This window comes from Triticum urartu, chromosome 5 (assembly GCF_003073215.2).
Source record: "Triticum urartu cultivar G1812 chromosome 5, Tu2.1, whole genome shotgun sequence".
Lineage (NCBI taxonomy): Eukaryota > Viridiplantae > Streptophyta > Magnoliopsida > Poales > Poaceae > Triticum > Triticum urartu.
The window spans coordinates 212,707,035-212,779,123 of NC_053026.1; the positions used below are offsets into that span (position 1 = coordinate 212,707,035).

A 72,089-nucleotide genomic window follows, 5' to 3' on the forward strand; every position below is an offset into this window, starting at 1 on the left:
GTACGTAAGTGCATTTAATATTTTTGTACCTTCTGCATTCACATTTCTTCAAATAACTAATGCGTTGGCCTTGTCATGCTGCAGGGGTTGGGACCACCATCATAGTGTCCGCCGGCCCAACTCCGTCCTTGGAGTTCTTTGCCGGCAAAACTTCCCGGGGTTTGTCACGTTGCCTGGTGAGGGTCGGCTTCCAAAGCTTGGATTGAGCTGGGAGCACTACGTGGCTGCCCCGGCCCCGCCGGATGAGATTATCGACGGTGTCGTGTGCAACACGAGGGCAGACATGGTGATCAGAAAGTTCTGGGTAATTTCTCCTTTACACATTTAAAAATCTTCAACTAGCTACTTATTAATTGTACTAATCAATATTGTCTCATTTGATTGCAGACATTCTACAGGTGTGAGGAGGGATACGAGGAGGACGTGGCACATGTTATCGAGAACGTCTGCAAGCGCCTACTCCAGAACTTACGGCACGAGGCTCGGGTGCAGGCTGTTCGAGACTACTACGCCTTGCGTGATATCAAGAAGGCCAAGCCGGCATGCTGCGATAAGTTCCTGAGTAAGGAGCAGTACATGAAGGTAATTTTTAAGGCCTTCTCTACTTAAGTTCCTTCATTTAGTAATTCTTAGCCGTAGCACTCAAGTTTCTATTTGCTAACTTAGGCGCCTCCGAGATGGTGTGCGGATCGGATGGATTGTTGGGAGGTGTTGGTCGATGAGTGGTGCTCAAAACAATGGCTAGCCCTCCACAACGAGGCCAAGGACAAACGTGCCCAAATGGAAGGTGTGCCACACCATCAAGGCAGCTCCAACTTATATCAGTTCGGGCGCAACTGGGTATGTGGTTTGCTTCATGATTCATGCAATTCATTCATCATGCTAGCTTGAGCCCTTTAATTACTAATTTTCATTGTTTCTCTCTTTCAGGCACGCTACAATAAGGTGGATAAGGTGCCAGAGGTGTACGACCTGTATGCCATGGCCCACACTGCCTCTTTCAAGAAAGTCAAGGCTTTCTCTCAGTTTGACCTCGATGATGCAAACAACTTCACCAACATCTCCTCCCACAACAAGCTTGTGAGATATAGAGATGAGGGGAAGGCGAGGAAAGGGGAGGACTTTAACCCGAGCCAGGGTCCCATTGATCCAGAGCTGGTGATGATATCTGGTGGCGGGAGGTCCCATGGCTCCATAGCCATTGGAGATGGACTTATCCGTTGTCCTAGCACTCTCCCGGAGATCAAGGCGCGCCAGTCGAGCTCCGCTCCTGAGATAAGGCCTCGTGAACGGCCAGTGCAACTCGCCATCAAGGTTAGTGATACGTACTCAGTTATCTTTCTCCATTACATTGTGTGCGCTTCCATCAATGATTAAAAATGGTCATGTGAGTGGTGTTGCAGGCTGCTATACAGAGTGAGAGAGATAGAACGGAGAAACTTCTGGCGGAGGCGGCGGAGAGGCAGCGGGAGTTGGAGGAGAGGACGACAAAGATGATGGAGGAGGAGAGGGCACGAAATGACATGCAGGCAAGGGCCATGTACGAGCTCCTTGTGGTAAGTTTCTTCTGTAGATTAGCCAAAACATTCATGTAGTGTTTGTCTCATTACTAACTAGTATGACCGAGTCGTCAAAACCAAATGTGCAGTCTGTGTGCGAGAAGACAGGTCAGACCGCTCCGCCGATGCCAGTGATTGCTCCTGGGACCACGGTGAGTTTTATTTGAATGGACATTACTTGCTAGTCTTAACATTTGAGTGTCATCATGCTAACAAGACATTGGAAATGATCTTTGGTGCAGCGTAACTCCAGACAAGCATCGCACGATCCTTCTCCAGCTACCGACACGAGCAGCCCCGCTCCTACACCTCCTGGATCTTGGTAAGTTTATCTAGTGTTTTGCTTAACACATGCATAAAGACCTAGATTTAGCTTTATTTCCTCCAATGCTTACCATAATGACCTAGACTTAGCTTCTTCTCCTCCAAAATGACTTAATAAGCTTACTGACCTCCAAAACCATCCATTTTACCTAAGTTAGCTCTAAAACGATTTGTACTTAGCTTACTTATGTCAAAAATTGCATAATTAGCTTAGTTAGCTCATAGACGATCCATTTTACCTAAGTTAGCTCTAAAATGACCCATTTTACCTAGGTTAGCTTATAAATGATCCAGTTCATCCAAGTTAGCTCAAAAATGACCCATTTTACCTAGATTAGCTCCTAAATGATCCATTTTACCTACGTTAGCTTTAAAATGACCCATTTCACCTAGGTTAACTCCAAAATGACCCATCTTACCTAGGTTATCTCATAAACGATCCATTTCAACTAATTTAGCTCATAAACGATCCATTTCACCAAGTTAGCTAAAAAACGATCCATTTCACCTAAGTTAGCTCTTAAATGATCCATTTCACCTAAGTTAGCTCAAAAAGATCCATTTCAACTAAATTAGCTCATAAATGATCCATTTCACCTAAGTTAGCTCAAAAACGATCCATTTCAACTAAGTTAGCTCATAAATGATCCATTTCACCTAAGTTAGCTAAAAATGATCCATTTCACCTTAGTTACCTCAAAAACGATCCATTTGACCTTAGTTAGCTCATAAACGACCCATTTCAACTAAGTTAGCTCATAAATGATCCATTTCACCTTAGCTAGCTCATAAACGACCCATTTCAACTTAGTTAGCTCATATATGATCCATTTCACGTAAGTTAGCTCATAAATGACATACTCTTCTTGTTCTAGTCTTCTTCTTGTTCTACTCTTCTTGTTCTAGTCTTCTTCTTGTTCTACTCTTCTTCTTGTTCTAACTTTTTTATTTTTCATTTTGCAGATGTCATTCACTTGACGAAAGCTTGCATAGATGGAGTGCTCCTTATCCCTTTCTCTGTTTCTTTTGTATCGTTGAACTATGCATGTATCGTTGGATGAAACTATTGTAATATATATGGTTGGATGCCTCTATGTTGAACTTGTTATGTATGATGGAACTATGCATGTAATATATATGGTTGGATGCCTCTATGTTGAACTTGTTATGTATGATGGAACTATGCATGTAATATATATGGTTGGATGATGAAGTTATGTGTTGGATATCTTATATGTTTGCTCTGTAATGGCCTTTTGAAATATATCTATATATGTCATATATATTTGTGATGAAAATTGTTGGATTTAATAAAAAACAGATAAAAGAGCCAATATGCAGGCTCTTTGCTGTCTGCCACCGACGGCAACGGGCTCTTTGCCGTCTGCCACGGACGGCAAAGAAGACACGTGGCATCCAGCTGTGCTTCCTGGGAGCTGACCCATTTGGTCAGTTTGCCTACAGTGGCAGACGGCAAAGACTTTGCCATCAGTGGCAGACGGCAAAGAACCTGCACTTTGCCATCAGTGGCAGACGGCAAAGAACCTGCCATGTAGTGACGTGTAGATGACATCATACGGCGGACGGCAAAGACACTAGAAATTTTGCCGTCAGCGGTGGACGGCAAAGGCCTGCCGTTAGCCACTTAACGGACTGACAGCGCAATTATTGCCGTCCGCTCTCTTTGCCGTCCGCCGCAGACGGCAAAGGGCCTTTGCTGTCAGCCGCCAGGAAGCAGGCGGCAAAGTAGCTGTTTACCGTAGCCTACTTTGCCGGAGCCATTTGCCGTCCGCGGCTGACGACAAAGGCCTTTGCCGTCCGCCGTTCATGCCTTTGCCGTCCGCCATGGCAGACGGCAAAATAGCTGATTCCTATAGTGATACTTGATCCTTCTCCCTTCTGGGGTGGTAAGCAAAATTGACTTACTAGCACATTCAATATTCCCTTCATACTTTGATAACCAATCCATGCCTAATATCACATCCAATCCTTGATATTCCAATACTATTAGGTCTGAGGGACAAACATAGTTACCAATCCTTAATGGTAACCGATCACACCATAGACTAGCCACATACTCTGCTCCGGGCGAGGTTACTAACATGGGTGACCTAAGGGCTTGGGTTGGTAGGTTATACTTATCCACAAATCCCCTTGAGATGTATGAATGCGATGCACCAGTATCAAAAAGAACGAGTGCAGTAAATGACTTAACCAAAAACTTACCTATTACTGCATCGGGCTGAGCTTCAACCTCCTCCACGCTAACGTGGTTCACCTGTCCCCTGTTGAAAGGGTTCGGCTTCTTCCCAGAACTTCCATTTCCATTTTGGCCTTCAGGACATTCATTGGCATAATGTCCGGTCTTCGAACACTTATAGCAAGTGACTTGGCTCAAGTCCTTCTTGGCTGGGGTTGAGGGGTTGGTGCGGTTCTGGCCGTTGCTTCCTCCATTGCCATTACCATTCTTGGTGCCATTGTGATTGTGCGAGCTACCTCCTCCATGGGTATGCTGAAAATGTCCTCCCGGTCTAGGGGTAAAACGTGGCTTCTGCTGAGCTCCTGAAGTGTACTTTCCTTGTCCATACTTCCTCTTGTGATTCTCAATTTGCTGTTGCTTCCCTTCAATCATAAGAGCACAATCTACCAACTCCTGGTAGTTGTTGAAAGTGGCTAGCATCAACTGCATGCTCAACTCATCATTCAGTCCTTCCAGAAACTTCTCTTGCTTAGTTGCATCCGTAGCGACATCATCTGGGGCATAACGTGCTAACTTACTAAATTCCTCCACATACTGGCCAACTGTCCGTCCTCCTTGGCGCAAGTTGCGAAACTCACGCTTCTTCATGGCCATAGCTCCTGCTGAAACATGGGCAGTACGGAAAGCCTGCTGAAACTGGTCCCATGTGACAGTGTCGACTGGGAAGGTGGCTGTGAAATTCTCCCACCATGATGCTGCGGGTCCTTCTAACTGATGTGCGGCAAACTTCACCTTCTCCGCATCTGTGCATCCTGCTGTGGTCAACTCCCTAGCTGTCTTGCGGAGCCAATCATCTGCTACTATCAGCTCGGTGCTACTGGAAAACACCGGCGGATTTAGCCTAAGGAAACGGGCTAAGTGGTCAACAGGTGGTGGTGGTGGTGGGTTGTTGTTGTTGTTCCCCTGATTCTGATTCTGGACTAGCAAATACATCAATGTGTTCTGCTGCTGTATCAACTGGGTGAGCTCCGGTGGGAAAGCAAACCCGGGGTCACGTCTCGAAGGCATCTGTGGGTTTAGAAAAGATGAGATATAAGAATAGAGGGGGTCTAAAGAGAAAACACTACCCATATGCACATGAGGCAAAAGCAAACAATACACTTCAATCAATCAAGCAAAGGCATACAATCGATCTAATTATCGCAAAAGTGCTTGGACTACTATATTTACATGGTGGACTACTACTACTGATGAGGTGGTCTACTAGAAATATTCTTCGATTGCAGACTCCATGATATCTGCTCCAGCTTCATCAACATAGTCATCATCGCTACTATCTGGTTCCGAGTCAGTGCCGTCGATGATGATGTAGTCTTCCGGGCTAATTTCCTTGGGTTCTTCGTCTTCATCTACTGGTGTCGGGCCTCCCATAAATATTCCAATCTTCTTGATCAGGTCGTCATTCTTCTCCACCAATACTTCAATTTCCTCTTCATAATCTTCACGTGTAGCCTTGAGTTCTTCCTCCAGTTCCTTGATTCTAGTCTTAGCCTTCTTCAGATCTATCATGTCGGCACACATCTGGTTCTCCTGGCGTCGAATGTGCTGATTTAATTCCTGGATAAAAGTTGCGATTGATCTATCCTTCCTGGTGTTGATCATCTCCCAGTGCTCATCTCGGCGCCCACAAATCTGGTAGATAGTATCCTTGAGATCCTTGCGGTAGACTTCTCCAATGCGTCCCATGGCGATGTGAGCTGCCATGCTCTTTCGTAGACTCCAAGTTGGTGCATCAAATGAAAACTCTATGGGCTCAGTGACTGGCATGAACGTCCTTCCTGGAACTTGAACTTGAATTATCCAGCGCTCTTCTTCAGGTAAAGTGGCGTTGTAGGTTCCCGTGAAGCTTGGTACTCCTATGTTCAGGTATCTAGTGACTTCCTTCAAGTGTCGTCCAAAGGGTGTATCTTCATCCGGTTGTGTGAACTTGTTCCTTGCATCCGCCATCCTAAAGAGTAGAAAAGATGATAAGTCAGAAGAGAAGAGAGTGAATAGTGATCTGGGGCTTTTAGCTTAGTGGTCGTGTCCTACAGTCAGTGTGTGCTCTGATACCATCTCTGTAGCGACCATACCTCAAACAGTCTGATCTCTGTGCTCCGGTGTCATCCCTGGATCAGTAATGCTGACACCACACAGTACTTGGAGGATTTATAGCAGAGTAGAAATCACACACTTATTACATCGAGTGTCTCAAAAGAGAACTTATTACAATAAATATGGCTTAAGGCCATCTAATAACGATAACAACGGAAGGCTTGGAAGATAAGTGAGTCCATCAACTCCAACGGCATCACTGAGTATAGAACCACGACCTAAAAACTCCTTAATCGTCGTCTGAAAAGTTTGCAACATTAACGTTGCAGCCCGAAACAGGTCAGCACATGGAATATGCTGGCAATGTAACACATAGAGAGTAATGGAATGAAAAGCTATACTATATGCATATTTGGCTGGTGGAAAGCTCTATGGTTACAGTTTTGCGTAAAGCCAATTTTCCCTACTTCAAAGGAATAAAATTTAATTACTATCATGGTGGTTGTTAAACATTGAGAATGGTTGACAGCATTCTCAATCCCAATTAAGCATCGTCATTAAACATAACCCAACAAAATTAATTTAGAGTAACATGTTGAGATTCACATGAAAATCCAGGTACTAGATACTCAAGATGTCCATAACCGGGGACACGGCTAACCATGATTAGTTTATTACACTCTGTAGAGGTTTGCGCACTTTTCCCCACAAGACTCGATCGCCTCCGTTTGTTTTCTCGCACTACATGGTGTTTGAGAAGACGGATGACCGAGACGTAGTCTTTCAGAAGCGCTAGCACCTTACGATCGGGTAGACCGTACCACCTACATCCCCTACATCTGCTAGTCTACCACTGTAAGAGTTTGCACAACTTAGTCAACTATGCTAGAGCCCATAATAGCTTGTGGCTGCACACAGAAGTTTCTAGTATGAATAGTCTCATGATCCCTTTGAGCCTGGGTGGCGGTCCAAAAGAAAACAGGCAAGTCCTGGAATACCCAGGTGCCTCAATCCACCCAGATGTGTATTTAAGTTGCCACCTTAGATAAACCATTAATTAACAATCTCACATCTGTCATGGATACCACTCACCCAATCCACGTCTACTAGCATAGCATGGCATGATAAGCAAACGTAGAAGTAACTCCCAAAGGTTTGATAATAAACAGGTAATAGGTAGTACCTCATCTACTTCCCATCCCACAATTTAATTAGCTCCTAATCATGCAATGTGTGAGGTTTGATCTAATGCAATAAAACTGGGTAGTAGAAAAGGTATGATCAAAGTGTTACTTGCCTTGCTGATGATCCGGGAAACCTAGCGATTCGAAGTAACAGGCGGCGCACTCCGGATACTCTATCGCAGACAAACAAACAAGCATGCAATAAGTACTCATCTAATGCACAGGTAAAACTCAAATAAGAGATCTAACCAGAAGGTTCAACTTAAGAACTCCGGTTGGCAAAAAGAATCGAATCGAACGAAGCAACGAAAGTCAAACGGCGAAAGAAAACAACTTCGTTCTAGTAATCTGGATCTAGGGAAAATTTTACAGTAGCAAAATCTTGTTTAAGTTGGTTAAACGGATAGAGGGTTTCGAGACGAAACTCTAGGCGCTTGAATCGCCTGATTCTGATAAACGAGCGAAAAGTTATACTAAAACGAAAATCGGATCAGGAATCGCGATGAGAAAATAATCGCGGAAAATCCGAGAAAAAAAAAGGACGAACGGATTAACGAACGAACGTTCGTTATCCAGATCTAAACGATGAACGTGTTCGTTTAAACGAACAAACGAGCGAACGCTCGCTATTTAACCTAAACCGAAAAAAACCGATCTAATAAAAAAACAAAAACTAAAAAAACGAAAATAAACCTACGGAAAACCGATCGGTTTTCTAAAAAAATGGGCGGCGCGGATTACGAGGCGGCGGCGAACCTCGGCGAGCGTGCGGGCGGGGCGGCGGCGGCTCCGGCGGGAGGCGTGGCGGGCGTTGGCGGCGAGCGGCGCGGCGGGGCAGCGGCGGCGCGCAGGCGGCGGCGGCGGCGCGGGCGGCGGCGGCGCGGGCGGCGGCGGCGGTGCGGGTGCGGGGCTAGGGCGGGGCGCAGGCTAGGGTTCCCCCCCGGGTGGGCCGTCTTATAAAGACCCTACGGGCCGGGAGTCCTAGTCGGACACGGCCCGTAGGTCGGTTCCTTTTTTAAAAAAAAAATTAAGCTCGGAAGAAAAATAAAAAGAAATACTAAACGGACTTCAAAAATCCCGAAATAAATTTTCCCGGGCTTCTAAAATCAAGCCCGACCAAGTGAACATTTATTTGTGCCCTAAATGCAATTTTGAAAAACACATTTTTTTTCTAAATTCAAATAAAACACCGAAAAAACTCCGGAATAAAATCTTATTTGATTTTATTATTAAATCCTCAATATTTCTTTATTTTGGGAAAGTCATTTTATTCCCTCTCTCATATTTTTTTTGTAATAGAAATAATTGATGATAAAATAAATAAAATCAAATGATCCTATTCTCAAAATTTGAGAAAACTCAAATATGAAAATAACGAAATCCCCAACTCTCTCCGTTGGTTATTGAGTTGCGTAGAATTTCTAGGATCAACCAAAATGCAAAATAAAATATGATATGCATGATGATCTAATGTATAACATTCCAAATTGAAAATTTGGGATGTTACATTCTCCAACTGGAGCCAAGAGTGGGTGTGGGAGTCCTGGATTAGGGGGTCTCCGGACAGCCGGACTATATCGATTGGCCGGACTGTTAGACTATGAAGATACAGGATTGAAGACTTCGTCTCGTGTCCGGATGGGACTCTACTTGGCGTGGAAGGCAAGCTAGGCAATACGGATATGTATATCTCCTCCTTTGTAACCGACCTTGTGTAACCCTAACCTCTCCGGTGTCTATATAAACCGGAGGGTTTTAGTCCGTAGGACAACATACAATCATACCATAGGCTAGCTTCTAGGGTTTAGCCTCTCTGATCTCGTGGTAGATCTACTCTTGTACTACCCATATCATCAATATTGATCAAGCAGGACGTAGGGTTTTACCTTGGGCCCGAATCTGGGTAAAACATTGTGTCCCTTGCCTCCTGTTACCATCCGGCCTAGACGCACAGTTCAGGACCCCCTACTCGAGATCCGCCGGTTTTGACACCGACATTGGTGCTCTCGTTGAGAGTTCCTCTGTGTCGTCGCCATTAGGCTTGATGGCTCCTACTATCATCGATAGCGATGCAGTCCAGGGTGAGACTTTCCTCCCCGGACAGATCTTCGTGTTCGGCGGCTTTGCACTGCGGGCCAATTCACTTGGCCATCTAGAGCAGAACGAAAGTTACGCCCCTGGCCACCAGGTCAGGTTTGGAAGCTTAAACAACATGGCCGATGTCCGCGGAGACTTGATCTTCGACGGATTCGAACCCCTGCCTTGTGCGTCACGCGGTCATGATGAGTACGATTTAGCTCTCCCATCGGACAGTGTTCAGGAGATCGCACCGGCAGTCGCTCCGACCCTCAATTCGGAGCCGGTTGTGCCTTCCGCGTACGGGTGGATGGACCCCGCCACGGAGGCCTTATCCTCAGCGGCGATCAAGCCGAACATCGACCTTACCTTGCGCGAGAGCCTTGTTGATAAACTGCCGGATCCTTCTCCGGCCATGGAGTTTACCTCCGCGGATATTTTTCAGCACTCACCCTTTGGCGACATACTGAACTCGTTAAGGTCTCTCTCCTTATTAGGAGGATCCTGGACGAACTATGTCCGGCAGGACTGAGATGCGGACGACGAAGAAATTCGCGACCCACCCACCACCCACTTAGTAGCCATTGTCGATGACTTAACCGACATGCTCGACTTTGACTCCGAAGACATCGACGGTATGGACGATGATGCGAGAGACAAAGAGGAACCACTGCCCACAGGGCACTGGACGTCCACCTCATCACATGACGTATACATGGTGGACACACCAAAGGAAAACGACGACAAGGAACGGAAGGACGCAACGAAGGGCTGTCCCCTCGAGAAGCAGTCAAAGCGGCGGCGTAAGCGCCGCCCCAAATCCCGCCTCGACAGAAATAATGATCATACAGACCCAACGTTAGAGCAGGGCGAACCACTGCCAGACCACGGCAATGCGGAGAATAAAACCGAACAAACCAACTCTGTCAAGGATAATAGTCCGGAGGACATAACACCGGACAGACACCCAGAGCAACAAAATGCCCATCAAAGGCTTGTTGCCACCGCGAGGAGTCTAAAAAGGCAGAAGCAAAGGCTCAAGGCGGTGCAAGATACACTCCAAATCAAATGGAGTAAAGTACTCAACACAGCAGCGAAGTATGGCGGTAATCGCCTCACCAAGAGCTACCCCAAGCGGAAGTTGCTACCTGAATTCGATGAGGAGGCCTTAGATCCCCCGCAACCAAAAATTAAAACGGCCACCCGGCCGGATAGACCTCACGGCCAACATGGAGCGGTAAGCAACGCCGCACAGAAGCCAATACGCGATCCATGCAAGTGCTCGCATCAAAAGAACGGAGCAACTAGATCCATTTATGGACCGCGCAAGCGTGCTCCAGCACACGATGCAACACACCAAACATCCGAACACCATGGCACACCAAAATAGAGGGGCGCCGCACACACCCTATGTTTCACCGATGAGGCGCTGGACCATGAATTTCGAGAGGGATTCAAACCCGTAAACATAGAGGCATACGACAGAACAATAGACCCTGGGGTCTGGATTGAGGACTATATCCTCCACATCCATATGGCTCGAGGAGACGATCTCCGCGCCATTAAATACTTACCCCTCAAACTCAAAGGGCCAGCTCGGCACTGTCTTAAAATCCTCCCCGAAAACTCCATTGGAAGCTGGGAAGAGCTCGAAGATGCTTTTCGGGCAAATTTTCAAGGGACTTATGTCCGACCTCCGGACGCGGACAATTTGAGTCATATAACTCAACAGCCCGGAGAGTCAGCCCGAAAGCTTTGGAACATGTTTCTTACTAAAAAGAACCAAATAGTCGACTGTTCGGACGCCGAAGCCTTGGCAGCTTTTAAGCATAGCGTCTGTGACGAATGGCTCGCCAGACACCTCGGCCAAGAAAAGCCGAGAACAATGGCAGCATTAACAAGCCTCATGACCCGCTTTTGCGCGGGTGAGGATAGCAGGCTAGCCAGATGCAGCACCAGCGACCCCAGTACATCCGAAGCTAGAGACGGAAACGGGAAATCACGGCGCAACAACAATAACAAACGCCGGAATAAAGAAGACAGCACGAAGAGCATGGCAGTAAACGCCGGATTCAAAAGCTCTCGGCCAAGTCAGCAAAATCCACCCTCTAAAGGCGCCAGAGACGAACTATCCAGCCTAAACAAAATTCTGGACCGAGTATGTCAGATCCATAGCACCCCTAGTAAACCCGCTAATCATACCCACAGAGAATGTTGGGTCTTCAAGCAGTCCGGCAAGCTCAACGCCGTACACAAGGGGGAGGATACACCAAGCGAAGACGAGGATGAGCCTCTCAAGCAAGACACTGGGGAACAAAAGAAGTTTCCACCAGAAGTCCAAACAGTCAACGTGTTACACGTGATCAAGGGAAGCAAAGCGGCACTCCCAGAAAGACATGCCCAAGGGCCTATCACAGCGAAGTCCTGCCACTGGTCATCTCAAACGATCACTTTCGACCATCGTGATTACTCAGCAAGTATCCAGCGTGCAGGATGGGCTGCCCTGGTATTAGACCCAATAATTGACGGATACCACTTTACACGAGTCCTGATGGACGGTGGCAGCAGTTTAAACCTGATATACCAGGATACAATCCGCGAAATGGGGATAGACCCAATGAAAATCCGCCATAGCAACACTAACTTTAAAGGAGTAACGCCAGGCCCAGGGGCTCACTGCACGGGCTCCCTGCTACTAAAAGTTATATTCGGCTTCCCCGATAACTTCCGTAGCGAACATTTAACCTTCCACATTGCTCCGTTCCAAAGTGGTTATCAAGCACTACTTGGACGCGAAGCTTTTGCTCGCTTTCATGCAATACCGCATTACGCTTCCCTCACGCTCAAGATGCCCGGTCCACGTGGCATCATCACAGTGAACGGAAATATTGAGCGATCTCTGCGCGCCGAAAAGAATGCAACTGCCTTAGCAGCCGCACACTAAAAATGGTCTCACCAACTAAAGCATTCGATAGGTCGTCAAGACCATGAACACGGTTATACGAGTCCGGCACAGCTATATGTAATTCATACCAGATTGAGGGCCACACCCCTATTACAAATACAAGGGGCTCAACGCGCGCAAACGAGTGGCAATTTTTTACTCATTTTTTATTATACATGGTTTCTTTAAAAAACCACCATTTTGCATGACAACTTTTTCACCTAAGTTCCTCTCTTTTACAGATGACCATCGTGCTACACCCGTCCAGGATACGGCACAACAGAGACACATGCGCAGACGTGCAGCAGGGACCCGCTCCAAGGATTCTTTTTAGATTAAGACCCTGCATAAACCTTTTTTACTGTCTCTTGTTGATACACATCCCTCGAATTCTCAGCACAATTGAGAAGGATGCTGACGTCTTGGCATGTGGCCATGTCAGAATAATGCACGTACCTGGACACAAGGGGCTTCTTACAAAGGGCACTATTTAGGCCCGGTTTATACCATAAAGACCGAATACCTTAGGGAGTGTTCGGCGTCGCGAGTTTGGCCTTATATGCATCAGCTCCGAATCATTGTATTTGGTCAAATGTTGGGTTTGCCCGGATCCTATGTTTTGGTGCCTTACGTTCCGCTTTATCAGCTAAGGCAGCACCAGGAGAACTACTGCGATTGTGCCCTGGTTCATCCGGACGAGCACCTCAGTAGAGAAAGCCGAAAACTAACTGTCATGATATAGCGTGAGACTGGTCAACCACTCGATGACCTATCGGAATGTTAGAATTCCTCCGCCTTAACGAAGGGCCGTTTTCCGGCCAGGCATGTACGCACCCCGAGATCAAGAGAGTGCGGAGCCACCAGGGGCTATCTAGTAGCCCCACTGTCAAACTCCTATGGCTAAGTGAAAGTGTTAAAGCATTATAGTCTGGTTGCCTCGTTCGCTGCGCTATCACCTTCTTAATAGGACCAAGACATTGGGTTAAGTGTGAACATGCGTTTTTTGCGAGCACCTCCGCATTATATGCGTGGGGGTTGAAGCCGACGACTGCAATCTTTCAGGTTATATACATATATACATAAACGGCCACACATGAGGCATCATATTACTTTCTGGCAAAAGTATAAATACAGCCTTACTATATTTCACAAAAACATTGTGTTTACAATGGGAATACATGTCACTCAAACATAATATTCTTCGAGCATTGGGACTCTATCAAACGAGCACCCTCAAGAACCTCTTCAAAATAGTGCTCGACAGCTACTCGGCCTATGGCCGAACCTTGCGCCGCAACAGTGGTAGCATCCATCTCCGCCCAGTATGCCTTGACACAGGCAAAGGCCATCCGCGAGCCTTCTATGCATGCCGACCTCTTCATCGCGTTGATGCGCGGCACCGCACCAAGGAACTGCTGCACTAAGATGAAATAGTTGTTCGGCTTCGGCTTCTCCGGCCACAAATGATCTACAACGGACCTCATGGCGAGTCCGGACAACCTATTAAGTTCGGCCCATTCGGCTAGCTGATCAGTCAAGGGAAGCGGACGCTCTGGAACGTTAAATTGCGACCAGAACAGCTTGTCTACTTCACAATCTGACTAATCTCGGAAGTATTTGACCGCATCGACAGCGCTTGCCGCCAAGTCCACATATGCGTCTGCCGAACTCCACAGCCGATCCAGAGGGGCATACCGCGGATCTCCAAACTTCCTCTACAGCAGAAAGGGCTTCCCAGCCGCAATATCCCCGGCTTCGTGCAGCTCCTCCTTCTTCGCCCTCATAGCAAAGCGAGTGTCTTTGGTCGCCATCGTGGCCTTCTCAAGGTCCGCTGCCTTTACTCGGTTCTCTTCTTCAAGGAACTAGCAACGGTCGACAGTGCCTTTTAATTCTACGGCCATCTTGGCCATCTTTTCTTTGCTTTCGCAATGGGCGGCCTTCTTGGCTCTTAACTCTTCGGCCGCCTTCAAAGCAGCCGCATTACTAACCCTCGCTTGTTCCTTGGCTCGGGCGAGTTCCGCCCGAAGGGTCTCCACGGTGGCAGCTCCGTCTGCAGTCACAACATATTAAAGATACTGGCATCATGCTACTCTTATTATGTGACATTTACCAAAAAACATTACTTACCCTATGATTCGTCAAGCCGCTTGTTAACAAGCTCGATGTCGGCGTCTGCCGCATCCAGTTGCCGCTTTAATTCGGCAAACTCACTAGTCCGGCTAGCCATCGGAGCTTCCACCACCTGCACATAAAGGAGGTCTGGTTATTGCCTGGGACTATGATCCATGATCCTCTGTTCGCCGCTGTTCTCGACGACAACCAGAGTCTCAGGGGCTACTATCTACACAGGGCACACCTAACATGTGTGGTACTATCAAATATCATTACACGTACCTCAAAGCCTGTTAGTAGACTCATGAAGGCTTCATGTAATCCGCTTTCGGTGAACGAAATTCTTTCCATCACCGTACCCATTAGCGTACGGTGTCCTTCTGAGATGGCCGCTCGCTCCAACAGCTCCCTCAGAACGTCCGACCGCATACCAGACGGTGCCGGACTCTTTTGTTTGCTCTCTTCGAGAGCCGGACGCTGGGGACTTCGGATGACTATGGGATTATCTTCTGGCCTCACCAGATCCGGAGAGGCCCTCCATGAAGACACTTCGGGGTCGCCCGCTTCTTGAGCGGAGGAGTCCAGGGGAGGCATTTCGCTCTCCATCATCTCCGGAAGAAGATCCCCCGAAGACGAGCTCAGCTGAGAAGGGCTAAGACCCGAACTACATGATATATGCGGCGGTTATTTTCCTCAGAGGAAAGGTAGTATACCTTCACTATTAAAGTATTTTTTGAATCACTTACGACTCGTTGGAGGGCTGATCCCCCCGCGGACTTTGTGCGGCAAGAGCACCCCCCGAGGCAGGACCCTCTGTTGGAGACTTCTTCTCTCGTTTGGAGGCCTCGGCTACCGGATCCTCAGAAGCAGTCCTCTTCCTCCCCTGGTTATCCTCCTTTATGGAGGCGCTCATTCCCTCGGTTGGAACTGCCAGCGATGGGGGCCCGCTTTCGCCCGTATTATTCCCCCCTATATCTTCCTTCGAGGGCTCCGAGCAAGGTGCGAGCTCTAGCATCTTTTCCAGCACCGGATTTTCCATACCCTCAGGGAGGGGGGCCGAACACCGAATCATCTTCGCTTTTGTTAGCCAGTCCTGGTCAAAGAGCGATTTCTCAAAGATGACGTCATGATGAATAAAAGAGGGTGTGTTCGGCTAGAGGATTACTTACTTGTTCGGCAGCGCGGTTACTGCTCAAGCCCACGTCCTCGGTAATATCCGGACACTCTATTTGAGGTCCGAAGAATGACTTGTACTTTGAATAGCACGCGGTCCTTCTGGGTTGAACTCCCATAAGCGAAGGGGCCGACGTTTGCAGGGATGGACTCGACGAACCAGCATAACTTGCACTACCACAACCAAATTAAAATCTCCCTCGAAGAGATCTTGAACGTGGCTTTGCAGCATAGGCACGTCCTTGGCTGGACCCCAGCTCAGTCCTCTGCTAATCCATGACATCATTTGTGGTGGGGGCCCGAGCGGAAAGCGGGGGCAGCCGCCCACTTGGCACTTCTGGGAGCCATGATGTAAAACCACTCCCGTTGCCATAATCCGGACACCTCTGGAAAGGAACCTTTCGGCCACAGAGCTCCTGCCATCTTGCTTATTGACGCGCCTCCGCACGCTGCATGTTGCCCCTCGATCATCTTCGGCTTCACTTCAAAGGTCTTGAGCCACAGGCCGAAGTGAGGGGTAATGCGGAGGAAGGCCTCACACATGACAATAAATGTCGAGATCTGGAGAAAGGAGTCCGGAGCTAGATCGTGGAAATCTAGCCCGTAATAGAACATCAAACCCCTGACGAAGGGATCCAGAGTGAGGCCTAGGCCTCAGATGAAGTGGGAGACGAACACGACGTTCTCGTTGGGTTCGGGAGTGGGGACGACCTGCCCTCGAGCAGGCAGCCGATGCGAAACCTCGGCGGTCAGGTATCTGGCCTCCCTCAACTTCTTGATATCCTCTTCCGTAATGGAGGAGGGCATCCATCGGCCTTGAAGGCTGGATTCGGACATGATTGAAGATTCGGAGCACATGACCTGGGCTTTGGGTGTTAGAACTCGAGGCAGGGGAAGGGTTTGATTGAGCACGAGAGGGAAAAAGCGAAAACCTTGTCCCTTTATAAAGAGGGTGAATATCAAGCGTCCTCACCGTGGCCGTTTGGACTTGCCTATAATCTAGGAGTCCTAGACACAGTTGGGTTACCCACAACCGTATTAATGAGAATCCCGTAATTGGGGGAACACGATCTCTGCTTTGACAAGACGTGTCAAGAAACCGCCTCGCGTTATGTGTGGAGCTGGTTGAAGAAAAACGGTTCGAATAAGCACCAGGCTATGGCATGATGTCATGTTGCCAAAACGTGTCAGCAGATTAAGATTTGTGGAAATATTATTCTCTACGGTGGTATGTGGAACTTATTTTGCAGGGTCGGACACTATCCTTATATTCAAAATTCTTCCGTGGTGTATTCGGAGGAGGAACCCGCCTTGCAATGCCGAAGACAATACTGTGCGCCGGACTCATCGTCATTGAAAGCCTGGTTCAGGGGCTACTGTGGGAGTCCTGGATTAGGGGGTCTCCGGACAGCCAGACTATATCGATTGGCCGGACTATTAGACTATGAAGATACAGGATTGAAGACTTCGTCTCATGTCCGGATGGGACTCTACTTGGCGTGAAAGGCAAGCTCGGCAATACGGATACGTATATCTCCTCCTTTGTAACCGACCTTGTGTAACCCTAACCTCTCCGATGTCTATATAAACCGGAGGGTTTTAGTCCATAGGACAACATACAATCATACCATAGGCTAGCTTCTAGGGTTTAGCCTCTCTGATCCTGTGGTAGATCTACTCTTGTACTACCCATATCATCAATATTGATCAAGCAGGACGTAGGGTTTTACCTCCATCAAGAGGGCCCGAACCTGGGTAAAACATTGTGTCCCCTGCCTCCTGTTACCATCCGGCCTAGACGCACAGTTCGGGACCCCCTACCCGAGATCCGCCGGTTTTGACACCGACAGTGGGCTAGTGACCAACCGCTGCAATGATCTCACCAGTTTGGGCTTGCAAAGGCCTAATCTTGGGGGAGTTTATCACCACTTCTACATCAAGATGTGGCGTTATTTGAATAATATGTAATGAGTTTGTACTTAAGCTCGAGGAACTTCAAAACAATTGTGTTGGTTTGTCCCAATACTTTGCCTTTATTTGCTTTTGCTTTTTATTTTGCCTTTGCAATTTTTTGGTTGCAAGTTAGTTTTCAAAAACCCAAAAAACAAAAAAAGAATAAGCTTTACTTTGCTCTTGTTCTTTATCTTGCCCTTTGGATTTTGTTTGCATTTTGTTTTTAGAGGAGTTGATCAACACCGGACAACGAGGAATGCAAGAATAAGGAAGAGAAGTGTGTAAATTCACAACCGTGAAGGTATGTCCTACGACCCTCGTCTTTTGCACTTGAAATACTTAGAGTAGATGTAGTAGTAGTATGTGTGATATGTGCAGATGGGAGTAAATTTTGATAGTTAAGACAAAGGTTTTGTTCTAGTAGCTGAAATAATTTTGTAGCCTTTGCTCTATTTAGTTTAGAAAACCAAGACTTGCCGCGGGACTATTTTCAAATGAAAAAGATATTAACCAAGAATAACTATACAAGAGAAAGTCTTTCAAGACTTGGGGGTTGAGAAAATTATAGTGGAAGTGATGTTTGAATTGCTCAACCCCATGTTGTTAATTTTAATAGACTTGATAGCACTTGTGGATTGAATTGTCTAGAGGAACTTAGTTGAAGGGTGAACGAGATTATGCCAAAAATCTATGTTGTATCTCTACATGGTGCTTCAGCTCCTTGCTGGTGCCATGGCCCGCTACTCTATGCATGTGTACGTGTGTAAATGTGGCTTCCTCACCTTTCTTGATGTTGTGCCGAGGACTCTGGTGGCCAATGAACAATCCACAAAGAGTGATAGCTTGGATTTCGGCTATGAGTTTGTTACGTATGTAGTGGTAACACTACAAACGCATATTATTCAACTTTCTCATAAAATAGTGTGTATGTGGTAAATAAAGGGGACTGATCAAAAGAGCTTGAAAGAGATATATCAAAGGTCCATAGTTCCCAAACATTAAGCCATAGCAAAAATCTATGCATGATCACTTAGTTGGCATAATCCCTTCACGTGACAACCAAAGTTCCAGCAAACGATGGTTGAAATAAAGTGCTTGAGAGCCTTGAGGAGGAAATGATTGTGGGTGTGCTTAAGAGCATCAGAGCATTATATTTTACTACATGCTTTGACTCCCTAACCTATGTCTTATTGGCTCTATCTAAAGAAAACTCTTCCGTGCATTCCCGACAAGCAAGTCTTGTCTAGAATAAATAGAATACAATGTTGTAAAGTTATTTTATCTACTGGATCAAGAACTTTGTGTTGATTATCTTTGCTTTACTAACACTTGCACTATAACCATGCCACCGCTACAGCTATGCTAAGTTTCTAGGTCAAAAAGCGAAGGTCTATCTAGGCGTACCGATTGTAAGTGAACTAAAACCTTCTCATTATTTGGTTTAAACAACTGAGTACCTTATGATTCGGCTTTCTCTTTATGTTGCTCGAGGACGATCAAGTTTATGCTTGGGGGAGTTGATGAGTGATATTTTTACACTCATTTCACCTTTTTTAAACCAAGATATTTCAATTAAAAAGAGATATTCGCTCCAATATTGGTACTAATGACTAATGAATGGAAAGGATTCCACAAATCCTCTCTTTGATGTGTTCCCATGGGAAATAGGATAAAAAGGGAAGAAATCACGTGTGAAAATGGAATAGAAGGAGAATGGAGGAAGAAGAAATCAACATGAAGCGTCTGCGCAAAGACAGCACAAAAGACGATGTTCCATATTGGCGCGAGCGCCCATATGAGCGCTCAATCGGCGTGGATTTTGAGGCAGACCGTCCACCTGTACAACTTTTGTTAAAGGGACCACTTCAAAATGTGAATAGGGAGACGAGCACAGAAGGCAGAACCTCTTCATCATCATCTTCATCCACTAACCCTAACCGCTGCCATCTCCATCGCCATAGCCATCTCCACCACCACCATAGTGCTCTTCCATCTCATTCATACTTGTAATCGTGCATCACACAAGGCATCCATAGTAAGCCATATTGCAATCAATTAATCTCAAGATGTGTTCTTCAATGTTTTCTTCCCACGATCTTATCTCCAGTGTGAGTAATTTGGTAAGGTATGGGTTGAGGCATAAGCCTTGCAACCCAAGGTATTTGTTGAGAGGATCAATAAGACTTTGACATAATGTCCCATATGTGTGAAATAATTTTTTTCCATGAAGATGTCTCTTGTCTTGTCCGCAATCTTTATCCCTGCAGGTACCCAAGATCATGAAGATCGAACACCGGTGAGGGTAGGAGCAAGGAGACCATGAAGTGTTATACCGAACACCATGAAGTGTCATATCCTTTAGGGTAAATGAGGTGTAGTCCTTAAACGCCCAAAGCTCTTGTCTGGTTTTATTATCTTAACCATCGAGGCAACCCTGCGCGACAGATATGGCCAGCGGTAGGACAACTGATTCTTGATGCAGGACTCGTGCCGGTCAATATGTTATTTGGACACATTGCCCACTTTGATCTGTGACAAGCACATCTCGATGGGTGCGCACAAATTAATATCTTATTTGATCCGAGCGTAAATACAAGGTTGTAAGCATAAGATCTCATACCTGTACCTTGTTTTATTGTAAGTGTTTGAATCACTATTTGCTTACTGATCCGGTCAAAAGCTGGATTTGATACTTTGACAAAAGCTTGCTAGAGACCATAGCTTAAAGGAAATCTTCCTCTCGTGGTTTGATAACCCATGCTCATCTTTGGGGAAAGTAGGTGTGGGATACTCTTTTTTATTCCAATACCGGATCAATAAAAGGAGGTATCAACAGTCACCTGTGTCTATTTCTTATCCGTATCATCACAAACCGAGAGCAAATCTGGGTGAGAAATGGGTCTCGAACGGACATAAACGGGCGCTCGCTTCACTCTCGTCGTCCACTGGTGTCCACCTTGGTCCTACATATCAGCGACCAAGTATGAGCTGACTCTGCCTCCACGATCGTCGCAACCAGGAATGGCGAGGCCACCGGCGCAGGACGCCATCGTGCGCACTAGCGAGGCCACCGGCGCAGGACGCCGCCACGCACACCAGCGAGGCCACAGGTGCATGCCTTCCTCTCCCAATTTCCTCTTACGCTGGTCGTGGCCCTCTAAGGAGATGAGGCGTCGTGGCCTGCCGAGGATTCAAGGTTTGACGCCGCCCAAGCAGCACGAGCACCATGGGCGGGGAAGAGCAATAGGAGTAAGGGAAGCGACACCGAAGCGACCCACGCAACCCGGCCAGCCGCGACGCCTGGCAGACGACCTACGCCATTCTCGGCTTCGAGGACACTATCTCCAGCCATCATTGGTGCCAGCCGCGCTCCATTCGACAGGCGGCACTCGGCACGATCCGGAGGAGGGGGTTGTTGGGCCGACAGTCCTCCTGGATGTCCATGGCGACGCCCCTGAACTCCTCCTAGTCGACGCGTAGAAACGTCTCAGACGACGTGACTGATGGTGGCCACGGGTGCGCGACCGTCCTTGGTGGTGCGTGACGGTGTGCACGTGTTCCCCCGCCGCGACGAGGCGAGCGTAATGGGGCAGGTGCTCGCTGGTGCAGGTGGGTGTTCACGGCGTAGATCCAGCGCATCCCCGCCGTCCCCGCTGGCAGAGGCTTGGCATCTGGGCGTGCACAGCTACTCTCCGTAGTAGCCGGTCTGACGGGGCACCGGGCTTGAGGCTGCGTCCTCCCTGCTTGGCGCACGTCTCGATGGCAACTACAGCACGCCTGGCCGGACGATCATTGGCGGAGCTACAACAAGGCCAAATGGGCCATGGCCCGCCCAGCCCATGTCCAAAACACTAAAGAGTATATGAAAAATTAGGCCTTCTTGAGAGAAAAAATGTGTGTTTCCTTCATGTTGGGCTGGCTCGGCCCGCTCAACAATTTCTGGGTAGCTCCGCCACCGCCGGCAACGATTCACTTCTTGGTTCACGTCTTTCTTGTCCGTTTGAAATGCGTCTTCCGCATTGGGCACATATGTGCTGTCCGGCTGCATCTGCTGTCTGTTTTGACAACTCAAACGGATAAAAAGGACGAAATCGATGTTCGCTTGGGCCGCTGTGTTGAAGTTTGGCCTAATTTTGTTGGAGATGCTTTAGAAATTACCTTTCCTTGGGAAGAAACGAGGATGGCAGGCCTGAACAGAGAGGAAATGCGCACGCGTGAACAAGAAGCGAGAAGCATGTTCCTCCGTGCGTGCACATCCTAAAAAGAAGGGGGCAGCAGGAACACTAACCAGAGGAATGATGACGAGCTGGTCCCAATCCCAATCCCACCCCCTCCCTTCAATCCAACTCCAACTCCTCAGAATCCCATCCTTTCTCGACCAAACATCCCCGCTGATTAGATTAGGTCGCCCCCAGCTCAAAAAAATTGCATCTCTTCTGGGCCAAAGACCCCGTCTGGAGCTGAGAAGAATCCCTTCTTTCGTCGTACATTCACGGCGCTCCGATTGTTTCCCCCCATTCAATCGATTCATTGGTTGCATCTCCGTCGTGGATTTGGATCCCATCTAATCGCAAGCATAGAAACACGTCTTGAATAGCGAGCGATCCACCAAGAACTCCACTACAAGAGTCCCCAATCATTCCTCGCCGCTGCATTTGGCCCACTCCAGGAAATCCCCACTCGGCTCGGCCCCCAAGCCGCACCAGATTACAGCTCACAAGGGCCAGATTTTCAGAGCAGGGCAGGGAAAAGGAGGAAGCAATGACGGAGGTGGCGCTTCTCCGGGGCGCGACCAACCTCGCTTCCCCCGCAAGCCGCGGCCCCTCCTCCTCCCTGCGCTATTTAGCCAATGCCGACAGTGACGTGCTGCAGAGAGGCGGCAGCGGAGAGAGCCCTACAGGATCCGCAGGACGGACTGAGCGAGAGGTACAAAGATCGGAGGAAGAGGAGCGGTGGTCTTTCTTGGCGCTGCTGCTTGCGCTGCTGCGGAAGTCGTTTCTCGGTTGCAGGGAGGAGGGCGACCAAGGCGAAGGTTGTGCGATGGAGATCGGGTGGCCGACGGAGGTGCAGCACGTGGCGCATGTCACCTTTGACAGGTTCCATGGATTCCTGGGGCTGCCCGTCGAGTTCGAACCCGAGGTGCCCCGCCGCGCTCCCAGTGCCAGGTCTGTCTCTGCTTCTCTTTATCAATTCAACCATGTGATTTTGTTCTGAATCCGAGGGCATCTGAGCGATCAGTTTATAATTCCTGTCTGAATTTGATGTTTTTCCTTCAATGATTTGAATTTGAATTTAACGCCTGCTTCGTATAACTTCTGGAATTAAAATCCTACTAGCTTGAAATGGGGTAGTTACACAAATGTACTACTAGTCTTAAGCAATAAATGGCGCTGTTTGCATATTTGGATTTTATCTGGTGTGATTCTCTCTCTCTTTCTCTACGCCAGTGCTTTTATTTAGCAGAGAGGGAATTCCATTTTCTTTTTTCAGGTGGAATGCTAGTTCCCTGTTTTTGGCGTTTTCAGGTGGAATGTTACACTCTACTCGACTCAATTTTATTTTAGTGCATTATAATTTGAGCCCCTTTTTGTTGGGCAGCCGTAGCCGGATTTATACTGTGGTAGATCAATTATGTGCACAACTTGTTACTTTTGCAACCTCTCCATGTTCAATTAATAATCGGTCAATCATGTCACTAGATGTAATCTTACCTGATAGTGTGAGATTTTCATGTAGCTTCTTACCTCATTAAATCGAAACAAAACATGATAAAAGCATTAAACAAGGCTGTAAATGAACTGTTATTTTTGCTTCTTAATGAGGCTGGTGTAAATGTAATCAGCATAGTTGCTGTAAGACTAGCCACAGTGGGAGTAACTTCAGCAGTAACATCGAGTTCAACTCAGCAAATTTGCTTATGTGGCAATGAGTTAATGAGGAGAGAGGTAGTAGTAGTAACTTAGCTAGTTACTATAACATCACATGTCCCAATGCAATATGAGTCTATAACCTAATAAATGAAGCTATGCATGTTACCACACTTATGTTACTACACACTATGAAGGTAGTAACATAGTCTAGGAATACGTGTATGTTACTAATGTATGTTACTCTCCATTGTGGCTAGTCTAAGTAGAAAACCATTGCCACAGATCTCGAAAACCATTGCCACGGGTGCTTCTTTAGTTAGTACTAAAAGCTTATAGCTAGACAGAGAAAATAAACACAAGTGTTCTAGAATTTTTCAATCTTAATGGTGGCCATTCGGTCTGGCAGCTTCCTTAAATACTACTGATGTGCTTGTATTCCGTTTTCATCCCTTCCTTTTATTTCAGTTCGTTTTTGACTTTCATAAAACTACCAAAATAATTTAATGTTCTTCAGTTCATTTTGAAATTACCAATGTTTTTAATACTGGTTCCAATTTCTTATTTCTAAAGCAGTACTTACATTTTTCAATAGGGAAAAGAACTTACCTGATAAGTTTAAAGTTCACGCTCCCTTATCGCTTCTGTTTGTGCTATGTATTAAATATTTGCTTATGCTTGCTATGAAAGTGCATAGGGGTGCATTGTTTAGTATTTTTTGTTCAGTCTTTCTAGAATGTCTAGAAAGAATGGAGGAAATGGCTCCATACGCAGTTTCTACTTTATAGGAAGACGGGACCTAGAGTAGTATCTTCAATACAAGATAATGTGGCACAAACACCAATAGGAGCTCGTCCAACCGGAGGATTTATGGTAGTTTATCAATAAAACTGAAGTATATGGTCATGCTCATTCAGCCATAGGAAAAATTCTTGAACGGCCAAATTTCCTGAAAAATTCAGAAAATAGTTTCTCAGATTATCAAATCAGCATATGCAGTGCCTAAATTAGAATAAAATTGTTTGCATCCTTACATTCATGCCATTGTTGCTATAAATTGTTTTGGAACCGTCTAAAATATTGAAATCTGGTTCTTGCATCCTTAACTTTGCAGCATATTTTGTTTACTTTGGTTGTTGCTGTCCTTCAGCTGATTGAAACTTAAAATGCAGCGCAAGTGTCTTTGGAGTTTCAACAGAATCAATGCAGTGTTCGTATGATCCCAGAGGAAACAGTGTTCCGACAATTCTCTTGATGATGCAGAGACGTCTTTATGAACAAGGTGGTCTTCGGGTATGGCCTTTCAGTAATGAGTTTGAGTATTACTTGCTTTTTGTACGTGTTTGTAGCTTTTTTCTGACAAGTAAATATCATCTTGCTTGTAATGTGCAGGCAGAAGGTATTTTTCGTATAAATCCAGAGAATAGCCAGGAGGAGCTTGTGAGAGACCGGTTAAACAGCGGAATCGTGCCGTATGGTATTGATGTCCACTGTTTGTCAGGTCTAATAAAAGTAAGTTTCTTTTTTTCATGTAAGCTATGTGATTCTGTTGAAATCAGTAGTTTCCTAAGCATATGTATAGTAATCAGAGAGTTATTAATGGTTGTGATTATATTCATCGGTGGAAATTTATATCAACACCTATCGGAGAATACAGACGTCCTTTCTGAGTGGAAACTAATCTTTGATTTTTTTTCACAAAGATATTGTCACAGGTTTATTGTTTATTCTAAATATACAAGTTGAGCAATCTTCTGTTGCAGAATAAAATCTTGCTTTTGGAACCAGTTATGGCTGCTGTCAACTATGTTGACATTGACTGTTTATTCTCTTGAGCTAGTAAACTTTACTTGCTTGCCGACATATTTGATGACAAAAGGTAGGTCATCATCTCATCTGCTTTCCAATCCTTTCCAGGCATGGTTTAGAGAACTGCCGAGCGGGGTGCTGGACCCTATTCCACCTGAACAGGTGATGCAATGCCAATCTGAAGAGGATTGTGCTCGGGTTGCCAAATGCCTCCCACTAGCTGAAGCGGCCTTACTTGACTGGGCCGTTAATTTGATGGCTGATGTCGTCCAAGAAGAAAAGATAAACAAGATGAATACTCGAAACATTGCTATGGTTTTTGCACCAAATATGACTCAGGTGACAAATCGTCCTAGCAGCAAACTGGCAATATGTTTACTGCTAAATTCTGATAATCATATGGTTAGGAGCTTACTGGTGACAATATCATGCAGATGGCAGATCCTTTGACTGCACTAATGTATGCAGTCCAAGTGATGAATTTTCTCAAGATGCTAATAGAGAAGACCCTGAAGGATAGAGAGGAGTCCAATCTGGACGATGTGTCTTTGCCCCAAAAGGACCCGTCTGATGAAAACGGGCATCATAACCCTGGCTTCGCCGTTGATTCTCACCGTGCGGAAGGATCAAGGCGTCCTTCTTTCTTCAGCGAGGAACCCCTTTTGAACAGCCCTGCACACAGCACCGAAGACAAGCCTAACGAGACCAATCCTACCGGAGGAGACTCTGCACCTTCTGGCCAGATATTGAACACAGTGGGCTCTTGTCGATGGTCCCAACCTCTACCTGCTGCTTCAGCCACCACTGATATTTCCTTGGCTGCAGCACTGAACTCACTGCAAGGCAATGGGAGCCGTAGCCTGAATAGTAGTAGGAGGACAAGGAAGGGCAAGGGGCAGTCCGGAACACCCGCCGTCGCTCCTCCAACCGAGAAAAAATCACGAGGTGCAAGCATCGTGAGCCGGTTAAACTCCACGGTCGAACGGATCGAAGCGTGGAGATGAATGAGCTCAGATGCTACTGTCAACTCTCTTGTGTCGTAGATGACTGACCCGGTGTGTTCCTGCCTATAGGATCGACCGAATTTTGATGTGGTTCTCATTTCCTGTCAGGTCATGATCGTTGTATTCCTTTATTTGATTTGCTTCCACACGTACGCTAACATTTGTATCTTGCTTATCAGTTATACTTCTCACCGTTTTGAGTAAATTAAACACAGGCCGTTGCTTTCCGCTGTACAAAAGTTTGTTGAAAACTCCGAGATTCTCATTGCGTCTTGCATCTTGTTCCGGTGGCTATCTTTCACTCTTATCCACTATGATCAACTGTTAACCCACTATGATCTTTTCAGAAAGAATATGTACACGGTTGCTGATATCATCCTTCCTTTTGATTTCAAAAGTAGGAGTAGATGATATACTTTGGCCACAAAAAGTTCTACAGGTTCAGTTCAGGAATTTATTCCCTGTTAAAGCAATCAAAAATGAATAAATAAATTTGTCTTGGTCTTAACCTTTACCCCCTCTCAGGTGGGCCTGCACCACCGTCACAGCCCACAGAGGCAGTACCAGACTAGTCTTCGCCCACGTCACTCCTGACTAGTGGGTCGATTGTCGCGGTCCACCGGTCAGGGAGCAGGAGCTGGTGAGTAAGGGCCTGTTCGGATCCACTCCACTTCACAACTCTGTCCCGGGATTGGGCGAAGCCGACCTGAACGCTGCAACTCCCTGGAGTCAAGAGAGCGGAGCAAAGCGATCTGCGGATGAAAATCGTAGAGCGAGGAATGAGGTGCTTCACAGACCCCACAGGCGAAGGAGTTCGTTAAATTTACGGTAGACTGCCACCGATAAGTGGCATACCGATTCGTTGGCGTTCTGTCTCTCATGCCTTTTCTATCCTACCACCTCCCCTACGTATGTGTCCCGGGCCAGATCGAGCTTTGGGCCCATCTCATGAACCAGAGCGGAGCGATCAAGCCGAACAGTTTCCTCACTCTCACGATCGATGGAGGAGCCGGAGCGTAGGATTTGAGGGAGCTGGTGGATTACCAAACAGGCTCTAAAATGTACACCGTTCCAGAGGAAGTGAAGTTGATCTTATTGATCTCACGTAAAGTCAGATCCTACACTAGTTGCTCCTGAATCTGTCTTTATGTGAAATCATTTTTTAAGATATAAATCAAGTTCGTAAATTCTTAAAAAATAGCAGACATACATCAATATTTGATGTACAACCTTAAAAAGTTTTAGGTACTAATTCGACCTACACTTATACACTAGTGGAAAACAGGGCTTTGCTTCGGGCATAGCAAGCCCATTGGTCCCGGTTCAGTCACGAACCGGGACTCATGGGGGCATTCGTCCCGGTTCGTGAGCCTAGGGGGTCGGTCGGGGCCTCGTGGGCATTGGTCCCGGTTCGTATGGATCAATTTGTCCCGGTTTTAGGCACGAACCTGAACCAATGGGCCTTGCTCCTGGCCCACAACCATTGATCTCGATTCTTAGCTTGAACCGGGACAGAAGGCTGGGGTTTAGTCCCTGTTCCAACCTCGAACCGGGACAAATGATTTGCCTATATATACCCCATCGCCACAGCAGAGCACTCCACAGTGCTTTGTTTTTTCTGGCCGGTGAGGGGAGGGCATTTGGGTGCTCTAGCTCACCTCCTATGCACATGAGGTGTTCGATGAAATGTGTGAGCCACACTAGTTAATCTTCCTCCTCTCGAAACTCGACCTCCAAGCTCCATTTTCCCCGAGATTTGTGTAGGTTTAGCGGTCCGTCACGTCCCGTCCCCGTCTTCATCGCCGTCGATCGCCCGCGCCGATCTCGTCGCCGGCACCACCATGGTGAGCCTCTTGTTCTTATCTTCTTTCTGAAAGAAAAAAAATTCTTACTTCAGATAGATACTTGTCTAATTTTCTTACTTTTATTATTCCTTGTTATTATATAGTGCGATGGTTTTGGTATCCGCTCCCTTCGGCCCTCGTCCTGTCTATGTTCGGATGTGGTATATATTATCTTTTTATAACTATTTGGTTCATTTATTGTTTATGACAATTATGCCGACCAACGTGACATATATTTTATTTATTTAGGAGGTGGTTGAACCGGTAATTCCAACCGACCCTATTGTCGAGAGATTAAATTTAGTTGAAGAAGTAAACAATTAGTTGAAGGAAAAAATAAAAAAATTGAGGAGGAGAAGATGATATTGGAGTTGCATGTTGCGGATGTCGTCGATGATCACAAGATCAAGATGGATGCAATGCGGTTGAAGATTAGAAAAATTAAAAAATATGCCATTCATACCGAGGCTTGGTATCATTATGCCGTTGGATTAATTGGTACCTTGGTTGCAATTATGATCGCATTTGTTGTTGCATTGAAATGTTTTTACCTAATTTCAATGTATGGTTTAATTAGATGCTCTAGAGAGCTATATGTTGTTCAATGAGAACTATGTATGTACTTTGGTTTTAATGTGATGATGAACTTCTATTAATTTGGTCACTTATCTATTCATGAGAGTTATATGTTGCCTTCAATTTCAGGGTCTTATAGCTCAAAATAATCAGTAAATATATGAAAAATAACAAATGAAGTCAGAAAGGGTTGAAAATTGATGATGTGGCTTTGAATGGTGCATTTCGAACACAGAAAAACTATGGAGTTCAAATAAGTTTAAAAAAATGAAATTCCTTTGTAACAGACGAGTTTCCGTATGAAACCCTGATACTTCGAAAGAGATTGTATGTTTTGTTCACGAAGTGCATCCAGTTTTTGTCGTAACCCTCTCTACTTTCTTGCACATGCTATGTGGATGAAATGATGATACCATGCCAACTTTCAACCTTTTTAGAGTTCATTTGAAATGCTTTTCAATTTCAGGGTCTTATAGCTCAAAATAATCAGTAAATGCATGAAAAATAACAAATGAAGTCAGAAAGGGTTGAAAATTAATGATGTGGCTTTGAATGATGCATTTTGAACACAGAAAAAATCTGGAGTTCAAATAAGTTAAAAAATGAAATCCCTTTGTAACAGACGAGTTTCCGTATAAAACCCCGATACTTCGAAAGAGATTGTCCGTTTTGTACACGAATTGCATCCAGTTTTTGCTGTAACCCTCTCTACTTTATTGCACATGCTATGTGGATGAAATGATGATATCATGCCAACTTTCAAACTTTTCATAGTTCATTTGAAATGATTTTCAATTCCAGGGTCTTATAGCTCAAAATAATCAGTAAATTCATGAAAATAACAAATGAAGTCAGAAAGGGTTGAAAATTGATGATGTGGCTTTGAATAGTGCATTTTGAACACAGAAAAAGTCTGGAGTTCAAATAAGTTAAAAAAATGAAATCCCTTGGTAACAGACGCGTTTCCGTATGAAACCCTGATACTTCAAAAGAGATTGTCCGTTTTGTACACGAAGTGCATTCAGTTTTTGCCTATTCGGTTTCCCTTATTAGTCGAGGTTATAGTAAGTGTTACTTTCTCGTGCATATTCGGTGAGTGTTACTTTCTTGTGCATATTCGGTTTCCCTTATTAGTCAAGGTTATAGTAATGTAATTGATGAGTTATGCATGCGTGCGTAGGTTCCACTATATTCTCCTAGAGATTAAGCTTGAGCAGGGACTAGTAACCGTCTTAGACTCGAGACGAAAAGATCCCCAGGAGTATGCGGACATGACTCAAATGCTCGAGAAATAAGTTAAATCGATCATTATCGCACCATATCGGCAACTTTGTTCATTACCTTTGTCAAGTAATTGTTTTCTTTGTCTGGCAGGGTTTGAAAAAAATTCACCTCAAAAGCTCCGGGACTGCCGAAGAAGCTGCAATTTAAACACCCGAAAGTAAGTACTACTAGCATGTTTCGTGCATCTCCTAGTGATTCAAGCGCTAGTTTCATCAATACCATTTAGTATGCCTGCTTATCAGTTTGATTGACCTCTATTTCTTGTAAAGTGGTTGTGGTAGGAAGCCGGGAATAATTACTGTGGATACTACGTTTGCGAGTCCATCTGCCACACGACCTGTGAGCGGGGCTACACTAAAAAACAATATGAAGTGTGTAAGCAATAATATTCACAATTTTATTTTATTACCATCATTTGTGTTGAGTTTCATTCATTCATATATATGTATTGACCCCCTTCTTCAAATTAGATGTTTCGGACGCGGGATGAACTCCTAGCACCAGATCGCATGCGAGCAATTCAAGAGGAATTGTCAGCATTCTTTTTTGACCACGTGATCAATAAACACTACTAGGAAAAGGCCTACTAGTGGCGCACCTGTTTTGCCTACTAATGGCGCACTACAGGTGCGCCACTAGCACCACGCCATTAGAATTTGTTACTAATGGCGCACCACTGGTGCACCATTAGTATCTGGTAATGGCGCACCACGCAGTGCGCTATTAGTATAGCCCACGGTGCGCCATTAGTATGCCTCCCAGGGGGCCATATTTACCCATGTGCTTTGGCATACTAATGGCGCACTGGTGGATGATGCGCCATTAGTGTGCTCTGGCTTACTAATGGCGCACTATGTGGTGGTGCGCCACTAGTATGAATATTAGGGATTATTTTTTTCTTTTCTGATATTTTCACAGGTTACAAAATATATTATTGGACAAAATATAGACAACACCACACATCAACAGCAGATTCATCCAATACAATAGAAGATTAGTCTCCGAATACAATTCATCATATTAGTCTCCGAACTCAAAAGACCGAACAAAGATAGAACATTACAAGTCTCGAGACCGCGAGTAGCGAGTTTTTCGGAAGTAATACTAATCCTAACAAGTCCTACTAATCATCATCATACAACTTCTACTCGTTATTAATAACAAGTCATACGTTCACCATCTTGATAGTCTTCGAACCAACCCTACTTAATTGTTCTTAGCACATGATCATCAGTATTAGGAAGGACCTAAATACCCTATTTAAGGTAAAATAGCATAAAACAATATAGACTCTGACTCTCCATTATGGAGAATGGAGATCATCCTGTCTCCAACTCTTGCGCTTCGCTTCCTTCTGCTTCCAAGAACCTCCTTACGACTGTCCATACATTTTTTTCCATCCTTTGATTTGCATGTCTCCACTTCTTTTAGAAATCTCGTATGGATAGTTGAGATTCGTAGGATGACCTGGCTGTATGTTCAAAACATTAAGACTACCTTTCTGATACATCAAATGAGGCACACAATTCTCTGGGATTATCTGTTGAAAAACATAGTAATAACTTCATAGTTAGCAATGATGTACTAGTTTTAGAAATATGCAAAAGATGCACGGATGTCGTAATAGTAAAAAAATCTTACCAAGGTATCTCCATGGTAGTTACCGTAGTTGAACACATGCACTAGTGGCACGTATTGACCATAATGTTGAGGAGTTTGATTGTAGATATTGTAATTCTCAATGTCAGTACAAAATCCGACCAGATGATTTTTCTCCTTGTAAGTTGTTAATTCAGAGCCATCGGTGTAGTGGGTTTTGTCTACCATCTCCCGCACATTCTTTGAACAATGAAAATAAGCTGTCAATGGAAATAAGTTGTCAACTATTTTGAAATAAACAATATAAATTAGCTAATAACTATGTTTGAGAAACTCACATAGCGGTAGAATTGGAGGCATATCAACAAGGACCCAAATGTCCATATTGTCTTGCTCAATTTTAGGATCACCAAGATCCATGGTGACAAGCATACCCTCATCAAAACCATACATCTTGCAAAATGCTTCCCAATTTTTGCAACCAAAATGGGTTACGCTCCCAGAATTATACAGATTTACTTGAAAATCCACATCGTGATGAGTCCTTAGGTGAATTTTCTTTGTTTAAATTTCATGGTCTTCAAAATCCATCCTCTCCAAGACATAGCGTCTTGCATGACATGGGATAAGCTATACTCGAATTGTAAAAGATGAAAATTACACGTTGAAATAGTTGAAGACATGCTTAATTATGAAAATAACACTTGTCCTCGTTGTGTACCGTTTCAACTTCGAAGGTCTCCTCGAGCTTAATGCTGAAGCACCGATCATCGTCCAGGTGAGGCATGTCGCATAGACCTCGATCGTCATGGCACCAGCCGCACTCCCCCGGGAGACTTTCGTCGTCCGATGACGACATATCCTATGTTCATAATTCAAAACTACATCATCTCTTGCGTTGGGTCCAATAAGATAATCCACAGTGTGGTGAAAACACGCCCTTTGAACTGGTTTGAGCTATTGGTGAATGGAGATGGTCTAAGATTTTCAGTAGTAAGAAGTGAAGTGGTAATTTTGAGAGCAAATGGTTAGGATGAGTGGTTCCTCTTTTCTGTTTAGCTTTACAATAGAATATTGTTAGTCATGCACACTTGTGCATTTTCAGCCGGGCCCAGTGGAGTTGGCCTAAAAACATTTCTTTCTTTAAGCCTGCTACATCCATCTCAAGTATTTATGGTCAAGGGTTAGCAGGGCCACCAAATAGAATATGTGGTATGGGCTTTTTTAGTAGGTCATCCTACCAGATTAGGGTTTATCGATGACGAGCAACTAACATTAGTAATAACTATTAGTTGATATCACACTTCTATATGTATAACACAAGAGGCAGTTGATCCTACTTAATTAAGTACTAAGATACCCCGGCCCATGCATTAGTCGCAAGTACCCCATATGTCCTATTTTTAGCAAAGTCATGCTAAAATTCACGGAAAATTTCAGCATGACCTTTGCTGAAAATAGGACATATGGAGTACCCGAATTTGCCGGAACGGAAGTTAATCAACATTCCGGCAAACTCAAGGGCCTGTCGGGGTACCTGCAAAATCATCATGACACGATGGGCGGACACAAAACCCAGCAAACTAGCACCACAATGTGCCTCTACTTTCATATGGATGAAAAGGCCACAAACCATATGGTCCTCTGCTTTCATATGGACAAAAATCAGCTCAACTTATGTGAGCTTCCATTCCAGATCTAATAGGTCACCCAACAAAAAATCATCAATAGTTTAGCAAGTCTGTACACTCAAGAATGAACATATAGCAATATCTGTTGTCCCCCCATAACATACGGAAATCAAAATCAGCTCAACTTAGATGAAAATTGCCTTTGCTGCATGGAATAGAACATAACGTAAGGACCCTAATTGGTATACAGTATTAGTGTGATGTATTCCAATGCAGGACAACAAATTATGCTATTATATGTTGACTGTGAGCAAACTACCTATTGAAGCAAAGGCAAATATCTCTGAAGTCTGAACTAAAGCACGGTTTCCTTGCTAATGATCCACAGTCCCACACTACTGAATGGGTTTTTGCAGAACCAAAACAGACATCACAGGAGAGAAGTCCCAGTGGACAAGTCAGAATGGCATAAAAACATGATTGCATACATTAGGGCAGATGTGATTTTGGTACAGCTACACTACTGCAGGCTGCATACATTCAGTCATTCTAAAATTTATTTTAGTCTACTCCTAAAATTCAGCACTAGCAGATCTTTAACACTCCTAAAATACATACATTAGGGCAGATGTGAATAAGAACTCTGTCTAGCATGGCCACTGACCTGTGGATGGCATCTAGACAACACACACACACATACAGTACATCACACACACATACAGTTTACTTATCATCTTTTTTTAAACTTAACAAGGTTCATGATTCAGAAATTCCAATGGTTCAGAACTTAAATGATTCAGAACATGATTTAGTTACAAGGTTCAGAACTTAAATGTTGTCTCCAACTTAAATCCAGTAACAAGGGAGAGCAAAAACCTTTTGCTGCTGCTGGAGGAGAACGGAGAAGTTGCCGCCACGGGAGGCGATGCAGTCGGAGATCCAGGACGGTGAACTACGCGCGGAGGCCAGGGGAGTCGAGTCAGTCAGGGGGAGGGGGCTTACGGGCGGAGGAGGACGGGCGGAGGAGGAGGGGGGGCTTACGGGCGGCGGCGGGACGGCGGCGGTCGTCGTCGGCGGGATGGTTGGGGGCCACGGCGGCTTGCTGTCCGGTGGGCGGCGGAGGAGCTGCAGTGGTGGGGGCCGCGGGGGCGACGGCGCACGTAGGGGCGGTGGCGTCGTGGGTCGTCGGGGCAGCGACGCGCAGGGGCTGAGAGATGTGAGATGAGATCGGCCGGGGATTGGGGCCGAGATTTTAATCGAGGGAGGTATAGCAATGGCGCACCACCTAGCGGTGCGCCATAAGTAAGTTTTTTTAGATAGCAATGGCGCACCCCAGCGGTGCGCCATAAGTAACTTTTTTTGGCATAGCAATGGCGCACCAGCCAACGGTGCGCCATAAGTAAATTTTTTTTATTATTTTTTGTTGCATTCATTAAATTTGTTATTTGAAAATATCATCCAATTTGTTATTTGAAAAATAAATCAAATTTGTTTTTTTGGATTTTTAGTTGCATTCATTTGTGACGGTGGAGCGGGGGAGGATGCGGGGGGTCGGCGGCGGTGGTGGAGCGGGGGAGGGTGCGGGGTGTCGGTGGCGGCGGTGGAGCGGGGGGTCGGTGGCGGCGGTGGAGCGGGGGAGGGTGCGATGGGTCGTCGGCTTAAGATGCGCCATTAGTAGTTTTGCAAAAAAAATAATAGTGGCGCACTGTGTGGCAGGTGCGCCATTACTAGTTAAACTAGTAATGGCGTATTGTCCCCTGATGCGCCATTAGTATTTTTGGAAAAATAATAATAATTTTTTTTTGTTACTAGTGGCGCACTGTGGGTCTGGTGCGTCATTAGTGTCTACCACACTAATAGCGCACCAACTCATGGTGCGCCATTACTATATAGTAGTGACGCACCACATGTCTGGTGCGCCATTAATGGTCATATCATCTATACCCCTTTTTCTTAATAGTGAAAGATGAAGAATACCATGTGGACCTTGAGTTAATGTATAATTAGGGGGTTATATTGTAAGAGATTTTATATTGTATATATGTAGCCAGTAGCGTCGGATAGATATACGAAAACTTGTTGTTCGACCAATCTCTCGCAGAAGGAAAGGTGGTCGATATCACTTCTCTTTGTATGCATATGTTCATGACGATCTTCTATTTCCTTCATTTGCTTACTAGCTAACGTGTTGAGTCCTCTCTATACGTATAGTACGTAGCGTCGACCAAGCACGGTGATAAGAGAGGACACTTCTCTCTATTAATTAGCTAGCTAACACAATATATGAAACACCTAAATTAAATCCCCAAACCCCTAAATCACCCCCTTTCAAAAAAAACTTCAGCTTCTGCCAGCTGCTGACGCGTGAACGCCTATTGGTCCCGGTTGGTGCCACCAATTGTGACCAAAGGGCCTCCTGTCTGGGCTCACCGCACCGGCCACGTGAAAGCCCATCTGTCCCGGTTCGTGTAAGAATCAGGACTAAAGGCCTAGGGCTTTAGCAACGACCCTTTAGTCCCGATTCAACAATCGGGACAAATGACCCTTACGAACCGGAACAAATGGCCCTTTTTCTACTAGTGATAGAAACAAAAAAGACAAAATCAAATGTGAATAGTGTCAAATACTATTCACTTAAAGCTGACACTATTCACAATTGAATTTGTCATTTTTGTATCTCCAATTGTAGATTGAGTTTTGAACTGATTTTTTCTAGTTGTAGACATACATCATAAGTATGTTGTCAAATAATTTCAGATTTTTTTGAATTGTCTAAATATGAGTGTTTTGGGTTGATCCTATGGTTCTCACTTAAAGGGCAGATTCTATTCTAGTCTCCGCCACTTTCTATCCTTCTAGTTTCTTGGATCTTGCCAAAAATAAAAGTTTATTGGACCAACGTCACCAACCTCACAATCTTTTTTTTTTGCGAGGTACCGACCTCATAATCTTTATTCAAAGAAGCAGACGTAAATAATTTTCCTACACATGAACTGTCTGAACTGAACTCTCACTCACTACTGAGCCATGGCAATATGGCATCCATCCATCCATATGTCCCCTCGTCGTAACTATCAGAATCGGGCAGCTTTATTCTATTCTGCATTGTTTTCCTTCACTCTTTTCGTTATTCCCAGTGCACCGCCACCACTGGTGGAACCGTTGTCGACGTACCACCTGAAATCCCTGGCTGAAAATTTCTCGCTGCCACGCACGCGCACACCCACACTGAAAGCAGAAGCAGCTGGTGCCAAGTTAGAGATTTTTTTTTTGAAAGATCCAAGTTAGAGATTTCATGGTCCCAAAAGACAGATCCATAGATAGATATCTCACTATCTACCCATGTGAGCTGCAGCATTACAGCACCGCATTCTTATTTTACCTGCATATTTGCTCTCACTCTGCAGTGCTGGATCGATCCACTTGTGTAAAAAGAAGGAAATATTCCAAATCCCATAGCCACAGAAAATGCCTCAATTTCTTATTTTGCAAAATGACAAGAAATGCCCCGTATCTTCTTGGCCTCGCCTTTTCTCTGACTATATATGTGCTGGCCATTCCTCGCAAGTGAGAAGAGCACAGGAAGAAGAAAGAAATCTCTTCTGCAAATTCTTCAAAAACCTTGTCCGGATTGACGGTCCGTGCAGGTGTTCACTCAGGTGAGCGAAGTGATCATCTCTCCATGCCATGCATGGTCACTTAGCATTAGTGCAATTTCGTTTTAGCTGAATTTTTCATACTGAAAACACTAATCCTGATCAAGTGCGATTTCGTTTTCCTCTTTGCTGTGCGAAGATTTCATTTCAAGGTCAGGGGAGATAGACATGGCGGCGGACGGCGGGCTGAGGAGGCTGTTCGAGAAGCCTCTGCCGGAGAACCCGACGCTGCTGGAGGCGCTGTCGGCGTGGAACCGCGTCCACCCCAAGAGGCCGGTCGACCCGACATCCTTCACCGAGATATTCGGCGAGCTCCACTTCCACGAGAAGCAGCAGCAGCCGGACCACGTCGCCCGGGGCAACGTCCTGCCGGCGCCGCGTCCGCCACCTTCACCTCCTCTTGTTCGCGCGACCACGGTTTCGTCCTCGTCGTGGATCGACGCCGCCGAGAAGAGCAAGGACGACTCGTCTCTCGACGCGCTCCTCAGGTCGCCGAAGCCCACGCCGACGGTGAAGAGGAGCGCGAGCTTCTCCATGAAGAAGAGCCCGTCCGCGTCGTCCCTGCTGCTCTGCACAGAGGGGCTCGGGTCCGAGAGCACCGTGGACGTGCTGAGGGATGACGACGACGAGCTAGCCGCCGCGTTCCGCCGCCAGGTGGAGACACGCGACGACGCGGACGTGGTCGACGCGAACCAGGAGGAGAAGGAGAACCAGCGGCCTCCGCCGTCGTTCCCGCCCCCGATACGGTCGATCAGCGTGCGCGGCGGGAAGCCGAGCGTGTGCTTCCGGTCGTTCCGTGCGGAGGGCAGGTTCGTGCTGGTGGAGGTTGTCATCCCCGGGAAGGAGCTCCTGCGGGCGTCGCGCGAGGGCGGTCGGCTCAGGCTGCAGTTCGCCGGCGCCACCGCACACGCGTAGACCAAGACAGGACAACACGATGTCTGTGACGAGACTGGAAACACTGGCTGGGTCATGCAAGAACACAGGACACAGGATAATCATCTTGCTGCGTCTACGACGCACATATTGTATCGTATATATATCGGGGTGTAAATTTGACTTTTTGAGAGTACTACTATCAACGAATTCATAATCTTTTTGGCATCATGACTCGTTGGATGGCATGCCGCCATTGTAATGTGAGAGTTAAAAAGCATGGCGACGCACAAAGGAATGCTTTTCTCTAAGAAAAAGGGGATGCTTTCCTTTCGGGATCCTTAAATCTGAAGTTTTTCATTTCTTTTCTTAGGTCTTCCTTAGTTTGTAGAGTACATATGAATTTTCACTAGTGCAATTAACGTCATCGCATACGGTTAAAATCCCCCATTGCTCACACGGTCACGAACATCGCGCACGATGATGTGCGATAGGGGTACATCACACACGCTACAAGATAAATAAGTGCGATAAGGTTCCAGAATACAGACAGTTTGGCAAAAGCAATCGTATACGATGATTAAGAGGGTGTTTGTTTTCAGAGATTTATTGGCTTAGGGACTTAAAAAAATCTCTATAAATCCCATCTAAACCAAACAGGAGGGACTTATAGGGACTTAAAGTGTGCATTTGGGACTTATGAAATAAGACTCTCAAGGAGAGACTTATAGGGACTTATAACTGTAACGTGGTCTTTTAGTCCGTGTTAAGCCCCAGAAACCAAACAGGTAGGGACTTTTTAGAGCATCTCCAGCCGTTGGCCTCCTAGGAGGGGCTAAAAATCGCCTCCTGGGGGTGCACCGGCGCTAAACAGCGCACTGGGGGCGTGATGCCCCCCAGTCGCGGCGCCCACGTTTTTTTTTTGAAAAAGTCAAATACGGCGTAAACACGGCTCAATTTTATCGCAAACATCAGCGAGTTCGTTCAAATTTAAACATATTTTATAAAAAAAAGAAAAAAACTAGCACGGGCTGCCCCCGCCGTCTCCATCGCCGCTCCTCACCGTCTACCTCGCCGCTCGCCGCCCGCCTTTTCAGTTCTACATGCCAAGGAGGCGGTAGAACCGCGTGTAGTCGCCGCCGCCGCCGTCGTCGTCGTCGTCTCCGCCGCCGCCGTCCCTGCTGCATCCCTCCCCCGGTTGGCGCGGCGGGTTGGACGGCCCGGGGGCGTCGTCGTCATCGTCGCTGTCGAGGACGACGATGTCGTGCTCGTCCTCGCGCCCACGCTTGCGGGCGGCGATCTCCTCCAGGGCCCGGGTCTGCCGGGTCATCTCCGTCCGGAGGTAGTCGTCCCGCGCCCACCGCAGGGCGTCCTCGTCGGAGAAGCCGCGCCGGGCTATCTCCTCGTACTCCGCGGGGAGGCCGGGCTCCGGCTTGGGCTCGACGAGGACGAAGCGGCCGGTGGGGGGGGGGGGAGTCGCCGATGCGGACGCCGGAGCTGCGGGTGCGCGCGCTGACAGGCGTGTCCTGGGGCTCCGTCTTGACGGGGTGGAGGTAGGGAGAGCCCGACGAGCGGCCGGACGAGGAGGAAGACGCCCCGGGCCGCTCCATGCGCCTCGGCGTCCAGGAGCTTCCACGGCGGCGTGAGAAGGACGGGGGAGCGGGGTACTTGAGGCGCGGCGTGTTGCCGCCCTCGATGTACTCGAGGACGGCCTTCAACGTGCGGCCGGGCACGCCCCACCATCGGCGCCGGCCATCGGAGTTGAGCCTGCCGGAGGGCACGACGCCGTTGGTGGCCTCGAGCTGCTGGGCGGGGCGGCGGAAGTAGGGCTCCCAGAGCGGGCTGTCAGGGACGTATCGTGGCCTCTCCCTCGCCGCCCGCGGCAGGGACGCGCGAATACGTGCAATCTCCGCACGCCGCGCCGCCCCGGTGGGTGGTGGTGGCACCGGCACGCCGCCGGCGCTGATCCTCCAAGCCCCGGGCACCCGCATGTCCGGCGGGACTGGGTACTCGGCCTCGAAAAGGAGACGAGCCTCGTCCTCGTGAAGATGGCGGCGCCCGAAGTCATTCGTCGCCGCGCCGTTGCCTGGAAAGCGCTCGGCCATTTTTCTGAATTGGAGACGGCGAGAAGAGGAAGGGGGGAGAAATGGGCGCGTCGGCGGTGGAGTGTCTGTGCGTGCCTCCGGCGCGCTGGTGGTCGGCTTATATAGGCGGAGGCGCCGCGTGGTAGGCTTGGCCAGCACGTTACGCGTGGCTTGATGGCGTGGCGGCCGAGGGGACGCGCGTTGCCCGGCCTTCACTGCGCCGTCCGTGAGGCATCAATGGAGGCTGACCGGCGCGGCAGCGCGCGCAGCGCGCAGCTTTGACATTGATTCGCCGCTGGAAACGAGGCGATGAAGCGGCGAGAAGAGAGTCGAGTCGCTGACATGGCTGGCCCGTGGCTCTTCGCGCCAAAAAAGATTCGCCCGACGCCCCCGAGCGAACCTCAGCGCGCAGGGTTCGGGTTGGGTCCGCCGGCGTCAATTTCGGCCCGAGCCGGCGAAAACTGGGCCTTGAGGACGCGACTGGACCGATTTTTTGACGCCGGCGGCCGAAAAATCGTCTGGGATGCCTTTTTAAGGGCACGGCTGGAGATGCTTTTAGGGACTTGAGATTTATAAGTTGAGACTAAAAAAAGTCTTAAAACTTATGAACCAAATATGGCCTGAATCTATCACACACATGATTTTAGTTGTAACCGTTTGTCATACATCCAATGTCCCAATGTTTCATCCGTGGAGATTGTGTGTGATGATAGGTCTATCACACACCCTATACCCTCGCGCAAAGTTTGAGATGTACCCAAGACCGAAGACGGTTCACGAATAGGAACATGTATGATAAGGGGCCTATCACGTTGAATATCCATTTTTGAATCCAAGCTCATCTCATGTCGATGAATGGTAAAATAAATAAATAATCTGTTTGATGAGGACATCTCAGGTTCACCTAGTTTGTCATCTTTTTTTATGATAAAACTCAGCTCTTAAATGGAGCCGCTACAAAGAAGACTTGGGTCCGATGACAAAGAGTCATGCCAAACAAATAGAACAAGAGGTGGACGCACTCCTAGCTGATCATAATTCAACTATCCATGAGAAATTTATAATGCCTAAATATTGTGTGCTGATTTTGTTTAGGTACAATGTTGACGACAACCAACAACTTTCAATGTTGGCGACCAAATTAAGGCATACGCTCCCATCCTTATTAGCGTTTTGAATCTATTTGGTATTCCGTCCAACCAATGACCAAAAATATTGGCAACACTTATGAGCGGATATAAATTTGACGCTATTTGGATGACTGACCACGTAGAACGTGCAAATTTGCATTGAAAAAAGAGGTGTTTGATTGTATCGCCATGAGTACAGAAACAACACTTCTTACTCCCTGGCCAGTTGTGCCGTGCGAGGTTGTCTTTAGTTAATACAACCCCCCTATGAATATAGCACATGAAGATTTTCACTTTTAGTGGAAACTTGGACTTCCAAATTTTCTTGTTATTACTCATTGGTATCTCAGAATGCATGAGTGCACAATACATAGAGTCTACTATGAAAGACCCTGATGTAGTAAGGTTCCAGCAAAATACATCCCTGCCTTGTGTCAGGTTAATTGAATCCAACCGGGATAAGAGATTATGCCATGACACTAGACGGGGGCCGATCAAGTCCCGCCTGAACGAAATATTCGGCGGGGAGGAACTGAGCACGTGCGCAATAGTATTATTATTATTATCGCGAGCAATGTTATATAAGGTTGGATATTTTTCTCTAAGGCTGGCATTTCCTAGCTAGATATCTTTCCAGAAATGAATCTCCGACCCATCCTTTATCGTGAAAGACCCAAAGCAAAAGAGATGTTTTTTTGTCACCATTAGGCCAGCCCAAAAGTGTGAGTCACCAGGTTTTCAATATGTCCAAGACACCGCCTTTTGGCTAGATACTTGCTGCGCAACATGGTTTGCCAAACACCATCCTCAGTAAGAAGTTTGAACAACCATTTACTGAGCAGGGCCTCATTCTTGACTTGCAGATCATGAATACCAATGCCACCTTGGTCTTTCGGCCTACAAACCATACTCCATTTGGCTAGCCTGTATTTTTTCTTTTCACCATCTCCTTGCCAAAAGAATATGGATCTAAAATAGTCCAGTCTTTCTAGGACCCCTTTTGGAAGTTGGAAGAAAGAAAGCATATAGAGAACCATATTTGTGAGAACGGAGTTAATCAAAACCAGCCGTCCTCCAACTGAGAGCAACTTTCCTTTCCAACTAATCAACCGTTTCTCTAGACGCTCCTCCACATGCTTCCACTCCGCAATGGTGAGACACCAATAATGAACAGGTATTCCCAGGTATTTAATCGTGAATTGGCCATGTGCGCAACCAAAGAGGTTAGCATAATCGGCCGCGGCCTCAACGGCTTCTCCAAAGCAGAACAGTTCACTTTTATGGAAGTTAATTTTGAGACCCGACATTTGCTCAAACGCTGAAAGCAAGAGTTTCAGGTTTTGAGCCTTGTCCAGGTCAGGTTCCATAAAAAGAATTGTGTCGTCGGCATATTGAAAAATAGAGAGGCCACCATCCACAAGATGTGGCACTACTCCTGCAATCTGGCCATCCTGCTTGGCGCGCTCAATCAGAACAACCAACATATTAGCAACAATGTTAAATAACATTGGATACATGGGGCAACCCTGGCATAGTCCTTTTTTGTCTGAAAGTAATGGCCTACATCATCATTGACTTTTATGGCCACACTACCTCCAGTTACAAAATTTTCGATCCATTGGCGCCATTTAGCGGAGAAACCTTTCATTCTTAGGGCCTGTTGGAGGAAAGACCACTTGGCCTTGTCATAGGCTTTTTCAAAGTCAATTTTGAATACCACTCCACTCATGTTTTTTGGTGCATCTCGTGGACAATCTCATGCAGGATTACTACACCATCTAGTATATTCCTTCCTTGCATGAAGGTTGTTTGAGATGGCCGGACAACATGGTCAGCTATTGAGTTTAACCTATTTGTAGCCACTTTGGTGAAAATCTTGAAGCTGGCATTAAGGAGGCATATGGGTCTGAACTGCTGGATCCGTTCAGCCTCCTTAATCTTCGGCAACAAAACAATCTCGCAAAAATTTAGCCTGAATAGGTCAAGTCTATTGGCATGAAGACAATTGAACAACTCCAAAAGGTTGGCCTTTATGATATCCCAGAAATTCTGATAGAATTCTACAGGGAAACCATCAGGGCCTGGAGCTTTGTTGTGTTCCATTTGGAACACTGCTGTTCTCACCTCCTTTTCTGAGAAAGGTGTCATGAGGATATCATTCTCTTCTTCCGTGACTTGTGGAATATCATCTACTTGGGTCTCATCAATGGTGACATTCCCTTCATCTGGCGCCCCAAATAGAGATTTGTAGTAGTTGGTGATATACTTTTTGAGTTCCTCCTGACCTTCGATCCACCCCTCATCCTGTTGGAGACTATGAATACATTTCTTCCTATGTCGACCATTGGCGACTAATTGGAAGTATCTTGTATTACTATCTCCCATTAGGATGAAGTCAGCTTTGGACCTTTGGTAGTATTTGATCTCCTCTTCATGCAAAAGACAAGCAACCTTCTCATTAGATGATTTTTCATTTCAATCTCTTGTTGAGACAAGGTGCGGGTCTCTGCAATTTTGTGAGGTCATCAATGATGGTACTGAGGCGCTGCTTTTCTTTTTTGTATAACCCGTTGGTGTGTTTTTCCCATCCAGAGAGGTGTTGCCTCATGGCCCTTATTCTATAATTCCATCTTTGAATCGGTGTACGACCAAAGGCGGGCCTCTCCCAAACACTCTTGATTATGTCTACAAAACCATCTCGATGCAGCCATCCCAATTCAAATTTGAAAGGATGACGGGCAGAATGGCTCGCTGAATTAGAATCAAGAATGATTGGCGCATGATCCGATAGTGCCTCGATTCTCTCTAGGGCTCACGGTTACCATAGGAAATTTTAACTCCCATTCGGTATCCATGAGTACCCTATCAAGCTTCTCGTACGTTGGCACAGAACGGTTATTAGCCCAAGTGAACTGCCGCCCCGACATAGAGGCCTCCCGAAGATCCAAACTGTCAATCATAGCATTGAATAGGAAAGGCCAACGAGTGTTGAAGTGGTTATTTTTTTCTTCCTGGTACCTAAGGATATTAAAATCCCCTCCAATAAGCATTGGGTGCGGGTTATCCTTAGCCAGGTTTACCAGTTCCCGGAGGAAAGCAGATTTATGCTCATCTTGGGCAGCCCCATAAACTGCGACCAAGCTCCATGTAAAATTATCAACCCATACAAACAAGTTTGAAGAGAACAAGTTTCAACTCTGATGTAAACCATGTTTTGGTGACAAGGGCAACTAGTTACACGTCAAGGAAGAATATCAAGCCATCTGAACACTCTATTGTTGTTTGCACAGTTCCAGAATTTGTCCTAGAACTTGCTGCATCATGCAACACAAATATATGAGTATCCAGCATGCGTGGAAGTACAAAATGGACAACATATGAAGTCTACTTTCATGAAAATTAAATGGGGCGTCATTTGTTGTCCCAAGTCAAAGGATATAAGAGTTTCAATGCAAACTGTCCAGAGCATTAATTGCTGCACGAGGCTCCATGAGTTTGCTCCCTTGACCAGCTGGTTAGCATGAATTTAGGCCCCTCTTTTAGATTGGTTCTACACCTAAGCTAGGAGGGATGTTCCTAGTATAAATACCCCTTCTCCCACTTCAGCCACAACTCTTTGGCAATTTGATTTCAACATAGGTTAGCTAAGTGAAACCAAAATATTGTTTAAGAATTCACTTTCTCCTTAGATCTTGTAATCTTGCCTTGTGAGAGGGTAAACTCACTTTGTGATTTTACAACAGTAGCCGTTGAGGCGCCGATCAGTTCATGCTTACAACTTCGTGCGTGGTTGCGTGGATTAAAAACTAAGAGTGTGGTAGGGCGAATATTTGTTGTTGGTGTTGCATATGCAATAGTTGGCTTCAGTCTGGTCAGGTTACACTAGTTATCCATAACCCGACATCATTGTTGGCTGGGACCGAGGGTTTCCTTTGTACCCTTCAGGTGGTCTTGATTTGTTCCTCAAGCAGATCCTCCATGAAGATCGGGCAACCCCGTATCACTATTTTTTTGCATAAAATATGTTTGAGTGCGTGAGGTTCATGCGAATTTTTAGCTCTTTCGAACATCTGAGTAGCTCTTAGAAAACATTACTCCAAACAGTGCATGAACGATAAACTTTTCGCATACCCCAATTTTTTTCCGGGAGTTTCTCAGATGTCCAAACGAGATGAAATTGGCACAGACCTCATGCACACATACATTTCCTTTCTAGTATATTTTTTATTTTATCGTTCACACAGGAGGAGCTAAGTTCAGGAGCCATTTAGCCGCTCTCCCTATCACACACACACACTATACTCTTGTGCACCATCTGCGATGCGCTGCATACTGCACATGTTTAATAATAGGAAAGTATGTTTTGTGCTATACTTGTCACATACGTTTTGTATGAGTTGAGCGTGTAGGATAAGTGAGCCTATCACACACGCTCTTTAATAACGCATCATTTTCGATGCATATATCATCACACATGTTTGGAGACAATGAAGTATATCTACTCCAGTGGTTAATTGATGTTTGGAGATAGGAAATGTCTATGTTGTACCGGCTCATCACACACATTTACTTTGTATAACCGTGTGTACCATAATGACCAACACAACTAGGGGTTTCCCTATAATTTAATCCCCGCAATTGAACATTCTTCAGATTCAAATTTGAAAGTATGCAACCACATATTCATATCCATGAGACATACACAATTTACGTAACTTCAACCATCATTGCATAATTCAAATCACGGTAGCATATGTTCAAGCATTACACAAGGCACCAAATTAAAGCAAGAACCACTATAGCATTAAAGACGGTAAAGAGAAAGACAAATAACATTCTGGTTGTTGGTGTAGGTGAAGAAGCGGAATACCGCTATTATACCTCCTTCATGCCAAAAACACTCACAACTTTAGTCCAACCCATTTTGATGACTACTCATTTGTCCTTTACCATCTTAAGGAAGACTTCTAGTTCATCATTCACTACAGAAAAACACTTTCGTGATAATACCAACAACCAGAATTTTTGTAGTGTTTTTTTGACTATTCATTATCACGAAAGTGTTTTTTTACTGCACTATCATTCACTACGGTCTGGTCAGGAACTTGTAGACAAGTCATGAAAATCGTCCAAATAGTTCTCGGTTGCACCCCCTGCAGATTATTAATAACATACGTTTTTCATCAAGTTGCTTGGCTTCTTGGTCAGTAGGTCGGGTACGCCCTTGGTGCAAAAAACTAACGACATCACTATGACCTCGGCTGTAGAGACTATATAATATGTTGTAATGCCCATGATGCGGCTATATCTCCCACGTGTCGAGGCATGACTTAGAGGCATAACTGCATTGTGGTTTTGTTGCAAGAAGGGTCATATTCACACAATCCCATGTAATGAACAAGAAAGGGATAAATAGAGTTGGCTTACAATCGCCACGCCACACAAATATCAAATAATTCATACATCATTCAGAGTACACACATAGTCCGACTACGGACAAATCCAAAAGAAAAGAAGATAAGCCCAAATGCTAGATCCACGATCGTCCCAACTGGGTTCGACTACTGATCATTAGGAAACGAAACATAGTAACGACCAAGGTCCTCGTCAAACTCCCACTTGAGTTCGGTAGCATCACATGTACTGGTATCATCGGCACCTGCAATTGTTTGGGTAGTATCTGTGAGTCACGAGGACTCATCAATCTTAAAACCCGCGAGATCAAGACTATTTAAGCTTATGGGTAGGATAAGGTAATGAGGTGGAGTTGCAGCAAGCGCTAAGCAAATATGGTGGCTAACATACGCAAATAAGAGTAAGATGAGAAGCTACTCAACGGACGTGAAGCTAGAAGTGATCCTGTAACTACTTACGTTCAAACATAACCCAAACCATGTTCACTTCCTGGACACCGCCAAAAAGAGACCATCACGGCTACACACGCAGTTGATTCATTTTAATTAAGTCAAGTGTCAAGTTCTCTACAACCGGATATTAACAAATTCCCACCTGCCACATAACCGTGGGCACGGCTCTTGAAAGTTTATACCCTGCAGGGGTGTCCCAACTTAGCCCATCACAAGCTCTCACGATCAACGAAGGATATTCCTTCTCCCGGTAAGACACGATCAGTCTCGGAATCCCGGTTATGAGACATTTCGACAATGGTAAAACAAGACCAGCAAGAACGCCCGATGTGCCGACAAATCCCGATAAGAGTCGCACATATCTCATTCTCAGGGCACACCAGATGGGACAAGCTACAAGTAAAACCATCCCTCAAGTTTCCCTGAGGTGGCCCCACAGGCTGCCCATTTCGGACCAGCACTCAGAGGAGCACTAGCCCGGGTGGGGGGGGGGGGTTAAAATAAAGATGACCCTCGGGTTTACAACCCTAGGGAAAGTTATAGATTGTTAGGAAAAATGTAAAACCAAGGTTGGGCCTTGCTGACGCATTTTTATTCAAAGCGAACTGTCAAGGGGGTCCCATAACCCCAACCGCATAAGAAACGCAAAATCAAGGAACATAACACCAGTATAACGGAAACTAAGGCGGCAAGAGTGGAACAAAACACCGAGCAAAAGGCCAAGCCTTCCACCCCTTGCCAAGTATATAGATGCATTAATTAAATAAGGGATAAAGTGATATCCCAACATATCCATGTTCCAACATGGAACAACCTGCAAGGAACCTGCAACTAGAAATGCTATAAGAGGGGCTGAGCAAAAGCGACAACTTAGCCAAACAACGATTTGCTAGGAAGGTGGGTTAGAGGCTTGACACGGCAATATGGGAGGCATGATATAACAAGTGGTAGGTAGCGCGACATAGCAATAGAACGAACAACTAGCAAGCAAAGATAGAAGTGATATCGAGGGTAATGGTCATCTTGCCTGAGATCCCGCAAGGAAGAAGAATGAGTCCCTGAAGAAGACAAACGGACGTAGTCAAACGAATCCTCACAACTCTAGAACGAAATCAAAGCTAACGAGAGAAGCAAACCAGAAAGAAGCAAGCAACATGGTAAACACACAAGCATAAACATGGCATGATGCACAACCAAGGATGATGCATGTCCGGTTTAAATATGCATGGCATGGCAAAGAGCACAAACAAAACTACAAGTTAAGTGGAGCTCAATATGCAACGAGATGCATATTGACAAAATACCACATCCAATTATTTATCTCTCTCCCGTTTATGTACCCAACAATATTAAATGTTGTTAAACATGGCAAGAGGTGAAGCATAATAAAACTACCTATCTAGGCAAGTTTAAATGAGGCCGGACCAACAAACAACAAGTGCGAAAAAATTCTCATATGCATATTATGAATTTGGTACTGTTGTGCCCTAAACACAATTTTATAGTTGTTAAACATGCAAAGTAGTCTCACCATGTTAAACTATGCATTTTCCACCCCATTTACATATAAAGTTTATTTAAAATGGAGCTACGGTTATTCAGTTATTAAATAAACCATTTTAGTATGTCATTGTGCAAAATAAATACAAACAAAATTTTAAACATTTTTAACATGGATGAAAGCAGCATATTATGAAACTAGATGAAATTCTAGGCATTTTCCATATATAAAGTTTTTACATGTGATGCACAGTTTGTCATTTATGATATGCATGAAGTCTAGATTTTTTTTGAAAATCTATAATTCCTAGAATAAAGTTAAAATCGCTGGAACGGAAAAAAACAAGAATGGGCCGAATCTGGCTGGCCCAACCGTGTACATGAGAGGACACTGGATCTCGGTGCTCACTAGGCCACATGGGCCGGTTGGTGGAGGAGGCCGGGCAGGCCGGATCTGGCATTGGGCCGGCTTGAGCTGGCCTTGGAGGCCGAAGGGGAAGCAGGTGGGGCGCGCTGGTCCTAGCGCGCCTGGCAGCCCACGTAGCTGGCCAGCACGGTTAACGGGCATGGCTTCGCTCATACAGTTGCTCGAAGCATAGGATGGAGTGGTGGCTTCACACGGCTTGGGATTTGGGGACGAGCGTGATAACCCACAAGTATAGGGGATCACAATAGTTTTTGATAAGTAAGAGTGTCGAACCCAACGAGAAGCTAAAGGTAGAACAAATATTCCCTCAAGTTCTATCGACCACCGATACAACTCTACGCACGCTTGACGTTCGCTTTACCTAGAACAAGTATGAAACTAGAAGTACTTTGTAGGTGTTATTGGATAGGTTTGCAAGATAATAAAGAGTCCATAAATAAAAAGTAGGGGCTGTTTAGATAAAGAAACAATAAAGTAAATATAGAGAGTGTGGAAAAGTGGTGGTAGGAGTTGCGGAATTGCCCCTAAGCAATTGACTACTTTACTAGACCGATAGCAAGTATTATGTGGGAGAGGCCATTGCTAGCATGTCATCCCTGACTTGGAATTCTATGCACTTATGATTGGAACTATTAGCAAGCATCCGCAACTACTAATGTTCATTAAGGTAAAACCCAACCATAGCATTAAGATATATTGGTCCCCCTTCAATCCCATATGCATCAATTTCTATGCTAGGTTGAAGCTTCTGTCACTCTTGCCCTCCAATACATAGTCCTATCAACATACAACTAACCCTAGGGTGTGATCCACGCGCGCAATCATATGATGGGCACCAAAGGACAACAACATAACCACAAGCAAATTAAATCAATCAGAGCAATTCATCAACCACCGATAGGACAACGAAAATCTACTCAGACATCATAGGATGGCAACACATCATTGGATAATAATATGAAGCATAAAGCACCATGTTCAAGTAGAGGGTATAGCGGGTTGCGGGAGAGTGGACCGCTGTAGATAGACGCGGGAAGGTGATGGATATGTTGGTGAAGATGGCGGAGGTGTTGGTGTAGATCGCGGTGATGATGATGATGGCCACGGCGGCGTCCCGGCGCCACCGGAGGAGAGGGGGAGAGGGCCCCCCTTCTTCCTCTTCTTCCTTGACCTCCTCCCTAGATGGGAGAAGGGTTTCCCCTCTGGTCCTTGGCCTCCATGGCATGGGACGGGCGAGAGCCCCTCCGAGATTGGATCTATCTCTCTGTTTCTCTCTGGTTCTGCGTTCTCCCCTGGCTCTGTTTCACCATTTCGTATATATATGGAGATTCGTAACTCCGATTGGCCTGAAACCTTCACCATGATTTTTTTTCCGAATATTAGCTTTCTTGCGGCAAAAGAAGAGCGTCAACCGCCTTACGGTGGGTTCACGAGGGTAGGGGGCGTGCCATAGGGGGGGGGCTGCCTCATGACCACCTCGGGCACTGGTTCGCGTTGATTTTCCTTTCGAATTTTCCATATTTTCCAAAAATAAGCTCCGTCCGTTTTTATCCCGTTTGGACTCCGTTTGATATGGATATTCTGCGAAACCAAAAACATGCAACAGACAGGAACTGGCACTGGGCACTGGATTAATATGTTAGTCCCAAAAATAATATAAAAAGTTGCCAAAAAGTATATGAAAGTTGAATAATATTGGCATGGAACAATCAAAAATTATAGATACGATGGAGACGTATCAGAGCGCTTCGACGACGGGTGGCATGCCGGCGGCGGGTAACAACGAGGATGGTCGGAGACGTAGATCTGGGCATCGGGAGCCCATCTCCAGCGGGGCTTGCTGGAGTCGAGGAGGAAGGGATCCAGCGGCGGTGTGCACATGATGCAGAGGAGGTAGACATGGCGCCCGTTCTATTATTCGAAGCAGGGAACGAGCGGGCGCCTTGGCGGGGCGACGGGGTCTTGGCTGGCACTCCAGGAGGCAGCAGGGCGCAGGGGAGGTCCTAGATGCCGGATCTAGCAACTGGGGAGCTCACCGATGGGTGCGCCCATCCATGGCGTCGGGGAAGAGCCTGGGGCGGAGCCATGCCTCGATCTGTTGCAGGCAGAGAGAAGGAAGGTGAGGAACTAGGGAAGAAGAGGAAGGGAGGAGGGAGATGGCAGGGGTAGAACGGCCCGGTGGTGACTTCGGTCGCCAGAGGGAGAAGTGGCTCGGAGACGTGGACGAGCTCCTGGCTCGAGGCAGGGGAGGATGGGGGGTAGGTGGAGCTCGAGGGGAGCTGCTGGTTGGCTTGATGGGGAAAACACCAAAGGAGGAGGCGGCTTAGGTTTGTGGTTTGGATTGGGAGAGGATCCCAAGGAGGAGGAGACAGTGGGCTGGCAGCGGTGGAGGGATGGAACAAGTCCCTAGAAGTTAGGGCCAGACTAATATTATGTACATAAATAGGGGAAATGAGGGGAATTTGGATCACCCGATTAATGACCCACAAATATAGGGGATCTATCATAGTCCTTTCGATAGGTAAGAGTGTCGAACCCAATGAGGAGCAGAAGGAAATGACAAGCGGTTTTCAGTAAGGTATTCTCTGCAAACACTGAAATTATCGGTAACAAATAGTTTTGTGATAAGGTAATTTGTAACGGGTAACAAGTAATAAAAGTAAATAAGGTGCAGCAAGGTGGCCCAATCCTTTTTGTAGCAAAGGACAAGCCTGGACAAACTCTTATATAAAGGAAAGCGCTCCCGAGGACACATGGGAATTATCGTCAAGCTAGTTTTCATCATGCTCGTATGATTCGCGTTCGTTACTTTGATAATTTGATATGTGGGTGGACCGGTGCTTGGGTACTGCCCTTACTTGGACAAGCATCCCACTTATGATTAACCCTCTTGCAAGCATCCACAACCACAAAATAAGTATTAAGGTAAACCTAACCATAGGATGAAACATGTGGATCCAAATCAGCCTCTTACGAAGCAACACATAAACTAGGGTTTAAGCTTCTATCACTCTAGAAACCCATCATCTACTTATTACTTCCCAATGCCTTCCCCTAGGCCCAAATAATGGTGAAATGTCATGTAGCTGACGTTCACATGACACCACTAGAGGAGAGACAACATACATCTCATCAAAACAACGAACGAATACCAAATTCACATGACTACTTATAGCAAGACTTCTCCCATGTCCTCAAGAACAAACGTAACTACTCACAAATCATAGTCATGTTCATAATCAGAGGGGTATTAATATGCATAAAGGATCTGAACATATGGTCTTCCACCAAATAAACCAACAAGCATCAACTACAAGGAGTAATCAACACTACTGGCAACCCACAGGTACCAATCTGAGGTTTTGAGACAAAGATTGGATACAAGAGATGAACGAGGGTTTGAGATGAGATGGTGCTGGTGAAGATGTTGATGGAGATTGACCCCCTTTGGATAGAGGATCGATGGTGATGACGATGGTGATGATTCCCCCCCGGAGGGATGTTTCCCCGGCAGAACAGCTCTGCCGGAGCCCTAGATTGGTTCCGCCAAGGTTCCGCCTCGAGACGGCGGCGCTTCATACCGAAAGCTTCCTTTTGATTTTTCCAGGGCGAAAGACTCCATATAGCAAAAGTTGGGCACTGGAGGCCTGCCAGGGGGCCCATGAGACAGGGGGCGCGCCCAGGGGGGTAGGGCGTGCCCCCACCCTCATGGATGGTGGGTGGCCCCCCTCTGGTGCTTTCTTCGCCCAATATTTTTTATATATTCCAAAACTGACTTCCGTGGAGTTTCAGGACTTTTGGAGTTATGCAGAATAGGTCTCTAATATTTGCTCCTTTTCCAGCCCAGAATTCCAGCTGCCGGCATTCTCGCTCTTCGTGCAAATCTTGTAAAATAAGAGAGAATAGGCATAAGTATTGTGATATAATATGTAATAACAGCCCATAATGCAATAAATATCAATATAAAAGCATGATGAAAAATGGACGTATCAACTCCCCCAAGCTTAGACCCCGCTTGTCCTCAAGCGGAAGCTGATAACGAAAAATATGTCCACATATTTAGAGATAGAGGTTGTCGGTGTCAAAACTGATGGATCTCAGGTAGGGGGTCCCGAACTATGCGTCTAAGGCGGATGGTAACAGGAAGCGGGGGACACGATGTTTACCCAGGTTCGGGCCCTCTTGATGGAGGTAATACCCTACGTCCTGCTTGATTGATCTTGATGATATGAGTATTACAAGAGTTGATCTACCACGAGATCGTAGAGGCTAAACCCTAGAAGCTAGCTTATGGTATGATTGTTGTTGTCCTACGGACTAAACCCTCCGGTTTATATAGACACAGAGGGGGCTAGGGTTACATAGAGTTGGTTACAAGGGAGGAGATCTACATATCCGTATTGCCAAGCTTGCCTTCCATGCCAAGGAGAGTCCTATTCGGACACGGGACGAAGTCTTCAATCTTGTATCTTCATAGTCCAACAGTCTGGCCAAAGGATATAGTCCAGCTGTCCGGAGACCCCCTAATCTAGGACTCCCTCAGTAGCCCCCGAACCAGGCTTCAATGACGATGAGTTCGGCGCGCAGATTTGTCTTCGGCATTGCAAGGCGGGTTCTTCTCCAAATTTTGAATATCTGCTGAGTAGTGTCCGGCTCTCCATAAATGTTGCACTTCTTGGCTTCCGCGACCAATAAGGGCTATCTTCCACGTGTCGAGCGAATGCGAGGAGCCAGGGCATTTTTACATTTGCCACCCTATCCATGTAAGTAAACTGTCTATTAAAGAGACGGCGATTCTTAGATCCATAACACACCATCCTCCCATGGTGAGTATCCATCGAAGCGCGCTCGGAAAAATCCATTCCAACATGGCCGGCCATCGCAGCTCCTCCTCCCGCTCCCGTAGCCCTAAGCCCGGTGACTGCGAGAAGTGTTCCGTCCCGCACAGCCAATTAGTAGAGTTATAGACCCAGGGATTTCTCCCTCCAGCATATATGGTCCCCGTTCAAGCCGGGCTCGCCACCTATAATGGCGGGGAGCAAGCGGAGAGCTTCCCCAATCCCTCCAAGGGGGAGCGGGTATGCCTTGTCCCTTATTTACTAAGGGGACTTGGATTTCCGATCCATCCGTTCCTCCGCGGGCTCTTGGAGTTTTATGGCCTCCAGTTGCATAATTTCACCCCGCTTCCATATTACACATCGCTGGTTATGTTGCTCTTTGTGAGCTATTTCTGGGCTGCGAAGCTCATTTCGAGCTGTGGAAGAGGCTATTCTGCCTTGTGCCCCGCACACAGGAGGGGTCAATATATCAAGTGGGCGGAGCCAAAATATGGTGCATCGCGGGGGCCGAATACCTGTCCGGTACCCCGGAGAAGACGTACGAAGACTGGCCTTCGGAGTGGTTTTACATGGAGGACGTCCCCCTTCCAGATCCTATTCGGATGGGTCTTCCCGAGTTCGATAATGCCCCTTTGAAGAAACGCCAAAGTTGGCGCCCACGGAGCCCTCAGGAGGAAGATAACGGAGAAGTCCTTTACCTGATGGGCCGGATAAAAGTGCTGGCTCAATCAGGACTGACAATAATCGAGGTTATGTCAATATGTATAATGCGGGGGGGGGGGGGTGCAACCACTTCAATATCGAGGGCACCCCATGTGGCGCTTTAACGGGGAAGATGATGCGACCCGCTATGGGCGTTAGGGACCAGACTCAGTTGCTGCTCTAGCAAAAATTCTGTCCGATTTGTTCAAGGGAGAGGAAGAGGAGTTCATCCGTATTAAGCCACGGGATGGATTCTCCATGTACAACCCCCCAAGCTGGGTGAGATGTCACTTTTTACTCCCAACCTTCCCGCATTCTTTGTCATAAATACTCACCTTGCCGTTTCATGGCAGGAACTGCGAAAAGCCGTCAGGGAGGTCAACAGCCCACCTCCACAACCGGAGGACCCTGACCGGGCCCTCGATCCCGGACTCGAAGAGGATCCGGACATATTTTTGGAGCTGATTGACAGGACATTCTATCAATTGAGCTGCGATGATGCCATGGTGGCCATCATAGCCGACTATCCTGGGCTACTCCCTGCATCGCATGTAAGAAAAACCGGAGTCCCAACTTTCGAGAAGGATCCCCTTTTATGCACTTCACCTACCGTACACATATGGTGTTTTACAGGGAAGGCCCTCGGGATGCCATGCCGAACCCGCAGTGACTCGCCAACAAGGGACATCGAAGCCGGGTAGGCTAAAAAGGAAGGTGGTCAGGACTGAGACACCGACGCAGAGGTATGATACAGAACCTTGCTCCATGGTTGTCGTCTTTCTTAAAATATAATGACATCCATGTTTCCTAGTAGGAAAAACGCTCGCCGGACTATATCCGGAGAGGTTGCCGATCACGCCTCCACTAGTCGGGCTCCAGGGCCGGACATAGAGGCGGAAGCTAACACGGGGCGAATGCCGAATGCTCCTCCTACAGAGGATGCGGATAGACTATCCGCTACAAATTCCAAAGTGGAGAGCGTCATGAATCACAGGCGTCGCCGGGCCGTACTTCGTGACACTTGTTTCTCCCAAGAGGCGTTTGATGCCTTCAACTCAGGAGACGCGTACATCCGTGCTGCTCAAAATGGTCTTGCCAGAGCCACGGACCAATATGTAAAGGATATACGGGTAACAAAATCTGACGATTATATATATTAGTAGCCCCTGAGACTTGAAACAGTTGACACAACTGATTTAAGGATCATTATATGTGTAGGTTCTTACAGAGAAGAATACCCAATTGTCTCAAGAGCTGGAGGGGTGCAAAGCCCAGCTACGGGCCGTGGTTGCCGCGTTGAAGGAGTCCGAGAAGACCCCCTCTAGTAACACTTGTTTTCATTGCAAAGAATGACAGGTACCAGATAGTATGCGACATGCATGCAAATCTAACAATAGATGTTGTAGATGACTCCAGAGTGAATCCGGAGGCCGTGCCGGAGAATGTGCAACGTGCTAATCGACAGCTAAATGCTGGCGAGCGCATGCTTATGCGGGTCAGGCAGGAGAAAAATAATCTCCAGGACTCCAATATCCAGCTGGGCATGGAACTGAAAGATGTCCGAGCCCAGCTTGCGGACTCCGTGAAGGAGAATAAGCGGCTTCGACGCGGCATTTTCAGTAAGTGCTTGAGCAAACTTTTGAAAGAGTTCGGCGAAGAAGCCGGCTAACAGATTTATGTCTGCAGGTATGCTGACGGGTCGTCCCGCAGAGAAATGCCCGGGTCTGCGGGTGATCTTCTACCAGAGCTCTCACAACTGCACGAACAAGTTCGACAGGTGATGCAGGGTATTGCCCAAGCCTTGTGGCCATCCGCCTCCCCGCCAGGAGGCATGGGGGAGCTTATGGAGAAGCTCAAGGGAGCGCGGCGGCGCTTCCGATTATGGAAGATATCAGCCTACCGACAAGGTGCAAGGGAAACCTGGGCCATGGTGAAGACGCGATATACCAAAGCTAACCCAAACCACATGACCGAGGTTGGACCTGTGGGGCCTGATGGGAAAGAGATCCCTGTCAGTTTGGTGTATGACCAAGTAGAATTAGCTGCAAAGTATTCCCAACAGGATTGTAGGCTAGACAGCCTGTTGGATGGTATAGAAGAAGAATTTAGTCAGTCTTAGTGACTATGTACTTTAAGTGACATATATAATGTCCCTAGCCGGATTGTAAATCATTTGTCATAGCGGACCTTTTCGCTTCGACCTCTGGACCCGATAGTCCGGAGTGTATCTGAATACCCGCTCGGTTATGTAAAAACCGGGGTATGCATGGAAACCAGGCGTAGGGGTCATAAGTGCTTGAACAGACAAGTACCCAACTAGCTATGTTATATTACATGGATAGTAAGAAACATCTTCCATGAAGAATAGTTCCGTTAAGGGTTCCTTTCCCTGGGTACGTGATACGTCCATTTTGCATCATGCTTTTATATCAATATTTATTGCATTATGGGCTATTATTACACATTATGTCACAATACTTATGCCTATTCTCTCTTATTTTACAAGGTTTACATAAAGAGGGAGAATGCCGGCAGCTGGGATTCTGGGATGGAAAAGGAGCAAATATTAGAGACCTATTCTGCACAGCTCCAAAAGTCCTGAAACTTCACGGAACATGTTTTCCAAATATATAAAAGATACTGAGAGCAAGAACTTCACCAGGGGGGCCACACCCTGCCCATGAGGGTGGGGGCGCACCCTACACCCTGGGCTCGCCCCCTACCTCGTGGGCCCCTGGTGGCCCTCCGGTGACCATCTTCTGCTATATGGAGTCTTTTGATGGAAAAAAATCATAAGCCATCTTCTCGGACGAAACTCCGCCGCCATGAGGCGGAACCTTGGCGGAACCAATCTAGGGCTCTGGCGGAGCTGTTCTGCCAAGGAAACTTCCCTCCCGGAGGGGGAAATCATCGCCATCGTCATCACCAATGCTCCTCTCATCGGGAGAGGGCAATCTCCATCAACATCTTCATCAGCACCATCTCATCTCAAAACCCTAGTTCATCTCTTGTATCCAATTCTTGTCTCCAAGTCCGGGATTGGTGCTAGTAGGTTGCTAGTAGTGTTAATTACTCCTTGTAGTTGATGCTAGTTGGTTTAATTGGTGGAAGATCTTATGTTCAGATCCTATATGCATATTAATACCCCTCTGATTATGAACATGTTTATGCTTTGTGAGTAGTTACTTTTTTTCCTGAGGACATGGGAGAAGTCTTTCTATTAGTAGTCATATGAATTTGGTATTCGTTCGGTATTCTGATGAGATGTATGTTGTCTCTCCTCTAGTGGTATTATGTGAACGTCGACTACATGACACTTCACCATTATTTGGGCCTAAAGGAAGGCATTGGGGAGTAATAAGTAGATGATGGGTTGCTAGAGTGAGAGAAGCTTAAACCTTAGTTTATGCGTTGCTTTGTAAGGGGCTGATTTGGATCCATATGTTTCATGCTATGGTTAGGTTTACCTTAATACTTTTGTTGTAGTTGCGGATGCTTGCAATAGAGGTTAATCATAAGTGGGATGCTTGTCCAATAAGGGCACTACCCAAGCACCGGTCCACCCACATACCAAATTATCAAAGTACCGAACGCGAATCATATGAACGTGATGAAAACTAGCTTGACGATATTCCCATGTGTCCTCGGGAGCGCTTTACATCTTACAAGAGTTTGTCCAGGCTTGTCCTTTGCTACAAAAAGGATTGGGACACCTTGATGCACCTTATTTACTTTTGTTACTTGTTGCTCGTTACAAATTATCTTATCACAAAACTATCTGTTACCACTTATTTCAGTACTTGTAGAGAATACCTTGCTGGAAACCGCTTATCATTTCCTTCTGCTCCTCGTTGGGTTCGACACTCTTACTTATCGAAAGGACTATGATAGATCCCCTATACTTGTGGGTCATCAAGACTCTTTTCTGGCGCCGTTGCCGGGGAGTGAAGCGCCTTTGGTAGGTGGAATTTGGTAAGGAAAAATTTATATAGTGTGCTGAAATTTACTGTCACTTGTTACCATGGAAAGTAATCCTCTGAGGGGCTTGTTCGGGGTAGCTTCACCCCGACCATTAGAGCAAAGAGTTGCTCCTCAACCTACTGAACCTACTGAAAATGAAAATGCTTGCTTTGAAGTTCCTTTGGGTATGATAGAAAAACTGCTAGCTAATCCTTTTTTAGGAGATGGAACAAAACATCCTGATGAACATCTGATATATGTGGATGAAGTTTGTGGATTATTTAAGCTTGTAGGTGTACCCGGAGATGTTGTTAAGAAGAATGTCTTCCCTTTATCTTTGAGGGGAGATGCATCGACATGGTATAGGCTATGTGATGATATGAGGTCTTGGAATTACAAACGATTGAAATTGGAATTTCATCAGAAGTTGTATCCTATGCATCTTGTTCATCGTGATTGCAATTATATATATAATTTTTGGCCTCGCGAAGGAGAAAACATCGCTCAAGCTTGGGGGAGGCTTAAATCAATGTTATATTCATGCCCCAATCATGAGCTCTCAATAGAAATGATTATTCAAAATTTTTATGCTCGGCTTTCTGGTAACAATCGCACCATGCTTGATACTTCTTGTGCCGGCTCTTTTATGATGAAGACTATTGAATTCAAATGGGATTTATTGGAAAGAATTAAACGCAACTCTGAAGATTGGGACCTCGACAATGGTAAGGAGTCAGGTATGACACCTAGTTTTGATTGTGTTAAATCTTTTATGGATACCGATATTTTTCGTAAATTTAGCACTAAATATGGACTTGACTCTGAGATGGTAGCTTCTTTCTGTGAATCTTTTGCTGCTTATGTTGATCTCCTCAAGGAGAAGTGGTTTAAATATCATCCTCCCATAGAAGTAAAAGTAGCTGCACCTATTAAAGTTGAAGAAAAGACTATCACTTATAATGATCCTATTGTTCCTACTTCTTATGTTGAGAACCCACCTTTCCCTGTTAGGATAAAGGATCATGCTAAAGCTTCAACTGTGGTTCGTAAAAGCAATATTAAAACATATAGACCTCCTGAGCAAGTTAAAGTTGAACCTAATATTGCTATCGTTAAAGATCTCTTGTCTGATAATATTGATGGGCATGCTATTTATTTTTGTGATGAAACTGCTAGAATTGCTAAACCCCGTGATAAAGATAAACCTAGACCTGTGGTAGGCATGCCTGTTATTTCTGTTAAAATAGGAGATCATTGTTATCATGGCTTATGTGATATGGGTGCTAGTGCTAGTGCAATACCTATCAGCCTTTATAGAGAAATTATGCATGATATTGCACCCATTGAGTTAGAAGATATTGATGTCACAATTAAACTTGCCAATAGAGATACTATTTCACCAATGGGAATTGTTAGAGATGTTGAAGTCTTGTGTGGGAAAACTAAATATCCTGCTGATTTTCTTGTTCTTGGTTCCCCACAAGATAGATTTTCTCCCATTATATTTGGTAGACCCTTCTTGAACACTGTTAATGCTACCATAGATTGCAAAAGGGATGTTGTTACTATCGGTTTAGATGATATGACTCATGAATTTATTTTTTCTAAGTTTAGTAGACAACACCGTGAAGAAGAATTACCTAGTAAGGATGAAATTATTGGTCTTGCTTCTATTGTCGTACCTCCTCCTAGTGATCCTTTAGAACAACACTTGCTAGACCATGAAAATGATATGTTTATGAATGAAAGAAGGGAATTAGATGAAGTATTCTTTAAATAGGAACCTATTCTGAAAAACAATTTACCTGTTGAAATCCTAGGTGATCCTCCTCCACCCAAGGGTGATCCCGTGTCTGAACTTAAACCGCTACCTGATACTCTTAAATATGCTTATCTTGATGAGAAAAAGATATATCCTATTATTATTAGTGCTAACCTTTCAGAGCATGAGGAAGAGAGATTATTTAAAACTCTGAAGAAGCACCGTGCTGCTATTGGGTATACTCTTGATGATCTTAAGGGCATTAGTCCCAGTCTATGTCAACATAAAATTAATTTGGAAGAAGATGCTAAACTAGTTCGTGATCATCAACGCCGGCTGAATCCTAAAATGAAAGTAGTGGTAAGAAAGGAGATACTAAAGCTCCTTGAGGCAGGTATAATTTATCCCGTTGCTGATAGTCAATGGGTAAGCCATGTCCATTGTGTCCCTAAGAAGGGAGGTATTACTATTGTTCCTAATGATAAAGATGAATTGATTCCTCAAAGAATTATTACAGGTTATAGGATGGTAATTGATTTCCACAAATTAAATAAGGCTACTAAAAAGGATCATTACCCCTTACCTTTTATCGATCAAATGCTAGAAAGATTGTCCAAACATGCACATTTTTGCTTTCTAGATGGTTATTCTAGTTTCTCTCAAATACATGTGTCAGCCAAAGATCAATCAAAGACTACTTTTACATGCCCTTTTGGTACTTTTGCTTATAGACGTATGCCTTTTGGTTTATGTAATGCACCTGCTACCTTTCAAAGATGCATGATGGCTATATTCTCTGACTTTTGTGAAAAGATTTGTGAGGTTTTCATGGACGACGTTTCCTTCTATGGATCTTCTTTTGATGATTGCTTGAGCAACCTTGATCGAGTTTTGCAGAGATGTGAAGAAACTAATCTTGTCTTGAATTGGGAAAAGTGCCACTTTATGGTGAATGAAGGTATTGTCTTGGGGCATAAAGTTTCTGAAAGAGGTATTGAAGTTGATAAAGCCAAGGTTGATGCTATTGAAAAGATGCCATGTCCCAAGGACATCAAAGGTATAAGAAGTTCCCTTGGTCATGCCAGTTTTTATAGGAGGTTCATTAAGGACTTCTCAAAAATCTCTCGGCCTCTAACTAATTTATTACAAAAAGATATACCATTTGTCTTTGATGATGATTGTGTAGAAGCATTTGAAATACTTAAGAAAGCATTGATCTCTGCACCTATTGTTCAGCCACCTGATTGGAATTTACCCTTTGAAATTCTGTGTGATGCTAGTGATTATGCCGTAGGTGCTGTTCTAGGACAAAGAGTTGATAAGAAACTAAATGTTATTCAATATGCTAGTAAAACTCTAGACAATGCTCAAAGAAATTATGCTACTACTGAAAAAGAATTCTTAGCAGTTGTATTTGCTTGTGATAAGTTCATACCTTATATTGTTGATTCTAAAGTAACTATTCACATTGATCATGCTGCTATTAAATATCTTATGGAAAAGAAAGATGCTAAACCTAGACTTATTAGATGGGTTCTCTTGCTACGAGAATTTGATTTTCATATTGTTGATAGAAAAGGAGCTGAGAACCCCGTTGCAGACAACTTGTCTAGGTTAGAAAATGTGCTTGATGACCCACTACCTAGTGATGATAGCTTTCCCGATGAGCAATTAAATGTCATAAATGCTTCTCATACTACTCCATGATATGCTGACTATGCTAATTACATTGTTGGTAAGTATATACCACATACTTTCACATACCAGAAAGAGAAAAAGTTCTTCTATGATTTGAGGCATTACTTTTGGAATGACCCACATCTTTATAAAGAAGGAGTATATGGTGTTATTAGACGTTGTGTACCTGAGCATGAACAGGAACAAATCCTACGCAAGTGTCACTCCGAAGCTTATGGAGGACACCATGCTGGAGATAGAAGTGCACATAAGGTACTGCAATCTGGTTTTTATTGGCCTACTCTCTTCAAGGATGCCCGTAAGTTTGTCTTATCTTGTGATGTCAAAGAATTGGTAATATTAGTAGACGTCAAGAAATGCCTATGAATTATTCACTTGTTATTGAACCATTTGATGTTTGGGGCTTTGACTATATGGGACCTTTTCCTTCTTCTAATGGTTATACACATATTTTAGTTGCTGTTGATTACGTTACTAAGTGGGTAGAAGCTATTCCAACTAGTAGTGCTGATCATAACACTTCTATTAAAATGCTTAAAGAAGTTATTTTTCCAAGATTTGGACTCCCTAGATATTTAATGACTGATGGTGGTTCACATTTTATTCATGGTGCCTTCCGTAAAATGCTTGCTAAATATGATGTTAATCATAGAATTGCATCTCCTTATCACCCTCAGTCTAGTGGTCAAGTAGAATTGAGTAATAGAGAACTCAAATTAATTTTGCAAAAGACAGTTAATAGGTCTAGAAAAGAATTGGTCCAAGAAACTTGATGATGCATTATGGGCCTATAGAACTGCATAAAAAATCCTATGGGTATGTCTCCGTATAAAATGGTCTACGGAAAAGCATGTCACTTACCTATCGAACTAGAACACAAGGCTTATTGGGCTATTAAAGAACTTAACTATGATTTTAAACTTGCCGGTGAGAAGAGGTTATTTGATATTAGCTCACTTGATGAATGGAGAACCCAAGCCTACAAAAATGCCAAGTTGTTTAAAGAAAAAGTTAAAAGATGGCATGACAAAAGGGTACAAAAGCGTGAGTTTAATGTAGGTGATTATGTATTGCTATACAACTTTCGTTTAAGATTCTTTGCAGGAAAAATTCTCTCTAAATGGGAAGGTCCTTACGTTATTGAGGAGGTTTACCATTCCGGTGCCATAAAAATCAACAACTTCGAAGGCACAAATCCGAAGGTGGTGAACGGTCAAAGAATCAAACACTATATCTCAGGTAATCCCATAAATGTTGAAACCAATGTTATTGAAACCGTAACCCCAGAGGAATACATAAGGGACACTTTCCGGAATGTTTCAGACTCCAAAAAGGAATAGGTATGTGGTACGGTAAGTAAACCGACTCCAAAACAGTTTTTAAGGCAATATTTCTCCGTTTTGGAATATTTAGAAAAATAGAAAAATAAGCAGCAGTCCAGGAAGGACACGAGGGCTCCACGAGGGTGGAGGGCGCGCCCTACCCTACTAGGCGCGCCCCCTACCTCGTGGGCACCTTGTGTGCTCTCCGGACTCCGTTTTCGTACATGACACGTATTTTTGTCGGTAAAAATTCATTATATAATCTCCCGGGGGTTTTGACTCCCGTATCATGCAAAAATCTCCTATCTTTGTTTTGAGCTGTTTTTCTGACAGATCTAGATTATCATGGTGTCTCCAAGTGCTCCCAAGGACAAGTTCTTCGAGAAGGTCATCAACCCTTACCTCACGGAGGTGCAGCGACACCCTCAAACCATTGAGATGTGTGATGGGTTGTTGCACATCCGCGATGCTGAGGGACCAAGGAAGACCGGAAGCACGGAGGCCATGCTCGAGGCATTGGAGCAAGAAGTTTTCAAGTGTCAGGAGATGGTGGAGCGTGGACTTGATTCCAATCACATTATGATCACGGAGTTCATCAACAACCACAAGCTGGATGTCAAGGACATTGGGGAGGCCATCTTCAAGCTTCATGAGAAAATCGAGCACCTCCAAGCCCAGATTTATGACCTGCAAAACCAAAACTGTGAGTATGAATATATATTCAAGAGGATGAGTTTGGCTGCAGATTTAAGGTTTCAGGAGACTCGATCATCCTTCTATGATGGTGAGCCTATGCCCTAGAAGAAGGATGACAAGCCTACGCCATCAACAAAATCACCACCATCTCCATCAACAAAGTAGAATTGAGTATCTAGTATGGGCACTCCACTTGGCAATTGCCAAGCTTGGGGGAGTGCCCCGGTATCGTATCACCATCACTTTTATCTTTACCATTTTTCTTAGTTCGATCCTTTTGGTAATATCTTGATCTAGTAGAATAAAAGTTCTTAGTGTGATCTAGTTGTGAGTTTTGCTTTATTATCCTTCTATGTAATCGAGCATGTGAGCTATATAATAAAGATTAGTGTTGAGTCAAGGGCTTGATTATTTTGCCATGATCCTAAGTGAATAAAAGAAAAGAGAAAGAAATAAAAAGAAACAAAGAGATCATGTGAGTCTTATGGAGAGTAATGAGCTCACATAGAAAAAGTATGATGAATAAAAGTTGTTGAGAGTTGACAAGCATAGTTTTGGTCATCGTTGCAATTAATAGGAAGTGATAAAGAAAGAGAGGTATTCACATATAAATATACTATATTGGACATCTTTTATGATTGTGAGCACTCATTAAAATATGACATGCTAAAGAGTTGACAATGGACAAGGAAGACAACGTAATGGGTTATGTTTTCTTACATCTGAGATGAATTATATTGTCTTGGATCTTCCAACATGACGAGCTTACCTTTCCCCCTCATGCTAGCCAAATTCATTGGACCAAGTAGAGATACTACTTGTGCTTCCAAATACCCTTAAACCAGTCTTGCCATAAGAGTCCACCATATCTACCTATGGATTGAGTAAGATCCATCAAGTAAGTTGTCATCGGTGCAAGCAATAAAAATTGCTCTCTAAATATGTATGATTGATTGGTGTGGAGGAAATAAGCTTTATACGATCGTGTGATATGGAAATAATAAAAGCGACAAACTGCATAATAAAGGTCCATATCACAAGTGGCAATATAAAGTGACGTTCTTTCGCATTAAGATTTTGAGCATCCAACCATAAAAGCGCATGACAACCTCTGCTTCCCTCTGCGAAGGGCCTATCTTTTACTTTTATCTCCTATATTGCATAAGAGTCATGGTGATTTTCACCCTTCCTTTTTACACTTTATCCTTTGGCAAGCACAATATGTTGGAAAGATCCTGGTATATATAGCTAATTGGATGTGAGTTTTCATGAACTATTACTGTTGACATTACCCTTGAGGTAAAACGTTGGAAGGCAAAACTATAAGCCCCTATCTTTCTCCGTGTCCGATTAAAACTCCATACCCATAAGTATTGCGTGAGTGTCAACAATTGTGAAAGACTATATGATAGTTGAGTATGTGGACTTGCTGAAAAGCTCTTATACATTGACTCTTTCCTATGTTATGATAAATTGCAATTGCTTCAATGACTGAGATTATAGTTTGTCAGTTTTCAATGAAGTTTACGATTCATACTTGATATTGTGATTGAATTATTACTCTAGCATTAGAGATTATATGACAAGAATTATATAAGTTGCTGTTCTAAGAATTATCATGATGCCCTCATGTCCGTATTTTATTTTTATCGACACCTCTATCTCTAAACATGTGGACATATTTTTCGATTTCGGCTTTTCGCTTGAGGACAAGCGAGGTCTAAGCTTGGGGGAGTTGATACGTCCATTTTGCATCATGCTTTTATATCAATATTTATTGCATTATTGGCTGTTATTACACATTATGTCACAATACTTATGCATATTCTCTCTTATTTTACAAGGTTTACATAAAGAGGGAGAATGCCGACAGCTGGGATTCTGGCTGGAAAAGGAGAAAATATTAGAGACCTATTCTGCACAGCTCCAAAAGTCTTGAAACTTCACGGAAGATATTTTCCAAATATATAAAAAATACTGAGAGCAAGAACTTCACCAGGGGGCCACACACTGCCCACGAGGGTGGGGGGCGCACCCTACCCCCCTGGGTGCGCCCTCTACCTCATGGGCCCCATGGTGGCCCTCCGGTGACCATCTTCTACTATATGGAGTATTTTGATGGGAAAAAAATCATAAGTCATCTTCTAGGACGAAACTCCGCCGCCACGAGGCGGAACCTTGGCGGAACCAATATAGGGCTCTAGCGGAGCTGTTTTGCCGGGGAAACTTCCCTCCTAGAGGGGGAAATCATCGCCATCGTCATCACCAACGCTTCTCTCATCGGGAGAGGGCAATCTCCATCAACATCTTCATCAGCACCATCTCATCTCAAAACCCTAGTTCATCTCTTGTATCCAATTCTTGTCTCCAAGTCCGGGATTGGTGCTAGTAGGTTGCTAGTAGTGTTAACTAGATCATGTTGACGCGCGTTGCCGCGCCCGTTCATTTTTGTAATGGATTAATTAAAATATCCGTAAATACATGATGTTACCAAACACGAATGTTGAATTTGCATAACTTGATTCATACATTTGGGTTTGTGGTTGTAGTGTGGAAGCGAAGATTGGGCGCACATTGCCATGCCACAACCATCCATTGTTAGACGTATATGAGAAATGTGGATGAATTAAATTCCTTTGAAATTCCAACATTCATTCATGGTATGAGATTGAAAAGAATAAACACACATATAGTCATAAAAAAGATGATCTGATACTTGAACTCTTGCCAGAGCATTGCGCTAGTAAATAAAGCTTCAAAAAATGTGAGGAAGATCATATGAAGCCTTCCTCGGCAACCACATTATTGGAAAAAAAACATAGGAAAACATTAAAAAAATCTGAAGGATTACCTTGATATTTCTAAGTGACATGGCGCAATTTTCTTTCAGGCGTTATTTCTTCAGATTTTCTTAAGAAATATCCTTTCTTTAATTAGTAGCCATCTTTAGCACAAGAGTGACCTGGCTGGTTCTTGTTTCTGAAGTCCTAAGAAAAACAATGGACAGTTGAAGTGGAGTTTTCAACTTCGGTTTGGTGCATGTATGACTTAATGCTTCACAGCAACATGTACTCAGAAAAAATGTTCAGTTAATCTTCTGCATTGTTAGGCTTCAAACTAAATGCTGGATTCATGAGATACATTAGGCAATCGTTTAGTTAGCATGCATAAGATACCTGAATAGGGAGGTAGATCACGGAGAGCAGGGCAGGAACTGCAGTGTGCAGTTATGCTGTTTGGTGTCCATTAAGATTCTGAGGCGAGACTGAGGAGAGACGGAGGATGGCAGTGGATTGATAATGCCACCGGCGAGCTCTGAGACAAAGCACAACCAGAGAGAAGCAGTTGTTGCCATTCTCACCCTTCCATTACCGCACTCCTGCTTGCACCTTGCATCCCCGACACCAAGCGATCGATTCAGGGCGACATCCTCTTTGGGGATGTCTTTACCCTGGCAACATCAGGCACCATCGACTGTCTCCGTTCGGCTTCGCCGGGCCAATCAACATGAGCCCCAATGGCTGCCGTACCACCGTTGCCGTTGGTAGAGGGGGCGTCGGACTGTCGCTTGGCGGGGTCGTCAATGAGCTCCTCACGCAGGAGCCGTCTCCGTGAGTTTGCGAAGCCATCATGAGCAATCGCCATCACCTCTTGTCGCTCCGCGAGCAATGCCCGCCGCTCTCGAGCAATTTGCGCCCGACACGGCAAAGGAATCCAATTTGCATTTTTTAGGGCGAGAATGCGCTTTGCTGCCGGTGCGAGCTGAGCGGGGCAGATAATGTTACCAGCCCAACATAAGCCCAGTTAACCACAACTCTACTAAATCAATCTCCGGAGCAGCGGCCCAAGAGATGATGGGCTACAGCATGAGGAGATGTGAGGCAAAATCTGTACCGCTCGTTAAAGGATCCAATGGATGTCGAACAAAATCACTGTGGTGGCTTGGTGGTCGCTCTGTTATACTGTTTCTCAATTACTCCTTGTAGTTGATGCTAGTTGGTTTAATTGGTGGAAGATCATATGTTCAGATCCTATATGCATATTAATACCCCTATGATTATGAACATGTTTATGCTTTGTGAGTAGTTACTTTTGTTCCCGAGGACATGGGAGAAGTCTTGCTATTAGTAGTCATGTGAATTTGGTATTCGTTCGATATTTTGATGAGATGTATGTTGTCTCTCCTCTAGTGGTGTTATGTGAACGTCGACTACATGACACTTCACCTTTATTTGGGCCTATAGGAAGGCATTGGGGAGTAATAAGTAGATGATGGGTTGCTAGAGTGACAGAAGCTTAAACCCTAGTTTATGCGTTGCTTCGTAAGGGGCTGATTTGGATCCATATGTTTCATGCTATGGTTAGGTTTACCTTAATACTTTTGTTGTAGTTGCGGATGCTTGCAATAGAGGTTAATCATAAGTGGGATGCTTGTCCAAGTAAGGGCAGTACCCAAGCACCGGTCCACCCACATACCAAATTATCAAAGTACCGAATGCGAATCATATGAACGTGATGAAAACTAGCTTGACGATATTCCCATGCGTCCTCGGGAGCGCTTTACATCTTATAAGAGTTTGTCCAGGCTTGTCCTTTGCTACAAAAAGGATTGGGCCACCTTGCTGCACCTTATTTACTTTTGATACTTGTTGCTCGTTACAAATTATCTTATCACAAAACTATCTGTTACCACTTATTTCAGTACTTGCAGAGAATACCTTGCTGGAAACCGCTTATCATTTCCTTCTGCTCCTCATTGGGTTCGACACTCTTACTTATCGAAAGGACTACGATAGATCCCCTATAGTTGTGGGTCATCAGTACGCATGCCCTAATGTGCATGTCCGAACTGCGAAAAGAGACGCAGGCTATAAACATCTGGGGGCATGTATCAAAATAAATAAAAGTCATCTTTTGTTCACCGACCGAATATTCCCTTAAGAACGCTAGCTTTCGGCTTCACCCAGTCTGAGGTACACATCCGGCTGACCCGGCAGTAACAATCACAGAGGTGCTCCCCTTATGACCTCGCCGAATTAACGGGAACGTAGGGCATAAATACAAGAGCCAGGCAACCTAGCTTGGCCAAAACTTAAGTCATATTGATGCATATAATGGCGTAAAAAGGTACATGTGGAAGAATGACACATGTGTGGGGCATAAGGCCCAGAAAAATAGTTATATTAAGCTTCTGTATAAGAAGCCCCCAGGTATAATGAGCGCGGTTAGCGCGTCAAGATTGTGTAGTCAAGACACAAGTTAGCCTTTTAAGGCCTTGAGGAGAAGAAAAAGAAGAGAGAAAGAGAGAAAAGAAAGATAACGGATTTGCAAAAAAAATTGACGGGGGTAAGGATACGAACATAGAGTCCGACACTAGGCGTAGAATCTTCGGAGTCTGGCTGCGTTCCATGGGTTTGGCTTGAGTCGATTGTCCGATGCATCCCGCAGACGGTACGCTCCACCGGTCAGAACCTGGTCAATAATGAAGGGACCTTCCCATTTGGGCTTGAGCTTGTTCTTTTTCTTCTCCGGCAGGCGTAGAACTAGTTCACCAACGTTATAGGTTTTGGCCCGTACTTCTCTGCTTTGATACTTTCGAGCCTGTTGCTGATAGAATGCGGAACGGGCTTTTGCCACGTCGCGCTCCTCCTCCAAGGCGTCCAAACTGTCCTGCCGATCGAGCTCGGCCTCTTTTTCTTCGTACATGCGCACTCGAGGTGAGTCATGAATTATGTCGCAAGGCAGAACCGCCTCTGCGCCGTACACCATAAAAATGGTGTGCATCCGGTAGTGCGATTCGGCGTGGTCCGCGGCCCCAATAGTACAGAGTCGAGCTCCTCTACCTAGTGTGTGTTTGATTCCTTTAAGGACCGCACTAATTTGGGTTTGATGCCGTTCATGATAAGACCATTTGCTCGCTCGACTTGACCGTTAGTTTGCGGGTGATAGACAGAAGCATAATCGAGCTTGATGCCCATGTTGCTGCACCAAAGTTTTATCTCGTCGGCTGTAAAGTTCGTGCCGTTGTCAGTGATGATGCTGTGGGGGATGCCATAACAGTGTACAACCCCAGATATGAAGTCTATCACCGGTTTGGATTCAACCGTTTTAATGGGTTTGGCTTCTATCCATTTGGTGACTTTATCCACCATGACCAGTAAGTATATTTTTTCTTATGGGTTCCCCCTTTAAGGGGTCCGACCATATCAAGCCCCTAGATCGCAAAGGGCCAAGTAATGGGGATTGTTTGGAGAGCGGTAGGCAGAATATGGCTTTGGTTTGCAAAAAGCTGGCAACCGACGCAACGTTGGACCAGATACTATGCATCTGCTCGGGCCGTCGGCCAATAGAAACCTGTACGGAAGGCCTTGCTTACAAGGGCCCGGGCTGCGGCGTGGTGGCCGCCAAGTCCAGCATGGATTTCTGCCAAAAGCTTCCGCCCTTCCTCTTCGGAGATGCACCTTTGAAGGACTTCGGTAGTGCTTTTCTTATAAAGCTCTCCCTCGTGGACCTTGTAGGCTTTAGATCGCCGCACTATGCAGCGTGCCTCATTTTGGTCCTCGGGTAGTTCCTGCCTGGTTAGGTAGGCCAGGAATGGTTCTGTCCATGGGGCGATGACGGCCATTATCACGTGGGATGAAGGTGTTATTTCGATGGCAGAGCCTCCGATTGTGTCAGAGTGTTCGGTATCTGGTGTTGTGGCCGGGTCCGGAATATTGTTACCGGTGTCCCCTTCCCATACCACGGATCGCTTAAACAGCCTTTCCAAGAAGATGTTAGGTGGGACAGGATCGCGCTTAGCGCCGATACGGTCGAGGATATCCGCCGCCTGATTGTTTTCCTGAGCCACATGGTGGAATTCAAGCCCCTCGAACCGAGCTGAAATTTTGAGGACGGCGTTGCGATATGCCGCCATTTTCGGATCCTTGGCATCGAAGTCTCCATTTATTTGAGATATTGCGAGGTTCGAGTCCCCACGCACCTCCAGGCGTTGAATGCCCATGGAAACTGCCATCCGGAGACCGTGTAATAGGGCCTCGTATTCGACTGTGTTGTTGGAGTCTGTGTATAGTATTTGGAGTACGTATTGGACTATATCTCTGGTGGGGGACGTCAAGACGACGCCAGCCCCCAGACCGGCCAGCATTTTAGAGCCGTCAAAGTGCATGATCCAATTGGAGTACACGCCGTACTCTTTAGGGAGTTCGGCTTCTGTCCACTCGGCGACGAAATCGGCCAGTACTTGCGACTTAATGGCTCGCCGTGGTCTATATGTTATGTCGAACGGGAGGAGCTCAATAGCCCATTTGGTAATCCGGCCCATGGCATCGCGGTTGTTTATTATGTCGTTGAGTGGTACTTCTGAGGCCACCATAATTGAACACTCTTGAAAGTAGCGTCGTAATTTCCGGGATGCCATGAATACCGCGTATGCTATCTTTTGATAATGTGGGTACCGTGATTTGTATGGAGTGAGAACAGTGGATACATAATATACCGACTTTTGAAGTGGGAATTTATCTCCGTCCGTGTCTCGTTCGATGACGAGCACTGCGCTTACAACTTGGTGAGTTGGCGCTATATATAACAACATTGGTTCGCCGACATTTGGCGCGGCCAAGATTGGGTTGGTGGCCAGGATGGCTTTCATTTCTTCCAATCCGGCCGTGGCTGCGTCCGTCCACTCGAAGTGTTCGGTGCGCCGAAGAATGCGATAAAGGGGGAGTGCCTTTTCTCCTAATCAGGAGATAAAGCGTCTTAAGGCCGCCACACATCCAGTTACCTTCTGGATTTGCTTGAGGTCAGTTGGGATAGCCAACTGTGACAGGGCTCGGATTTTAGCCAGATTTGCTTCAATTCCTCTACTGGAGACCATGAAGCCCAGGAGCTTTCCGGCGGGTACGCCGAAAACGCATTTTTCTGGATTGAGCTTAATGTCGTATGTTCGGAGATTGTGGAATGTGAGCCTCAAGTCGTCTATTAAGGAGTCGACGTGTCTGGTTTTAACGACCACATCGTCTACGTATGCCTCCACTGTTTTGCCGATCTGCTCTTCCAGACATGTCTGAATCATGCGCTGATATGTTGCGCCGGCTTGTTTGAGCCCGAAGGGCATTATGTTAAAACAGAAGGGGCCATATGGAGTGATAAATGCCGTTGCGGCTTGATCGGACTCCGCCATCTTAATTTGGTGGTAACCGGAGTATGCGTCGAGGAAGCACAATGAGTCGTGTCCTGCGATAGCGTCGATAATTTGATCGATGCGAGGGAGGGGGAAGGGACCTTTGGGCAAGCCTTATTAAGGTCCTTGAAGTCGATGCATAGGCGCCAGGATTTGTCC

The 72,089-nt window shown here is 45.5% G+C and overlaps 2 protein-coding genes across 2 annotated transcripts; both read left to right on the top strand.

Moving 5' to 3' along the window:
* The first annotated feature begins 21,809 nt into the window (after positions 1-21,809).
* Positions 21,810-26,533, top strand: LOC125508431 (rho GTPase-activating protein 4-like). Its single transcript, XM_048673147.1, has 5 exons — positions 21,810-22,784; positions 24,659-24,779; positions 24,879-24,998; positions 25,404-25,634; positions 25,730-26,533. The coding sequence occupies exons 1-5, from the start codon at positions 22,381-22,383 to the stop codon at positions 26,297-26,299; spliced, it is 1,446 nt and encodes a 481-aa protein (XP_048529104.1). The 5' UTR covers positions 21,810-22,380; the 3' UTR covers positions 26,300-26,533.
* A 10,207-nt stretch (positions 26,534-36,740) lies between these two features.
* LOC125508432 (protein FAF-like, chloroplastic) lies at positions 36,741-37,990 on the top strand. The gene is made up of 2 exons (XM_048673149.1): positions 36,741-36,892; positions 37,029-37,990. Exon 2 carries the CDS (start codon positions 37,058-37,060, stop codon positions 37,802-37,804), a length of 747 nt encoding a protein of 248 aa, XP_048529106.1. The 5' UTR covers positions 36,741-36,892; positions 37,029-37,057; the 3' UTR covers positions 37,805-37,990.
* Positions 37,991-72,089: the final 34,099 nt, after the last annotated feature.

Excerpts from the sequence above, each read along its gene's own strand:
- LOC125508431 (XM_048673147.1), top strand. The coding sequence starts at position 22,381 with ATGACGGAGGTGGCGCTTCTCCGGGGCGCGACCAACCTCGCTTCCCCC. Across the intron at positions 24,999-25,403 it reads GTTTGTCAGGTCTAATAAAA|GCATGGTTTAGAGAACTGCC; the intron begins GTAAGTTTCTTT and ends AATCCTTTCCAG. Across the intron at positions 25,635-25,729 it reads TTGCACCAAATATGACTCAG|ATGGCAGATCCTTTGACTGC; the intron begins GTGACAAATCGT and ends AATATCATGCAG.
- LOC125508432 (XM_048673149.1), top strand. The coding sequence starts at position 37,058 with ATGGCGGCGGACGGCGGGCTGAGGAGGCTGTTCGAGAAGCCTCTGCCG.